General features: G+C 40.7%; 1 protein-coding gene across 2 annotated transcripts; it reads left to right on the forward strand.

Annotated features, from left to right (window-relative positions):
• The first annotated feature begins 19,948 nt into the window (after positions 1-19,948).
• On the forward strand, positions 19,949-60,430 carry OPTN (optineurin). Of its 2 annotated transcripts, none has more exons than XM_068987349.1 (14): positions 19,949-20,123; positions 26,548-26,724; positions 27,592-27,794; positions 31,770-31,952; positions 34,198-34,271; positions 36,101-36,235; positions 44,229-44,331; positions 45,500-45,615; positions 46,772-46,921; positions 47,288-47,381; positions 48,181-48,339; positions 51,785-51,915; positions 54,948-55,027; positions 59,269-60,430. In XM_068987349.1, exons 2-14 carry the CDS (start codon positions 26,559-26,561, stop codon positions 59,391-59,393), a joined length of 1,719 nt encoding a protein of 572 aa, XP_068843450.1. In that variant the 5' UTR covers positions 19,949-20,123; positions 26,548-26,558; the 3' UTR covers positions 59,394-60,430. The 2 variants fall into 2 exon arrangements, with proteins under 2 accessions (XP_068843450.1, XP_068843449.1); XM_068987348.1 differs by having other exon boundaries at positions 19,950-20,123; positions 54,945-55,027.
• The last annotated feature ends 8,236 nt before the right edge of the window (positions 60,431-68,666 follow it).

The following is a 68,666-nucleotide window of genomic DNA, read 5'->3' on the forward strand; positions in this document are numbered from 1 at the left end:
GCACATAGCACACATATGGTATTAGAGAATGTTCTAGTTTCATCCTTTCATACATACCTGTTCAGTTTTCCCAGCACCACTTACTGAAGAGACTGTCTTTTCTCAATTGTATTTTCTTGCCTCCTTTGTCATAGATTAATTGACCATAAGGGCGTAGGTTTATTTCTGGGCTTTCGATCCTGTTCCATTGATCTATATGTCAGTTTTCCTGCTGGTACCATACTGTTTTTATGAATGTAGCCTTGCATTATAATCTGAAGTCAGGGAGTGTAATTTCCTCAGCTCAATTCTTCTTTCTCAAGATTATTTTGACTATTCAAGATCTTTTGTATTTCCATACAGATTTTAAAATTTTTGTTCTAGTTGGGTGAAAAATGTCATTGGTAACACTATAGGGATTGCATCGAATCTGTAGTTTGCCTTGGATAACATGGTCATTTAAACAATACTGATTCTTCCAACACTAGGACACAGTATATTTTTGCATATATTTCTTTCATCTTCAGTTTATTTCATCATCATCTCACAGTTTTCAGAAAACAAGTCTTTTGCTTCCTTGGATAGTGTTTTTGTTTTTGTTTTTTTTAGTTGGAGGAGAACTGCTTATAGGGTTGTGTTGGTGCCAGGCTGGGCTCTCTATGTTAAATACAGCAGCCTCACATTAGCTCTCTATTTTACACATAGTAGTGTATATATGTCAGTGCTACTATCTCAATTCATCCCACCCCCTCCTTCCTCCACTATGTCCACAAGTGCATTCTCTACACCTGTATCTCTATTCCTGTCCTGCAATTAGGTTCATCAGCTCTATTTTTCTAAATTCCATATATGTGGTTTAATCTATGATTTTTGTTTTTCTCTTTCTGACTTAATTCACTCTGTTTAACAGGCTTTAGGTTCATCCACCTCATTTAAATTGATTCACCTTTGTTCCTTTTATGGATCTCTTCAAGAAACTTAGAGATACCAAAGGAACATTTCATGCAAAGATGGGCCCGATAAAGGACAGAAATGATATGGACCTAACAGAAGAAGAAGATATTAAGAAGAGGTGGTAAGAATACACAGAAGAACTGTACAAAAAAGATCTTCATGACGAAGATAATCACGATGCTATGATCACTCACCTAGAGCCAGACATCCTGGAATATGAATTCAAGTGGACTTTAGGAAGCATCACTACGAACAAAGTTAGTGGAGGTGATGGAATTCCAGTTGAGCTATTTCAAATCCTGAAAGATGATGCTGTGAAAGTGCTGCACTCAGTATGCCAGCAAATTTGGAAAACTTAACAGTGGCCACAACTGGAAAAGGTCAGTTTTCACTCCAATCCCAAAGAAAGGCAATGCCAAAGAATGCTCAAACTACTGCACAATTGCACTCATCCCAAACGCTAGTAAAGTAATGCTCAAAATTCTCCAAGCCAAGCTTCAAGTACATGAACTGTGAACTTCCTGATGTTCAAGCTGGTTTAGAAAAGGCAGAGGAATGAGAGATCAAATTGCCCACATCCACTGGATCATGGAAAAAGCAAGAGAGTTCCAGAAAAACATCTATTTCTGCTTTATTGACTATGCCAAACCCTTTGACTGTGTGGATCACAAAAAAACTGTGGAAAATTCTGAGAGACATGGGAATACCAGACCACCTGACCTGCCTCTTGAGAAACCTGGATGCAGGTCAGGAATCAACAGTTAGAACTGGACATGGAACAACAGACTGGTTCCAAATAGGAAAAGGAGTACATCAAGGCTGTATATTGTCACCCTGCTTATTTAACTTCTATGCAGAGTACATCATGAGAAACGCTGGACTGGAAGAAACACAAGCTGGAATCAAGATTGCTGGGAGAAATATCAATAACCTCAGATATGCAGATGACACCACCCTTATGGCAGAAAGTGAAGAGGAACTAAAAAGCATCTTGATGAAAGTGAAAGAGGAGAGTGAAAAAGTTGGCTTAAAGCTCAACATTCAGAAAATGAAGATCATGGCATCTGGTCCCATCACTTCATGGGAAATAGATGGGGAAACAGTGGAAACAGTATCAGACTTTATTTTCTTGGGCTCCAAAATCACTGCAGATGGTGACTGCAGCCATGAAATTAAAAGACGCTTACTCCTTGGAAGAAAAGTTATGAGCAACCTAGACAGCATATTCAAAAGCAGAGACATTACTTTGCCGACTGAGGTCCGTCTAGTCAAGTCTTCGGTTTTTTAAGTGGTCATGTATGGATGTGAGAGTTGGACTGTGAAGAAAGCTGAGCACCAAAGAATTGATGCTTTTGAACTGCGGTGTTGGAGAAGACTCTTGAGAGTCCCTTCGACTGTAAGGAGATCCAACCAGTCCATTCTGAAGGAGATCAGCTCTGGGATTTCTTTGGAAGGAATGATGCTAAAGCTGAATCTCCAGTACTTTGGCCACCTCATGCAAAGAGTTGACTCATTGGAAAAGACTCTGATGCTGGGAGGGATTGGGGGCAGGAGGAGAAGGGGACAACAGAGGATGAGATGGCTGGGTGTCATCACTGACTCCATGGATGTGAATCTGCGTGAATTCTGGGAGTTGGTGATAGACAGGGAGGCCTGGCGTGCTGCGATTCATGGGGTTGCAAAGAGTCGGACACGACTGAGCGACTGAACTGAACTGAACTGAATATTCCATTGTATATATGTACCACAACTTCTGACCCACCTCCTAGAGTAATGGATATAAAAAATAAACAAATGGGACATAAAAATTTGAAAGCTTTTGCACAGCAAAAGAAGCTATTAAGATAAAAAGACCCTCAGAATGGGAGAAAATTATTACAAACAAAGCAGCTGATAAAGAATTAATCTAAAAAATATGCAAGCAGCTCATGCAGCTCAATCTCAGAAAAACAACCTAATCAAAAAATGGGCAAAAGACCTAAACAGACATCTCTCTAAGGAAGACATTACAGATAGCAGATAAACACATGAAAAGATGCTCATCATCACTCATTATCAGTTCAGTTCAGTTCAGTCACTCAGTCGCATCCAACTCTTTGCAACCCCATGAATTGCAGCACACCAGGCCTCCCCTTCCATCATTATCTCCTGGAGTTCACTCAAACTCACGTCCATCTACTCGATGATGCCATCCTGCCATCTCATCCTCTGTTGTCCCCTTTTCCTCCTGCCCCCAATCCCTCCCAGCATGAGAGTCTTTTCCAACGAGTCAACTTATCGCATGAGGTGGCCAAAGTACTGGAGTTTCAGCTTTAGCATCATTCCTTCCAAAGAAATCCCAGGGCTGATCTCCTTTAGAATGGACTGGTTGGATCTCCTTGCAGTCCACGAGCCTCTCAAGAGTCTTCTCCAACACCACAGTTCAAAAGCATCAATTCTTTGGTGCTCAGCTTTCTTCACAGTCCAACTCTCACATCCATACATGACCACTTAAAAAACCATAGCCTTCACTAAACGGACCTTAGTTGGGAAAGTAATGTCTCTGCTTTTGAATATGCTGTCTAGGTTGCTCATAACTTTTCTTCCAAGGAGTAAGCGTCTTTTAATTTCATGGCTGCAGTCACCATCTGCAGTGATTTGGGAGCCCAAAAAGATAAAGTCTGACACTGTTTCCACTGTTTCCCCATCTATTTCCCATGAAGTGATGGGACCAGATGCCATGATCGTCATTTTCTGAATGTTGAGCTTTAAGCCAACTTTTTCACTCTCCTCTTTCACTTTCATCAAGATGCTTTTTAGTTCCTCTTCACTTTCTGCCATAAGGGTGGTGTCACCTGCATATCTGAGGTTATTGATATTTCTCCCAGCAATCTTGATTCCAGCTTGTGTTTCTTCCAGTCCAGCGTTTCTCATGATGTACTCTTCATATAAGTTAAATAAGCAGAGTGACAATATATAGCCTTGACGTACTCCCCTTTTTTATTTGGAACCAGTCTGTTGTTCCATGTCCAGTTCTAACTGTTGATTCCTGACCTGCATCCAGGTTTCTCAAGAGGCAGGTCAGGTGGTCTGGTATTCCCATCTCTTTCAGAATTGTCCACAGTTGATTGTGATCCACACAGTCAAAGGGTTTGGCATAGTCAATAAAGCAGAAATAGATGTTTTTCTGGAACTCTGTTGCTTTTTCCATGATCCAGTGGATGTGGGCAATTTGATCTCTTGTTCCTCTGCCTTTCTAAAACCAGCTTGAACATCAGGGAGTTCACGGTTCGCGTATTGCCGAAGCCTGGCTTGGAGAATTTTGAGCATTACTTTACTAGCGTTTGGGATGAGTGCAATTGTGCAGTAGTTTGAGCATTCTTTGGCATTGCCTTTCTTTGGGATTGGAATGAAAACTGACCTTTTCCAGTCCTGTGGCCACTGCTGAGTTTTCCAAATTTGCTGGCATACTGAGTGCAGCACTTTCACAGCATCATCTTTCAGGATTTGAAATAGCTCAACTGGAATTCCATCACCTCCACTAGCTTTGTTCATAGTGATGCTTGCTAAGGCCCACTTGAGTTCACATTCTAGGCTGTCTGGCTCTAGATGAGTGATCACACCATTGTGATTATCTTGGTCATGAAGATCCTTTTTGTACAGTTCTTCTGTGTATTCTTGCCACCTCTTCTTAATATCTTCTGCTTCTGTTAGGTCCATATCATTTCTGTCCTTTATCGAGGCCATCTTCACATGAAATGTTCCCTTGGTATCTCTAATTTTCTTGAAGAGATCTCTAGTCTTTCCCATTCTGTTGTTTGCCTCTGTTTCTTTGCATTGATCGCTGAGGAAGACTTTCTTTTCTCTTCTTTGGAACTCTGCATTCAGATGCTTATATCTTTCCTTTTCTCCTTTGCTTTTCACTTCCCTTCTTTTCACAGCTATTTGTAAGGCCTCCCCAGACAGCCATTTTGCTTTTTTGCATTTCTTTTTCTTGGGGATGGTCTTGGTCCCTTGTCCTGTACAATGTCACGAACCTCCATCCATAGTTCATCAGGCACTCTGTTATCAAATCTAGACCCTTCAATCTATTTCTCACTTCCACTGTATAATCATAAGGGATTTGATTTAGGTCATACCTGAATGGTCTAGTGTTTTTCCCTACTTTCTTCAATTTAAGTCTGAGTTTGGCAATAAGGAGCTCATGATCTGAGCCACAGTCAGCTCCCAGTCTTATTTTTGCTGACTGTATAGAGCTTCTCCATCTCACTCATTATAGAGAAATGCAAATCAAAACTACAATGAGATACCGTCTCACACCAGTCAGAATGACCATCAACAAAAATTCTACAAACAATAATTGCTGGAGATTATGTGGAGAAAATGGAACTCTCTTGCACTGTTGGTGGGAATGTGAATTGATAGAGCCACTATGGAGAACAGTATGGAGATTCCTTTAAAACTAGGAATGAAATTACCATATCACCCAGCAATTCCATTACTTGGAATATACCCTAAGAAAACCATAATTCAAAAAGACACATGTACCACAGTGTTCATTGGAGCACTATTTACAATAGCCAGCTAAGTCTTATTCATAGGTATTTTATGCTTTTTGATGCAGTGGTAAATGGGATTTTTTCCTTTATTTTTCTTTCTGATATTTCATTGTTAGTGTATAAAAATGAAGCCGATTTATATATTAATTTTGCATCTAGCAACTTTACTTAATTCACTGATGAGCTCTAGTAGTTTTCCAGTAATGTCTTTAGGATTTTCTACGTATAGCATCATGTCATCTACAAACAGTGACAATTTTACCTTTTCTTTTCCAATTTGGATTCTTTTTATTTCTTTTTCTTCCCTTATTTCTACAAGACTTCCAAAACTATGCTGAATAAAAGTGACCAGAGTGGACATCCTTGTCTTGTTCCTTCTCTTAGAGGAAATGCTTTCAGCTTTTCACCACTGAGTATGATGTTAGTTGTGGGTTTGTCATATATGGCCTTTATTATACTGAGGTATATTCCCTCTGTGCCCATTTCTAGAGAGGTTTTATCATATATAGTTGTTGAATTTTGTTGAAAGTTTTTTCTGCATCTATTGAGATGGTTCTTATTCTTTAATATGTTGATATGGTATATCACATTGATTGTGAAGGATTGTTTTATCATAAACGGATCTTGAATTTTCTCTAAACCTTTTTCTTCATCTATAGAAATGATCATATAATTTTTATTCTTCAATTTGTTAATGTGGTGCATCATGTCAGTTGATTTGTCAATACTGAACAATCCTTGCATCACTGAGATAAATCACACTTGATCATGGTGTATGATATTTTAATGTCTTGTTGGAGTCAGTTTGCTAGTATTTTGTTGAGGATTTTCGTGTTTTTTTCCTCAGTCATATTGGCCTATAATTTTATTTTTTGTGCTACCTTTGTCTGGTTTTGGTATAAGGGTGGTGATGGCCTCATAGAATGAGTTTAGAAGTGTTCCTTCCTATGCAATTTTTGAAATAGCTTCAGAAGAGAAGGCTTCCTGGTGGAAGTGACTGGTGCCTGCCCACTGGTGGAGCTGGGTCTTGACCCTCTGGTGGACAAGGCCATGTCAAGGAATACATCTAGAAGCAACTGTAGGCTCAGGAAGCCTTTAAGCAGCCTGTCAGTTGATGGGATTTGATTTAGGTCATACCTGAATGGTCTAGCGGTTTTCCTTACTTTAAGGTCAGGAGCAGCGGCAGTAAGGAGATACCCCTCGTCCAAGGTAAGGAGCAGTGGCTGTGCTTTGCTGGAGCAGCCGTGAAGAGATACCCCATGCCCAAGGTAAGAGAAACCCAAGTAAGATGGCAGGTGTTGCAAGAGGGCATCAGAGGGCAGACACACTGAAACCATACTCACAGAAAACTAGTCAGTCTAATCACACTAGGACCACAGCCTTGTCTAACTCAATGAAACTAAGCCATGCCTGCAGGGCAACCTAAGACGGGCGGGTCATGGTGGAGAGGTCTGACAGAATATGGTCCACTGGAGAAGAGAATGGCAAGCCACTTCAGTATTCTTGCCTTGAGAACACCATGAACAGTATGAAAAGGCAAAATGATAGGATACCAAAAGACGAACTCCCCAGGTCATTAGGGCCCAATATGCTACTGGAGATCAGTGGAGAAATAACTCCAGAAAGAATGAAGGGATGGAGCCAAAGCAAAAACAACACCCAGTTGTGGATGTGACTGGTGATAGAGCAAGGTCCAATGCTATAAAGAGCAATATTGCATCGGAACCTGGAATGTTAGGTCCATGAATCAAGGCAAATTGGAAGTGGTCAGACAGGAGATGGCAAGGGTGAACGTCGACATTCTAGGAATCAGCGAACTAAAATGGACTGGAATGGGTGGATTTAACTCAGATGACCATTATATCTACTACTGCAGGCAGGAATCCCTCAAAAGAAATGGAGTAGCCATCATGGTCAACAAAAGAGTCTGAAATGCAGTACTTGGATGCAATCTCAAAAACGACAGAATGATCTCTGTTCATTTCCAAGGCAAACCATTCAATATCACAGTTATCCAAGTCTATGCCCCAACCAGTAATGCTGAAGAAGCTGAAGCTGAATGGTTTTATGAAGACCTACAAGACCTTATAGAACTAACACCCAAAAAAGATGTCCTTTTCATTATAGGTGACTGGAATGCAAAAGTAGGAAGTCAAGAAACCCCTGGAGTAACAGGCAAATTTGGCCTTGGAATGCGGAATGAAGCAGGGCAAAGACTAATAGAGTTTTGCCAAGAAAATGCACTAGTCATAACAAACACCCTCTTCCAACAACACAAGAGAAGACTCTACACATGGACTTCACCAGATTGTCAACACCGAAATCAGATTGATTATATTCTTTGCATCCAAAGATGGAGAAGCTCTATACAGTCAACAAAAACAAGACCAGCAGCTGACTGTGGCTCAGATCATGAACTCCTTATTGCCAAATTCAGACTCAAATTTAAGAAAGTAGGGAAAACTGCTAGACCATTCAGGTATGACCTAAATCAAATCCTTTATGATTAAGCCATTAATCATTAAGTTTATATAAAACTTTCAATGCATAATCATCAAACCATTGTCCCTCTAATTTTACAGGAACCATCAAATATGGTGGTTGCCTTACAATCATCACAGCCTTATAATTATTATAATCATTCCCATCAACACAATTTGATATAAAACAATTCACACATATAACATTGTAAACAGTTTCTCCTTCAGAAACTTCCAAATCACTCTGATTTCTGGCCAACAAAAAGGCATAGGGAGGAATGTACACAGGCCCATACAATATATCTTTGTTCATTTAAAGGTCTATGTAAAATCACAGGTGCCATAGCAGCCAGTGTTTTCCATAACTCAAGCTGCATGGGACCCGTTCCATCAAAGCTCACTAAAGGAGGAACCCATCCATTAGCATGCCACCTAGTAATTACTAAAGGCATAGGGAGAAATGAATTATGCCATGTGGACCTATAAGGTTCTACATAAATCAAGCCCCATTATTGATTCGAAAGATAGGGGCACCCCCATTCGGTCAGAAAATGTCTGGTGGCAGCAATGGGAATAGATAACTTTATGGTGTACATGCATTCTTTCCAACGAGGAAAGCCAGAAATTCTGCTCATACTTTCCCAGGCCTGTAGTCCTTGTTCATCAGAGTCTGAAGTGGGGAGTGCATAGCTCAGATAGTCCTTTAAATGAGGGGCTCCCTGGTGGCTCAGAGGTTAAAACATATGCCTGCAATGCAGGAGACCTGGGTTTGATCCCTGGGTTGGGAGGATGCCCTGAAGAAGGAAATGGCAACCCACTCCAGTATTCTTGCCTGGGAGAATCCCATGGACGGAGGAGCCTGGTGGGCTACAGTCCATGGGGTCGCAAAGAGTTGGACACGACTGAGCGACTTCACTCACTTCACTTCTTTAAGGCATTAAATAGTCTTTCTTGCACCCCCAGCATCAGTAGCTGTGAAGACCAAAAGTCTCTCTTGCCATCGCTTCTCAGAGAATCAGTAAGCATGCCTTTCAATGAAGTGCTAACGCATCCATTCAAAAAATGTCGGTAGCCGCATTAGGCATTACTGACACTCAGGGGACCCTCCAAGAACAGCAGGTAGGTCCGGTCAAAGCTCCTATAAAATCACTGCTTTTTCCTTGGGTCCTGGTGCCCATGAGAATGTGTGCCCCTATTTCCCCCATCTTGTGGAGCTCCTGCAGTCAAGTTCTGCCAGCCTTCAAAGCTTAATGTTCCAGAGGCTCTTCCCAGTTCTAGACCCACAGGCTGGAGAGCCTGACATGGGGCTCAGAACTTCCACTCCTGTGGGAGAGTCTCTGTAATATAATTATTACCCAGTCTGTGGGTCATCCACCAGGGCATATGGGATTTGACTATATCACAAGTCCACTCCTCCTACCTGTGTGCTGTTCCCTCAGGAAAGCCTGGACTTGGGAACTGGATTTCCTTTCTAAACAACAGAGCAAAGAGTATGATTTCACTGTATTATCTTGATGTTTAGGGAGACAAGGAGGAGAGGAAGCACAGCCTTTGTTTCCTGGCAAATGGGCTGACATGCAGGAGACAGAAAAAGTAGGCTGGGGGGTGAGGAAGCTGAGGGTTGCCTGGAAACTAGACAACAGAAATGCTAGCAGCCTGGGAAGCATCAAACAGATAATAAACAAAAAAATTAAACCTGCTCTGCTAGCAGCAGTGATTCCAAGCCTATTTTGATAGGTTGAAGTTTTTGCACACATCATAACAAAGCACTTAGAATGACTCTAAGCAAAAACTTGAAGGCTAAATGCTACCATGGGAATGATGCTGTGTGTTTCTGTTTAAGCAGAAGACAAGAGAGACAACTGCCTTTGAGTCCCTAAGAACAAAATACATTGGATAAAGCAGAGTTTTTACAAACAAATTACTTTCTTGATACTAATGGTTTTCTTCATTTTTTTTTTTCTGCTAACACAGTAAAGGGATATATCATCTGCAAATTTTTCAATGAAGACTGCCAATTAAAGTCATCTTAGGATTTTGTTGATGGTTCAGATGGTAAAGAAAGAATCTGCCTGCAATGCAGGAGACCCAGGTTTAATCCTGTCAACTACAAATTGGCACTTATCAACAGCATTGCCAACAACTGAACAACAAAGGCATTTGCCATCTGCCTCTATGGAGACTGAACCCCATGCTGCTATAGCTGTGGCCCTTCAACAATCCCTGAGGGAGTTCAGGGCAGTGTGAGGCACTCTGTGCTCCAGGGAATCTGGTGGGACAGGTCTTTAGATAGTTGGATGCTTTTAGGAACAAATTTTATTATCTCAATCCTTGCATCTCTTCATATCTAGAGAGACACTAAATCCCTTCATGGTAACATCAGATCCTCATGACTAACAAAAACCTTTTGTAAAATGAGTGCTTCATGCCATTGAACTCCCTCTTCACCAGAACCTTGTGTACTGACTTTCCCCCGTTTGCCACTTTGGAGCAGTCTCTCAGAGCTATCTCCCGACCTGCAGTCCTCATTTTGCCCCCAAATAAAACTTAACTCACAACTCTCAAGTTGTACATTTTTTGTTAGTTGACAATCCCTAGGTTGGGAAGATACCCTGGAGAAAGGAATACCCACTCCAGCATTCTTGCCTGGAGAATTCCATGGACAGAGGAAACTAGGGGCTACAGTCCATGGAGTCACAAAGAGTTGGACATGACAGAGAGACTAACACTTTCACTTTAGCCAAAATAAACCTCTTTTTTTTTTCTCCCCAAGGGCAGATTTGCTTGTGTGAATTATGCAGCTCCTGTTTTACTTTATCAGTTAATATATGATAGACTGTTTAGAAGCCAGAGATTTTTTAAGTGTATGAAAAGGAAATGGTTTTGAAAAGAGAATATGAGATTTATAATCTTTCAGAAATAGCATTTGGGGAGTTAATGAAGATAAGATTAAGTAGAGAAACATGTAACTCTACAAAACCACCACATAGATTTTTATGGATGGGAAACTCAATTTGTTTGGTCATTCACCAATGCTCTAAGTATACTGTTTTGTTTAATAGAAAGATAAAAAGGCCAAATTCAGGTCAAAGGAAATACTATGACCATTTATGCAACATTCATTTCCACAATCTAGTCAAGGGTCAGCATGCTCCAAAGGAAGGGAGGCTTCAGAATGAATGCATGAAATCTTTATCTTAAGTGTCTTGTTTGAATTAACATAAAAATAATAGCATGCTGAGAGAAACATCAATGACCTCACATATGAAGATGATACCACTCTAATGGCAGAAAGCAAGGAGGAACTAAAGAGCCTCTTGATGAGGGTGACCAAGAGGAGAGTGAAAACGCCAGCTTAAAACTCAATATTAAAAAACCCAAGAACATGGCATTGAGCCCCATCACATCGTGGCAAATAGAAGAGGAAAAGGTGGAAGCAGTGACAAGTTTCCTCTTCTTGGGCTCTAAAATCACTGCAGAGTGTGACTGCAGGCTTGAAATTAGAAAGAGAATGCTTCTTGGAAGGAAAGCTATGAAAAACATTCTCCAGGCAAGAATACTGGAGTGGGTTGCCATTTCCTTCTCCAGTGAAAAACCTACACAGTGTATTAAAAAACAAAGACATCACTTTGCCAACAATGGTCTGTATAGTCAAGGCTATAGTCTTTTCAGTAGTAATGCCAGATGTGAGAGCTGGACCATAAAGAAGGCTGAGTGCCAAAATCCTGATGCTTTCAAACCGTGGTGCTGGAGAAGATTCTTGAGAGTCCTCTGGACAACAAGGAAATCAAACCAGTCTGAACTAAAGGAACTCAGTCCTGAATATTCATTGGAAGGACTGATGCTGAAGCTGAAGCTCCAGTACTTTGGCCACCTGATGCGAATAGCCAACTCATTGGAAAAGACCCTGATGCTGGGAAAGATTGAAGGCGGAAGGAGAAGAGGGTGACAGAGGATAAGATGGTTGGATGGCATCACCAATTCAATGGACATGAACTTGGGCAAACTCTGAGAGATGGTGAGGGACAGGGCAGCCCAGGGTGCTGCAGTCCATGGGGTCACAAAGAGTTGGACACGACTTGGAGACTGAACAACAACCATAGCATGCCATGTGAACAAGCAAGAAAAAGTGCAAGTACTGCTTGTTCCATTAGAAATGGACTGTGACCCCCCCCAAAAAAAAAATCACTGCCCTGTATTGTTAGACAGCCCTGAAAACATTTTCCATAGTGCAGAGAAAAGAATCAGGAGAAAATTTTTTTGTAAGTACTCTTTAAGCATTCCCACATACAGGACAATTCATTCCTGAAATCTCATATAAACGGGTTCTATATACACAGAGATAACAACCAAAAGTGCTGAAGTACAGGGATAAAAAGGCAGCCACAATGATAGTTCATACATTTATGGGGACAAGATTATAGAACCATAATTAACCTTTTCTCCCTGAAGTTGCCTACTCATCTTTTTTTCTTTTACAACAGTTAAGCTGTTGTTGAACTTATACTGGAAATATGCCCCTTCCTGATATCTCACGATCAAAAAAAAAAAAATCCCAAGCAACCCCCAAAACAAGAAATAAGGCTTGTGTTTTTGAGGCAAGGGATAAAAACATTGAACGGTACATGAAGGTTGGAGCAGGTGTTCTGCATGCAATCCAGTGTATGTCATCTATGATGAGGAAATAAAGATCTATCATCCAGACTTCCCTGGCTCATTTTTTCAGGAGGGTAGATAGAACTGAATCCAGCAAGGAACCACAACCTATGCCATCAACGCCAAGTGTGAAAGAAACTGTAGCTTGCCCTCTGTCTCCTATTCCTAATGATCTTTCAGCTCTGCCATCTCCCACTTCCTTTCCCTTCTTCAGTCAGGTATTTGGAAAAACATTATTCTAGGTGTTTTCATAAAGGAGTTTAGGGTGGGGCCCAGTCTATTCAAGGCCTCACTAGAACTGGAGGCTAACTCTCCCCTTAATAAGAAAGAATTCTTCCTGTTTGCCTGCCTTGAGCTAGGGCATCAGTTTTATTCCTTCCTTCAGGTTCAAGTTGAAATAACAACTTCATGGGTCTCAAACCTGCCAGTTTTTAGCCTGGAATCACAGTATCAGGTCTCCATCACACCCAAGCCTGCATGTGGTAAGCCTCCAGCTTACCAACAGCAGCCTCCATAATTGTATGAGCCAATTATTCATAATGTCAGTATTTCCCTGTCTCTTTCTCTCTCTCTATATATATTTTTTTCAAATCATAAAATCAAAATGACATATATATGTAATATATAAGTATATACCATACATAGAATATATACTATAAGGATAATGTTCGGTTACTCAGTCATGCCCAACCCCATGGATGCAACACACCAGGCTTCCCTGTCCTTCACCATCTCTCAGAGCTTGCTCACACTCATGCCCATTGAGTCAGTGATGCCATTCAACTATCTCATCCTCTGTAATATATTTGTGTATATATATATATAATATAATATATGTAATATATAAGTATATGCTATATACTTATATATGTATAATATATAAGTATATGCTATAAACATAAGCATAATATTATATAATATATAGCATAATTATATTAATATAATATAGTATAATATATAATATGAAATGTGTAATATAAATATAGAATATAACAATAATTTACAATGTAATATAAAATATGTAGTCTGACACCCAGGTCTGTGTCCCTCACTCCACCATACCATTCTTCTGAGAAGTAAGACATCTTGTTTTGGAAAAAATAAGGGAGATAAGAACAAGAAAAATCATGTCCTTCAATACTGACAGATGAATTACTTAATCAAAAACAAAAAACTGTCTAGAAAATGAGATACCAAACCATTTCTCACTGAGGCACACAAAGAAAACAGGAATGCTTTTCAGACCACTACAAAGAATTGTGGCATCTCATAGTGATTATTTTCCCAAATCAACTGTAATGGTTTAGTTGCTAAGTTGTGTCCGACTCTTGTGACCCCATAAACTGTAGCCAACCAGGCTTCTCTGTCCATGGGATTTCTCCGGTAAGAATACTGGAGTGGGTTGCCATTTCCTTCTCCAGGGGTCCTCCTGACCCAGGAATTGAACCAGGGTCTCCTGCATTGCAGGCGGTCTCTGCAGGCAGGCTTCTGCATTGCAGGCCAATTTTTTACTGACTGAGCTACGAAGGAAGCCTCCATCAACAGTGGTGGGTAATCAATACTTTAACAAAAAAATTTGCACCAGGAATTCTTAGCAGCTTTACAGCAAAATGAAGAAACAAGAATTTAATGTTCCTTTGTGCTCTGCTTTGATTTGCTGGAAAATCAAATGGCAAGGACTATGACAGCTTCTGTGTTTACACAACGAGAAGAAGTAGGAAGTAATTAATAAGTAGTGTTACTGTGATCATGCACCTAACATTCCAGGTGCCTATGCAATATTGTTCTTTGCAGCGTCAGACCATCACCAGTCACATCCACAACTGGGCGCTGTTTTCACTTTGGCTCTGTCTCTTCATTCTTTCTGGAGTTATTTCTCTACTCTTCTCCAGTAGCACATTGGGCACCTACTGACCTGGGGAGTTCATCTTTCAGTGTCATATCTTTCTGCCTTTTCATATTGTTCATGGGGTTCTCAAAGCAAGAATACTGAAGTGGCTTGCCATTCCCTTCTCCAGTGGACCACGTTTTGTCAGAACTCTCCACTATGACCCGTCTGTCTTGGGTAGCCCTACACAACATGGCTCATAGTTTCACTGAGTTAGACGAGGACAACATATTAAAAAGCAGAGACATTACTTTGCCAGCAAAGGTCCATCTAGTCAAAGCTATGGTTTTCTCATATGGATGTGAGAGTTGGGCTATAAAGATAGCTGAGTGCCAAAGAATTGATGTTTTTGAACATCAAGTTTCATCATGTTGATGAACATAGTTCAAAATGCTCAATGATGAACATTTTGAACATCAATGATCTTCTTCATCAGTGTTGAAGAAGACTCCTAAAGGCCCTTGGACTGCAAGGACATCAAACCAGTCAATCCTAAAGGAAATAAGTCCTGAATATTCACTGGAAAGACTGATGCTGAAGCTAAAACTCCAATACTTTGGCCACCTGATGCGAAGAACTGACTCATTGGAAAAGACCCTGATGCTGGGAAAGATTGAAGGTGGGAGGAGAAGGGGACGACAGAGGATGAGATGGTTGGATGGTATCACTAACTTGATGGACATGAGTTTGAGCAAGCTCCAGGAGTTGGTGATGGACAGGGAAGCCTGGCGTGCTACAGTCCATGGGGTCGCAAAGTGTCAGACATGACTGAGCAACTGAACTGAACTGAACTATGGTCTTCTTATTCAGTGTTCACAGAGGACTGAAGATCACCTAAAAGCTAAACCCTCAGCTTCTTCCCAGGGAGTTGACTATTTCAAAGTTTAGAGCTGTGAGGCAAAGGAGAGGAAGGAAGTATAGACCCACCCCCCACCCCACACCCCCCCACACCCCCCTCACCCCCACCCCCCACACACACACTTGCTCTGGCTCTTCAAAAACAGAGCCATTGGCCCTAGTACTCCAGATGCTTGTCTGAGGCTGCTCTGACGAACAGAAGCCTCGCTTCTCATCCTGGGAGACACTGCAATGCCAGGTATCAGTAAGAGGAAAGCAACCTATTAGAGGCACTTACATGCACTTGTTTGAGTCCCTGTTTCCAGTTCTTCAGGGTGTATACCTGGGAGTGGAATTCCTGAGTCACATGGTAATTCTGTTGAACTTTTGTAGGAACTCATTCTCAGAACATTTGAAGCCAATGGTGAACTGAATCTAACTAAAGCTCAAACAAAACTCAGACTCAGCTCAGTTACACAGTAGATGACTGACATAGCCATTACAATGCTGGCCCAACAGCAGAAGGGGTATAAACTTTACCAGTCAGCATGATGATTTGCTTCTGGCATTATTTTTGGTGGGTTGTTTTTTTGTTTGTTTGTTTGTTTTTGGCCACACCACACAGCTTGCGGGATCTTAGTTCCCCTAACCAGGGACCCAACTCAAGCCCTCAGCAGTGAAATCAGTCCTAACCACTGGGTCACCAAAGAACTCCCTTGGTGCTATTTTCACAGCTGTGTTAAGATATAACTTGTTATCGTTCAGTTGCCCAGTCGTGTCCAACTCTATGACCCTATGGACTGCAGCACAGCAGGCTTCCCTGTCCTTCACTATCTCACAGAGTCTGCTCAAATTTATGTTCATTGAGTCAGTGATGCCATCCAACCATCTCATCCTCTGTCGCCCCTTCTCCTCCTGCCTTCAATCTTTCCCAGCATCAGGGTCTTTTCAATAAGTTGGCTTTTTGTATCAGGTGGCCAAAGTATTGGAGCTTCAGCTTCAGCATCAGTCCTTCCAATGAGTATTCAGGGTTGATTTCCTATAGGATTACATGCCTTAAAATTCACCCATTGTAAGTGTACGATTCAATCATGTTTAATCTAATAGAGCTGTGCAATCCTCATTACCAACCTTTGCATTCACCAACACAATTTTAGGATATTTCCATCAACTCTTCTAAATTTCCTCAAGCTCATTTGCAGTCAAAGCTACTCCCAGCCCCAGGCAACCACAAGTGCTTTGTGTCTATGCTGCCCCTTTCTTGACATTTCATATATACAGAATCAAGGTATAGGGAGATCATAATTTAGATAGTCTTTGGATCTGGTTCCCAAGTGTGTATATTTTTCTACCACTAGCTCAGACATGCATTAAAATGTAATATATCTTTACTTTCTCTCCAGCCAGCCCTGGCCCTGTAGGAGTGTAGGAAAATCCACTCTTGAACATCTTGGAGGCCTTGAGTGAAGGCTCTCCTTTTGTGGGGTCATGGAACAATCCAAGAGGACTTTTGGTATCCACTGGAGTTTGGGCCAGTTATTCTTCAGCCCACGTTAACTTGATCAGCCCACCGATGCTGGTACCGTCGCCATCTACCGTAAAGCTTCTACTAAGGAGAAGGCAGGTCACTCTGTTATCTCCAGTGACAAGCCTGGATTCCAGAACCTGCTGAAGCTGTGAGATCAGTTTCCAGGGTCCAACAAATGCCTCATACAGCTGTGTCACTCCCAGAGCTGGCTATGGTCCTAATACTGTAGAGGTTGAGGCGTCACTCTTTGATGCTCAGAAGACCACCATCCTCCACCCAATTCCCACTCTGGGGGACTCACTGTTCCCCACAACACCATGAAAGCCCCCCACCCCACCTGGGTTCTCTGCACTCTCCCTCCAGGACACCTGGGGTAGACGATGTACTTACTGGGGTTGGGCTTTTCTCTAAAACCAAGAGAAAAGTTGATCTTCCAAGAACCTCGCAAATACCCCCGTGACAGGAAACACAAAGTGATTAGCTGCCTTCTCCAAACAAAAAGGAGGGGCATCGAAAGCATGAAACAAATGAGTATCTCACTAAATAGCCTACCACACTGCTTTGCATTCACCTACCACAAAACCACATCAGTGAACAGCAGAAAGCATATCATAATTTCAGTTTTCTTAGCTGCACTCAGATTCTATCTACTCCTGGAAGCATGAGAGAGGAAGGAGGCACCCCTCTGGACTACTTAGGCTAAGAAACAGAGTTGGTTCTAGCCCCAGCAGTAAGAATAGCAACTCACATTGTGCATCAGGCATGGTTCTGAGTGTTTTACATGTATTATCTCTTAATCCTCACAGTGACATTAGGCAGTAAGCTCTGTATATCCAAATCCTGTATTTAAAGCCCTTGGCGCAAGCTGTTCCTGAATCCAGAATTTTTTGGACTTTACAAGGTAATAAGGTGCACGTAATTTACAAAATATAATTTCTCCAAGAGACTCTGAGACAGATCTCATACAAGCTAAATAAGGTGCCTTCAATGAAACAATCATATCAAGTGGTGCAAATATAGACAATAACTTTACATTAGTTTGGGTCAGTTTTGCCACCAAAAGAACTAGGGAAGGCATTGAATTCTCAGATCTTTGGATTTTTGGACCTGTATTAGAGGCCCCATTTTACAGAGAAAGAGAATGAAGCACAGCAAGATTAGATAGTTTATCCAGGGTCACACAACTATGATGTGGTGGGAGTGCTCAATGTTTCTGGAACAAGTGGTTCTGATCAGTTTCTCTACCAGAAACTCATGCACTCTCAACCTTCACACTCTACAACTAGGGGCAGTCATGTGTATAACACCGACCCCCACCAGCCATCCCCCCCACCATCCCATCCCCTCGTTGCCCCTCTAATGAGTATTAGATTCTCTGATACTCATTTTCTCTCTCCTTGGTGGTTTAGTTGCCAAGTTGTGTGGACTCTTTGGGAGCCCATGGACAGTAGCCCACCAGGCTCCTCTCTCCATAGGATTTTCCTGACAAGAATACTGGAGTGGGTTGCCATTTCCTTCTCCAGGAGATCTTCCTCACCCAGGGATCAAACCTGGGATTCCTGCATTGCAGGTGGATTCTATTTAAAATAATGGAAGTAAGGCACCAGAGTTGACTTGACCCTAACAAGCCCAATAGGGACTGTCTCGAACTGGGTGTGGGGCAGGCCCTAATGTGCTTGTCCCCTCTACCTTGAATGGGCTTCCCTGGTAGCTCAGAGGGTAAAGCATCTGCCTGCAATGTGGGAGACCTGGGTTCAATCCCTGGGTCAGGAAGATCCCTTGGAGATGAGAATGGCAACCCACTCTAGTATTCTTGCCTGGAGAATCCCATGTAGGGAGGGGCCTGATAGGCTACAGTCCACGGGATCTCAAAAGAGTCTGACACGACTGAGCGACTTGACTTTCTTTCTACCTTGAACCGGGGGTTAAATCTCAGGATGGTGTTAAGGGCCTAGTAAGAAGAGCTGGCCTGGAGCAGGCTGTCTAAATAGAGGAGTTGAATCCTTCAAAATACCAGGAGAGGGCGCATTTCCCCTTTTCCTATTTGGATTAGGGTGGTCGGGGTTTTTTGGTCTGTTGTTTTATTTTTTTCCCCCGCTTCTAACCAGCCAGCAGCTTCGATGTGCATCAGTGTGCTTGGTATCCCGCTGATTTAAGCGACGTCAGCCACTTGATTCATAAACTAAGTTCTCCCTTGTGATGTCCTTCTTGGTCTTCGGCATAAACCTGCCCCCAGGCCCTCTCTCCCTTAATTTTTGTTTTCTTATTTTACACTGGAGGCCTGTCACCGGGAGAACCGGCCGCACTGGCTTGGCCGAGAGCCTGACCTTGGGATCAGACCCCTGTGTCTGCGCCCTTGCTAATCCCTTCTTGCAGTGCTTAGTTTGCAAACCAGGGCGGTTCTCCCTCCTTCTGTGCTCTCCCTCCTTCTGTGTCTTGTTTCCTCCCATTTCACTCTGTCGTGTCCAGAGGCATCCACCCTCCTCTAGCTCAGGATATCAGTACCACTGCTTTTCAGATACAATCCAGGTTAATCCAGTAATCCCACCTGTCTGGAGCATTTGAAGCCTCTGAGTGTCAACGGTTGGCCTGTTTCCCGGCAACAAAAGCCTCAGAAACATCCTGCTGGCTCTGTGTTTTTAATTAAAAGTCTGTTTTAAGGGCAAAATCGGGTGGAAAGCAGTGCGTGCTCAATTAACTGTATCTGAAGGTAAGCCCTTTAACAAGACACTGAGGGTTCATCTCCCTCTTTGGGTGGGATACAGCGACCCCCTGTGACTCGACTTCTAAAAGGACCTTCTTCGACGACGACCGATTGCTCACACTTCATTTACTTAACAGTTTGCTTTAATTAACCCCGTCCTTCACTGCCGTCACACTAACACCTTGGCGCAGTCCGCATTAACCCGGGTCGGGGCCTTGACCATGGAGCGAGCCTTGGGATTGGAAGGACGTGGGCTGGTGGAGGAAAAGGGAGGGGCGGAGCGCTGGGGCGGGTCCTACGGGGTCGGCCTGCCGAGGGGCGGGCCCTGATGGGCGGGGCCTGGGAAATTCCCGGGCGGAGGTGAGCAGGCTGGCGCGGCGGTCAGCTGAGCAGCGCTGGGCGGGGTCGGGAGGCCGTAAATCAACCTAAAGCTCCCCAACCCCCGCCGCTGCCCTGGCCGGTCTTCTGGTTGGCGTCTGCATCTGGGTCCGGAGCCCTCTCCTAGCGGGCATCATGCCGAGGAAGCAGTGACCCGAGGGAGGCCGGAGCCCGGGCGCCGGTGAGCCAGGGCGGGGGGCGGGCAGGGTCTCCCTTTCCGCCCTGGAAGCTGTTCCGAAGCCCCCTTCCCTGCGACCCGGAGCCGGTAGGGACATGGGTGGCGAGGGGTGGGGCGTCTCCTCCAGTGGAACGGCGGCGCTCGCTAGGAGGGTTTCCAGGCCCTGGCGATCCTGACCTGGTGCCAAAGGGCAGCAGGGGCGTCTATCCCAAAGCGCCATTCCCCCTTTTTTACCCGCCAGGCTGGCCGCAGGTGACTTCCTCTGTAGGTCATGAAGGTGGTTTAAGGGTGACATCCTTCCGCAGATTGGGGATGATTATACAGTCGGTTCCTCATTATAAGAGAAGGGGTTAAGGACACGCCTTCGAAAGCCGTAAAAACTAGCTCCACGAGAAGACCCAGTACACAAGAGCCAGTGGCCGCTCTCTAAGGTGACGGGATTACTTACTGAACAGCTGAAAGGGATCTTCATAAACCGTTGTGTCTGGGGGAGCTTGTGTGTGTGTTTATGTGTGTAGGTATAGATACATACGTAGAGAATATGCATATTTGCTGAGGCGAGAACCCCAGAGGGGTTGTTTCTGTTGTGTAAGCAGTAGGCAGTAAGCATCACTAAGAGAAAATGTAACTCAGGTTCCAGCTAGGCTCCTTCCTCCACCAGAAAAACTGTTGTTGGAAATTATGTGCCACAGAACTGTTTAAGGATGAAGTGGGAAACCGAAACTTTGAAAATCAAAAGCCTAGGATCTATCTCGTTAAGCAAGCGGCACTGTTAGCAGTGGGTTTCCCTGGTGGCTCCGTGGTAAAGAATCCTCCTGCAATGCAGGAGATGCAGGTTTCTGGAGAAGGAAATGGCAACCCACTCCAGTATCCTTGCCTGGGAAATCCTAAACAACAATTATTAACAGAAGAACCTCTCATGCTTGCTCCTTGACTGAAGGAGAGAAGAGCAAGGGGGCCCTGGCCACCTCCCCCCACTCCAAGATAGGCCCAGTTTGGAAGGGACTGGCCAGGTGTAGTATTTTTTTCTTTTTTGGTAACTGACCACAAGTTGCATATTAGGTGTGGACACTGACTAAACACCAAAAAAAAAAAAAAATCAAACTTTATTTTTACCTTCCCGTGCAATCCCCCACCTTAGGTAGAGGCACAGCAGTCTTCTCTTCTCCAAGCCTCACTCTTTCTGAATTTAATAAAGACTTGGAGTGTTTGGTATGTTCTTTGGAATTTATGGAATAGTAAATTCAAAGGAAAAGAGGGAAATTAAACTGTATTTTGAAAATAAAATGTTTCACTCAGAAAAAAATTATATTAAGTTTTCTTTTTCATTTTGACATAGGTATGAAAATGGGTTGAGTGATGAAATATGTGTTGTGAAGTGACACCCAGATACCTTTGTAGTGATGTTTTTAAAATAGTGCTGATTTTCAAAAGTTTAGTTCAAGAATCTGGAAATGAGTGCCATTGAAAAACTGTAGGAAAAACTCGTAATACTAGTTATGTTGGATTTGTTGCCTACTGAGCAGAAAGTGTTTTACAAGTGTAAGGCTTTTACCTCATAACTTGATCGTTTCATTTGAGTTCAACAAATGTTTCCTGAGAGCCTGCTCTCAGTGTGCCAGTCTCTAAGAAAAATAAAATAAACACCTTAACTTAGGTTTGATGGGAAAGTTGACTGGCATGGGATAATACACTACTTTGCATAAAAGAACCAAGCGACTGGAATACATAAAGCACTATTGGGTACTCAGAGAAAAGTGTAGGTCTTTTTTACATAAGATAGCTATTTGAGCTGGACGTTAAACTGTCCAGCAGACGTTTGCCAGGGTAAGGGCAAGTCTAGGCATCTCGAGGAAGGATAGAAAAGCAAAAGGCTAGGAACTGTGAACTCTTTAATGTGCCCCAGGCATGAGTGGTGTTGGTGACAGGAGATGGTACTGGTGGGTAAATGGGGGCCAGACTCTGAAAAGCCGTGTTTGTTTTGGTCTGGAGCTGGAGCTCTGTCTGTAGGGGAAGGGTGAAAGGAGGAGGATGCTCTTGTGTTGGGGAAGAAACCATGGAGGTAGTGGGGGCTGCAATGGAAAGAGAAGAGTCAGACAATGGAGGACGCTATGTAAACTCATTCAGCATCTATTTGTTGAACCCCCATATGTTTCTGGGACTGTTCTAGGTGCTAGAGACAATGCAGTGAACAGAATAGACAAAAGCCCTTTCCTCTATGGAGGACGACATTGCTGTAGGCCAGATAAGACAAGAGGACCTGACCTAAACTGGTGGAGATTGAGAGGAAGTGGGAGTGACAGGACTGGGTGACCCATTAGATTCGCAGGAAGAGGAAATAGGCGTCATCAAGTGTAGCTCCTGCCCTGGGAGATGAGGCTAAGTCTTTTTCCATTTTCTGTATGTCCGAAAGTCAGACTACCATTTCTGGCATAAAAGGTAAGGCCTCTTTTGCCCCTTAATAGGATGTGTACTTTGAGTTCTTTTTCAAGGATTGTGATGAATTTTGTTGGTGCATTCTTGGAATGTTACTCAATCCCCTTGAAAAGCCAAACCAGAATCTGCCAATAGCCAACTATTCTCTATGGTCAAGAAATAGGTTTTCACTGTTTAAAACTAATTTTTGCATGTGAGGGGTGAACCTGGGAGTACTTAGCAAATTCAGAGAATCAGCTACACCAGGGTAAGGGCATGGGTTTATTCTGTATTATTCTTGCTAGTCCAATGTCCAGTGGGTGGAAGTCAGTATAAGCAGATTTTTGTTGGATACAAAATGACTTTCTGGCAGTCATAGCCATCCTGGAATAGAATGGGCAGTTGCTTGCTAAGGTCATGTGCCTATTTTTTCTGTCATTGAAGTCATTCAAGCCTGGTGTATATGCCCATCTGCCATGGAAACCAGCAGGACATTCTTGCATCAAATAAGAAGTTGGGCTGGGCCATTTTTAAGACCAACTCAGGAATACAGTTCAAGCTTATGCCTATAAAGCCAAGTCACTGCTATAATTACTTGACCTCTGGAATTAAGAAGGATTATTATAATCAGGAATTCAAATAACAAGTTTGGCAATAAAATCTAGAGATTTTGTTTTTGATTTCCACCTTCCAGGTAGTTCCCATTCTTCCTCATTGGTGAAATCTTGACATATCCATGCTTAATTATTAATTTGCCCTTCTGCCTAGAAATGATGCATTTCTGATTCAGATTGGTTGGGTTTCTATGAGAAATTCAGTTACTAAACAGGCAGAACCTTGCAGTAAATGGCTTAGGTCCAGTTTCCATTACCTTCGAGGATGTTTGTGTGCAAGGATTTAAGGATTTATAACCTATCTGCATTTTCTCAATGGAAAGTAGTTCAAGGAGATGCTAAACATTTAGAGAATTCAGCTTTCTCTAACTGGCATTCTACCAGTAGACATTTCACACATACACTGTATTGTGATAGCTTGTGATGATGGCCCCCCAAATATTTAAAATCATAAAATGCACTTTGAGTCACCAAAAATCAATTAAATTGCTTTTAGCAAAAGTTTGGTTACAGTATATGCTTATGTTTGGCATTTATACTAACTTCTTATTGCTATGATGTTTAAATAACCAAATAATTTTTTTCTAGCAATGCTGCATAACAAAGAATTCACTATAATTGGGACAGGCATTTGTGTAAGTGAGAAAGGGCGGCATGGCCATGAGGGTACTGGGATATATGTGTTGGACAGTGGGAACTAGACCGTGATCTTGATAGAACCTTAAGAATACTTTTTACAGCTCTTTTGAGCTGAAAGCAGCCATAGTGATTATCATTTGCTAGACAAGTCAGTAAATCATTGCAGGAGGTCTTCTCAAGGTCACACATCTAGTTAGTGTCTTCCAGTCTATTTTTGTATTGTCTTCCTTATTATAACCCTGCTTTTTTTTTTTTTCCTTATGCCCTATTAAAACCTGGGCAACCAGAAAGTTGGTAAGTAGAACTGGTTTTAATTGTTACGGTTGTTTCTCAAGTCTTGGTGGAAATATAACAAAAAGTCAAGGACGAAAAGTATCTAAAGGAACCGTACCTCTTCCCCTTCCCTTCCCTGCTCTCTCCTCCCTTCTCTTCATGCATCCCCTCTCCTCATCTTTCCCTCTGCTTTAGATATTTTTTTTAATCTGTTAAATGTTTCCTTTTACTTTTGAAAAGTATAGTCTAATCCTTGAAAACTTGAGGAAATTTAACATTGACAAGTGAATAAAGCATGTTACAAGGATTTTGCCTTTGTCAGGTATTTAGAATTCTCTGCAAAATAGATAGGAGCACTTTTTATTTAGTAAAAACCCATTTTTATGAAATTTCAGCTCCAGCATAGTTCTGTGAAAAAGTGAGTTTTATGGAAAGCCAGAAACTGGCTTTTTCCAAATTATTATCGTCCAAATTATTTTATGCAAAATAACCCAAATAATTTTATTGGGGAAAACAAAAGCAGTGTCTTCTGGTGATCTCATGCCAAGAGACATTACACTTCAGCGGTGTACCTCTTTCTAAATAATCAGGATATGTAAAACACAGCTGCTTTCAAAAGACTTAGAATGCTTTATCCATGTTTAACACTTCATAGAATCGCCATCCTCATTAAAGAAGTCCAAGGCTGCCTTTCCTGTGCTGGCTGCTCTAGAGAAGTCAGCAGGCCACCAGTGCCAGGGCCCGCTCTCGCCTCAGTAGTAGCACCATCTCTAATCCTACAGGTATCTGGCACCGTCTCTAATCCTATAGGTGCCTTTAGACCGAGAGCAGGTCAGCAGGCTCTCAGTTCTGGGAGGGCTCCAGAGAGCCCGGGAATTGCCTCCTGTCAGCGTGGGGAGGAAGCGGTGCTCTGCCCTCCGAGGGTTTGTTGCATTCATGTACAAGCACTAATAGCTGGTACTTTCCCCGGCTTCTCCCCTCACACACTGAGGAACTTAACAAAAACCATAACCAAAGTGTCCCTGGTAGTCTTTTAGAGAAACAGTCGTTTGTACTTGGCCCTCCTGCCAGCAGTGCCAGGTTCCTTTGGCACGTGTGGGAGCTACTTACAGGGCCGCGGTTCTTGGGACACAGTGACAATGTAAGTTAGTAGTAAGAAACCTGTTTGTAAGCAATTCATTGCTCAAAAGTAGGGGAAAAAAGGCTTCTGGAAGCCTTAGTTATTTAAGATTGCTGATAGTGCAGGATGGATGGATGAAGTAGAATCTGAACTTTGGGTAAGTTGAATGGGGCAGCCTTCCATGCTCATCTAGGGCACACACCCAGAGGCTATGACAGTGCTAGATGAGAGAGCACTTCTCTCCCGTCAGCTTCCAGTGACCCTGCAGTGCCGCATGAAAAGACGAATCATCATCTTTGTGAAATGCGGAAATGAAAACATTTGCCCACAGTCTTTGATTTCTGTGCTTGCTGAGGTGTAGTAGGCCGTACAGAAATACAGCTGGGATATACCCATCTATCTTATTTATGGGAAGGGCATACACACTCCAGTAGTCTCGCCTGGCGAATCGCATGGACAGAGGAGCCTGGCACGCTACAGTCCCTGGGGTCACAGAGAGTTGGACACGACTGAGCAACTAACCCTGCATTTTATTTGTGGCCACAGTGACCCCTTTACAAATTATACGCTTAAAATAGTCTCAGAATATGCAACAACTAAGCAAGATTTTCTTAGTCTTTTTAGCGTGATTTGCAAACGTAAACTATGAAAGCCTAGATATTCAGTAGTACCTTCATTGTATGATAGGGCTGGGTTTTAGAATCATCCTTAATGCTCGATTGTGCCTTTCATTAAGTGACCTTGGATGAGCTCCATGAATTCAGCTCTGTCACCCGGGAAATACCCATTTAGTTGAGTTTTAGTGAGGATTAGAACTTAACACTCTGGTGTGATGATTGACCACATAGTAATTATCTAAAATATGTTAGTTCTCCCCTTCCTCTTAGCCGAAAATATGAGATATAAAATATGGAGATTCTGTAACATTGAATTATTGAGATATAATTCACATACCATACAGTTCACCCAAAATATGGAGATTTGAGCTTAAAACATTTTTCTGGGAAAAAAATCAACTTCATAATACTTTGCCCACATCTACAAATACATACACAGAAACCCTCTTAAACACCTCTTGTTAGGATTTCTTACCATCTTGATATTATTCCCATCTCTTTCCTCCTCCATCGTCCACCTCCTCACTGTACCCCTTTATATATCTTATGCACAGACATGTACATACAGACTGAAGCAAGGGTGTATCTTTCTTGTTTGAACGGAAGAATCAAGGTTGTTCAAAATGTAATGGGAAAGAAAGTCAGCCCCTTCTAGAATACTTATTAGGACTTGCACATGGGTTTGTGGACTCCTGGGGACCCAATGCAGAAGGAGATGGTTATATTTTCAGTTTGTGATTTTTCTATAGGAACTGCTACCATGTCCCACCAACCGCTTAGCTGCCTGACTGAGAAGGGGGACAGCCCCAGTGAAACCACAGGAAATGGACCCCCCAATCTGGCTCACCCAAACCTGGACACGTTCACTCCACATGAGCTGCTGCAGCAGATGAGAGAGCTTCTAATCGAGAACCATCAGCTGAAAGGTAAGCAACACCTAGCCCCATGTTTCTCCATTCACCCACGGCCTTTGGAAACACAGTCCTTTGGTAATAGCTTGTAGGTGAATCCCTTTGTCTGCACCTGGTTCCCTGGAGAGAGAGAGGGCACAGGATTAGCTCTTAGTAAGACTAAAACTGCTTCCCAGGGGGCTCAGTGGTAAAGAATCCGCCTGCCAATGCAGGAGATATGGGTTTGATCCCTGAGTCAGGACAATCCCCTGGAGAAGGGAATGGCAACCCACTCCAGTATTCTTGCCTGGAGAATCCCATGGATAGAGAAGCCTGGTGGGCTATAGTCCGAAAGAGTTGGACACGACTTAGTGACTAAACAAGAGCAAGGCTAAAGCTATTCTCATTGTTTACTTTTGGATACAGGTAAGAACAAAATTATGTATCTCTGGGAAATGGCAGAATGACATTTAGCCCTAAATTTAAAAGGGAAAATAAAAAGGCTGCTATTATTACAGAGTTAGTCCTAAATATTACCTTAATAGAAGGGATTCTAATATCTCCAGCAATGCTTTTGGCAGAACTAGTGTTGGAATCCAGGAGTGATGGACCTCAGCCTAGCTAGTTATTAATAGACATTTTGTTGAAATAAATCAATAAAATCAATTTTATATTCTTGAGACTCTTGAGGGCAGTCGGTGACATTAGACCTCCTCGTCCTGTTTGAAAGCAGAAACTACTCATTTTGCTATGTAGTCTTTCCAGCTGACCCTGGAGCCCAGGCCTACCCTGGCATTTTGAGGTTCAGAGCTATGTGGTGAGGTGATCTATGGGGAGGTTCCCTTCATGACCCTAAGTCCCGTCCCCTGGTGTTTTGACACTCTCCCCCTGAACCCCATGCAGAAGCCATGAAGCTAAATAACCAAGCTATGAAAGGGCGATTTGAGGAGCTTTCAGCTTGGACAGAGAAGCAGAAGGAAGAACGCCTTTATTTTGAGACTCAGAGCAAAGAAGCCAAAGAGCGCTTAACAGCACTGAGCCTTGAAAATGAAAAACTGAAGCAAGAACTCGGAAAACTAACAGGGAAAACTGAAAGGGCATTCGAGGTGAGTGGACTGATCAGTTGTGACTGATCAGTTGTAATTTTATTATGTTCATATTTGCAGTGGGATCTTACTTAACTAGATTTTGAGATCAAAACTTTCAGTTCCAGCTAGATGCTGGCATTATCTTGAAAGAAGAGTGATGAGAAGATTGGTTGCAATTTTAAGGGTCATGTGCAGTCTCTGGTGAAGAAAAGAAATGGATCAAACTTTGACCTTATTGATTATAGTCAAAGAGTGTTATGGCTATAAATCAACATTTTGTGTTCATTATAGATAGTACAGAAAGACCTGCCTAGAACCATTCAAATGTTGAACTTTAGTCCTTGATATAGAATTACGTTTTTAAAATCTGTCTCTCAGAATTTTCACTTATTGACTTTGTCCTTTCTCTCCATCTACAATAGATTCCTCACTTTGTGTTTTACATTTGCTTTTGAAAAATGGTTTGACAGGTATTATTGTGTGATATGAGGCTGTAAGGTCGCCACATTTCCACTAACTCAAAGAACCTGAGAAATGTGCTTTGATACCCTTGAGAACGGATATCAAAGATGTGAATGAAAAGTCCTGTAGGTTTTCCAGAAAGGTCCCAATACTGGAAGAAGTTGAGATCGGAAGCTGGAGCTCTGGACAGCTTCTTTTAGTGTAGAGGATCTGTTCAAGCAAACTACAGGCAGGACTCAGAAATGAGTCCTTGGTACAAAGAGACACAGGATTCTTCAAAACCCGTGGTCATCAGTTTTTTTCTCTACAAGCTGTGCCTCCCAGGCCCCCACCTGCCCCCTACCTCTCTTAATTTTTGTTTCATGGACCACTTGAGGTGTTTGTTCGTTTTTAATTTAGCCTCTTATCTTCCTGATTTACTGAGGCTCTCGAGACCTCTCACTCACTCACCCTGACCTGTCTTTGCTGCTGCTTCTGCAGGCACCCCTCCCCCAGCCCCTCAAGCCATTAGGGTTGCCCCTGTGTTCTGTGAGGCACAGGAAAGGGAGCAGGAAGTTTCCACTGACATCTGCCTTTCAGTCCTCAGGGTGAGGCTGTGGTATGACTGATTCTGTCCTGATTTCACTGAATTACAGACCTGGTGGCTCAGAGGGTAAAGCGTCTGCCTGCAGTGCGAGAGACCCGGGTCCCATCCCCGGGTCGGGAAGATCCCCTGGAGAAGGAAATGGCAATCTACTCCAGTACTCTTGCCTGGAAAATCCCATGGACAGAGAAGCCTGGTGGGCTATAGTCCATGCGGTTGCAAAGAGTCAAAAACGACTGATCGACTTCACTTTTCACAGACATCATGGTGATCTCTAAAGAATCCTTTTTTTTTTTTTTTCATTTATTTTTAATTGAAGGATAATTGCTTTACAATATTGTGTTAGTTTCTAACATACCTCGGTATGAATCAGCCATAGGTTTGTGCGGTGGTAAGTCACCGACTCAATGGCCATGAATTTGAGCAAGCTCCAGGAGTTGGTGATGGACAGGGAAGCCTGGTGTGCTGCAGTCCATGGGGTCGCAAAGAGTCGGACACGACTGAGTGACTGAATTGAACTGAAGTCACTTCAGTCGTGTCCGACTCTTTGCGACCCTATGGACTGTAGTTCGCCAGGCTCCTCTGTCCGTGGGATTCTGTAGGCAAGAGTACTGGAATGGGTTGCTATTTCCTTCTCCAGAGGATCTTCCCCAGGGATTGAACCCACATCTTTTACATCTCCTGCATTGACAGCCAGGTTCCTTATCACTAGTGCCACCTGGGAAGCCACCATAGGTATACATATGTCTAAAGAATCCTTTTTGACTTTTAACTACAGATTGCTAGGCAAAGGTCATTAGACTTGCTTTGTATTATAAAATGACATATCAGCCTGGGTACATTTCCAACACAATAGAAACACAGAAAAAGGGAAATTGTTGTTTCCCGAAGGCTAATCAATGCTAAGTGCTCAAAAAGTGATGAAAGACAGAAATAATTTAGTTGGGCTTGAGATTCCAGAGAATAAACCCTGGGAGTTTCGTCCAGAAAGATGATGGACAGAGCCTTAACAGTGAAATGAAGAGAAATTTTAAGTGTCGCCTCACAAGGTGTTTTGCAGGTCCATAATTTCGCAAGGATAATTAAGTGTTAGTCATTCAGTAATGTCCGACTCTTTGCAACCTCATACACTGTAAGCTCCTCTGTCCAGCCAGGCTCCATAGAATTCTCCACCCAAGAATACTGGAGTGGGTTGTCATTCCCTTCTCCAGGGGATCTTCCTGACCGATGAATCAAATACGGGTCTCCTGCACTGCAGGCAGATTCTTTACTGTCTGAGCCACCAGGGAAGCCCAAGGATAAAGAAGAGATCCACACAATTGCAAAAAAGAAAATTAACCTGACTTCTGAGACTCAAGAGTCATGGCCTTATATCCCTGGTCCTCAGACACTTGTTTAAAACTCTATTTCCTTCTTTTGTGGAAAGATGGTTTTTCAAAGTCCATTCCACTCGGTGTTCCGCTCAGTGTTCTCAGGAAGGTCAAGAGGATGGATGTGAAGGTTTCTCACAGGGCATAGTCTTCCCCTTCCCTACTTGTTTCCTGGTTCCAGCTAGGCAGTACCTTTCCTTTTTTTCATCTTTATGCCTTTAAATGTATATTTCTGTGGTCTGAATCATTAGCAGGAGAGATTGCACAAGCCTTGAACTTTTCCTTGCAGACCTAACTCTTCAGTTTTATGAGTTGCTTTTTCCCAAAGCCTGTGAGAGTTTCCTAGCAAGGGGATGGTCCAGATAAAGGCAGAGCATGGTTCTACCAGTGAGGGGCACTTCCATGTCCCAATTACTACCTAGCCCTCAGTATCTTAACACTTCACGGACTAGCTGGTTTATGGCCCACACACATACCTTTCTGATAATTTTTTGGTTCTACTATGAGTCTTGGGCCTGTTTACCATTCCTTATGAAATCTGTCAGAGGGTATCTGTGTGTGTATGTGGGTGAGTGGGTGGGTGGGTGAATTTTCAATGTTGCAGTCTTCTGGCAATCTCAAGTATACATATTTCCATAAACCCATGAGGGAAGAAATCAGGAGGCCAAGAAGGCCACAGCTGGATGAGACCACAGAGACCACATGGTACCAAGTCTTTCTGATCCAAGAAAACTGAAGCCAAGACATTAAGGGAATCTGTTCAAGGCAACACATGCTCTGATTAGCAGAGTGCAGACTAGAGTCTATTCTCCCTTCTCCCAAGTAAAAACAACACATGTCAGCAAGCTCTTTCTTTTATGACTTTGTCATATGTGGTAATTGCAACAGGATGAACACAACAGGCGCTCAACATTAGGAAAATATTAATGTTTATTAGTTTATCAAGGGAAGCCCATTAATGTTTACAGAGGCCAAAATTAATTTTCCACCCTTGGTACCAGCCTCTGAATTTTCAGTTTTCTTATTTCTCACCAGATTTACCTTTAGCAACCTTAAAACACCAGCATAGAATATTGTAACAACCAACCTACATGCCTGGGAGGATTTTGGACCTTTCATTGTGTTTTGCCATCACTGTACTGTCATGCCCCTCATGCTTTGGCTTCTAAGGAGAAATGACAAGTATGAGGAGAGAAGAGGTGGAAGGAGAAAAAAGAAAAAAGCAAGAGGTTGAGTTGTGGCAGTTCTTTATGCTTGTTTTCTGGGATTTGGGTTTGCAGTTTACTAGTCAACCATTGCCAAAGTCTGGTTGGTTATTTTTGTGATCATCAGATTATTTCTTTCAGCATGTTGAGGAAACCTTGCCTGTCATGAGTTTATTTTAACTTCCTATTATTTTCACACGACAAAGTAAATTTTTCCGTTTTAAATGGTATGTCAAAATAAATTGCCAAGGAAAAACTAGAATTCCCTACTGTAAAGCACAGCTGTCTTACCAGTAGGCATAGAGGCACGCGAGTTTGATGGCCGAGTCCTTGGCTTGATTCATTCATTCACTTTGCTCTGCATTGTTTCCAGGACATCATTGGGGACCCTAAGGTCCCCAAGGCAGAAGTGGAACAAGAAGTGGAACAGCTGAAGACCCAGGTGGCACGCCTCCAGGCTGAAAAGGCAGATCTGCTGGGCATCGTGTCTGAATTGCAACTCAAGCTGAACTTAGGCGGCTCCTCTGAAGACTCCTTTGTTGAAATCAGGATGGCTGTAAGTGTGTTGGTTTTGGTTTTGTCTTAAGCAAGTTACAAAACCTCACCTAGACAACTGCTAGAAATATCACCGCTTCCTTTCAACACGGGAAAGCCAAACAGTGGGGAAATTTCAGCATAGTCAGCATAAATATAAAACATCATGCTTGTGGCTATCACAGCTGAAATGGAAAATACTGATTACCTTTTATGACTGAAGAGATAGTCCTTTTTCCCCCCAGTACATCCTGAATAATTTATCTGACCTAAAAAGAGGAAAAAAAAAAGGTATAAACTTGTTCAGCCCAGGTTTCAAAGCTGTGTTCAACATTTCACTTAGGTAAGCAGAATCATGATCAGATGCAGTAAAATCAAAAGGCTCGCCACTTACTAATCATAGAACCCTCTTTTCAGACAAAGTCTTACGAAGAACGTAGGTATATTAAAAATAAGAAGTAGAGAAAAGCAAGAGCAGAGGTGCTCTGGTTGTAGCCCCCGGGAATACCCGACTTCTCCCTCCCCTTCAACAGCAGCTGCTAGGGAAGCGCCAAGAACAGATTCTGAAGCCAGCATTATCTTACTGGCTTTTATGTCCAGCCCCAAATGAAGCAAGCTGGGCGAGGCAGCACAGGCCGGCCTGTTCTGATGGGAAGCATGTGTCGACGGGTAGCTGGTGTGTGGGCAGTCCTGCTAGAAGGGAAACATCCTTCTTTGCTACTAGAAAAAAAAAAATGGAATACAGATTGAGGGAGATAAGCAGAAGAGGGTCCAATCCTTCACTGTACAGTCAGTCCAGCTTTGTCAGAGCCACACGTCTGATACAGGAAGAGAGCTTAACTGTGTCTCTGGAAGAGAAAACCCTACATGTAGGCAAGTGGGGGTGAAGCGGGGTGAAGTGCACCTTAGAAAAACCTCAACTACTGACTGGATATGTCTGAAATACCAGAGCATGACTCTCTTTACTTTCTCATTTATTTGCTGCACTAAAGATGAACAGAAGTGAAAAATGGCTTTTAATAACCCTGCCCCCATGCCTCTCAGAAATTTTAGATGACTAGGGGCTGAAGTCAAGAGAAAATACTAATCAGGAAGTACCCTGTGTCAGAGCACTCATTCTGCACACGAGCAAAGATTATGAAAACATTGATCAAAGAGCTTTCACCTTCTGCAAATAACTGATAAAATTCAGGAAGTCCAAGGAGCGTATCAGAAGTTTCCAAATGAGGCTTCTTTCTTTGGGGTGCATGGTTACCATAATGTTCCCCCTCACTGATGAGTGACAGTTATTTCTAGTGTAAACATGTTTTTCTTGCCTTGCTCCTATGAACAGAAAAACACTGCCCAAGACTTAGGAACAGTGTGCGCATACAGAACTATCTAGAACCACCTCTGTATTTTTCCACTAGCTCACTGGACTAGAAATGTCTTTCAAATCGTTGAAGTGGTCTTAGCCCCCACTGCTCCCTAAGTGGCCCAAAACGCAAATGAACTTCAAATGGGAGCCAGCCTTTCGCTTTGTGAGCCTTGCCCACAGAAGACAGCCTTCTTTCCAAGTGGCTTCAGCAAGTTCTAGCATTTTGCATTTTATTTTTTTATTTTTTCAGATTTATTTGTTTATTTCTGGCTGCTCTGGGTCTTTGTGGTTGTGCACGGGCTTTCTCTACTTGCAGCGAGTGGGAGCTATTCTTCTCATTGCAGTGGCTGCTCCTGTTGCGGAACATAAGCTGTAGGTCCATGAGCTCAGTGGTTGTGGTACATGTGCCCAGTTGCTCTGTAACATGTGAAATTTTTCCAGACCAGGGATTGAACCCGTGTCCTGCATTGGCAGGTAGATTCTTAACCACTATACTACCAGGGAAGTCCCACATTTTGCGTTTTGAAGGAGTGTGTGGGAAAAGTATGTGGAATTGTCATTAGCTGTGTGTGACCTTAACTTGCAGAGAAGGGAACTGCCAATGAGAGAGAGAGAAAGGAGATAAGCTTTCCTGTATATGGGGCCAGGATGACTGTGCTGAATGAGAGGAGCCGGGCCTTCTCATCTTCGTCTGGATATTTATAATCCTGACGGGGCATGCAGGTTGAGGGAAGGATAAACTTCCATTCCATTTGAGTGACTGAATTGAAGCATCTCACATTTCTGTGTTTGGTAGATTCCTTGGGTTATGTGTCATCCAAATTCTTGATCTTTCGCCTTTTTCTCTTTTGCTGGAGAATTTGTATTACAGGCATGCTATGTTAAATCTCTCTCTTTTCTGCTTTTATAGGAGGGCGAAGCAGATGTGGCAGCAAAAGAAATCAAGACAAGTCCTAGGCCCACAAGAACTGATTCCGTTGACATGTACGTGAAGACAGAGTCGGGCTGTCAGACAGGCACGCTGGACAGTCTTGTCACTTTTGGCTCACCCCTGAGAGGCCAAACATGGTGGGCTGAAAAAGCCACTTACTGATTTACACTGGGGCCTTTCCAGAATGTTCAGTTTGAATGCTATTCATATTTATTGTTGCAGCCCACTAGTAGAGAATAAAAACTATGTTTGGTGCCTTGGTAGGCTAACTAACCCCTCACCGCTATGTGCAGAGGTGTTTCATCTCCATCAGGTGAGAAGTGAAAACAAGCTTGTTCTCAGCTAAGAGACCCATATTTCCTAATGTGTTTATGAGTGCAGTCTGCCCCGGACCAGGCTGCCCAGCTGATACGAGCGATATTTCCTTTTTCTCTTCCCTGTTCATTCCCAAGTACAAGGCAAAGTGACTAATAGAGGATAGTCTTCCATAACAATGACTGTAGTTGCTCTGGGTGATTGCTGTTTTTTTGAAAGTGCCCAGATATCTTACCTGGGGAATCTTCAGTAGACTTGTGCCTAGTAGACAGCCATCTTAAATTGTAGGGGGACCTTAAGGAGACCATGGCAGGGGATCTGGGCACCTGAGTCTCTTACAAGTAGCTGTGACCCAGAATGTGCTATTACCTCATCCCCTGTAAGCAGGTTAACTACTGTATGAATCTGCGTAAGAAGATTTACCTGAAATTTCCCTAAGCACCTCTTCCTTCAGAGACTTTTAATATCTTTTTTCTATAACTTAATGAATAGACTTAATAAAAATGTTTTTTTTTCCGTCAGTTATGCTGCCAAGCCCTTGTATAAGGCAAAAAGTCAGGATTAGATTTCTTTCACCAAACAGGGCAGTTGGCAGAAATGAAAGTTACTCCCTTTTTTAGTTAGAAATAACTACCCCTGCCCCCCATATTGCTTTTTTAATACCAGAAGACTTTCCTGAAAGTGGTGGGAAGAAAGAAAGCCATGTTTGAAATTTCTAAGCCACTTCCTCTTCATGTATAGCTGTGTGAATACCACTTCTCCTTTTAAACCACACAGCTGTGTTTTAATAACAGCTTCTTTACCTTGTTTGAAAGTATTTTAAAGAGTCAGAGATTGATCTCCAGAGTTGAAGTTTGAGCTTTGGTGATGGGAACTGAGATTGAATCCTGAATCCTGGCTCTTTGTTAGATGCAAACTTGGGTAGGTTACTGAAGGCATAGCTGCTGTTAGCATCAGCGTAGCTTTCCAGAATGTTTAGTTACTGCAGTGATGGCCGTGGTTTTCTTCATCATTGAACTGCCTCTTGATTTAATCTGAGTTTGAAGTCAAGAAATATATTTGACATACCAACAGTGCCTACATTTCTGTGCTCTGGTTATTAGAAACCAAAAACAAAAATGCTTTTTCTTCTCCTGACTTGAGAATGTGGTGTTTTCTCTCAAGCTGGAGAAAGACCAGCAGTCTGCATGTCACCACAGGCAGCACCTGTGTGACTGGGCCTCTTGGAGATGAGTCCTCTAGGAAAGCAGGGCTGCAAAACTAGGGCTCCCTCGGCTCCACTGCCTCTGTGGGTCCTGGGGTCTGGTGCCGCAGACACTGACCACGTGGAGGGAGTGAGCATGTGCGGAGTAAGGTGAGCCTACTCATCAGCCTCACCCCTTCCCCGGACAGCGAGGAGGACCCAGGGGCTGGTTGTCCAGGCCAGCTGTGCTTGGTCTGTAAATGAGAATTAACTGGAGAATGTTCTGGAAAGCTGTTCCTTTTAACTAGTTCCAGTAATACCCTTAGACTCTGACATTTTCATATTCTCTTGAAACCTTTTAACCTTTCGGTTGTCCTGATGTAGGAGCAAATCTGCAGAAGGTACCAAGAATTATGTGGAGTTTGAGGAATTAACTGTGAGCCAGCTCCTGCATTGTCTGAGGGAAGGAAACCAGAAGGTGGAGAGACTTGAAGTTGCCCTCAAGGAAGCCAAAGAAAGGTAATAAGGAAGGAAATAAGCAACATGGAAAATACATACATTGCTTTTTCAGTGGCTTTCAGTTCAGTTCAGTCGCTCAGTCGTGTTCGACTCTTTGCAACCCCATGAACCGCAGCACGCCAGGCCTCCCTGTCCATCCCAGCTCCCGGAGTTTATCCAAACTCATGTCCATTGAGTCGGTGATGCCATCCAAGCATCTCATCCTCTGTTGTCCCCTTCTCCTCCTGCCCCCAATCCCTCCCAGCATCAGGGTCTTTTCAAATAAGTCAGCTCTTCACATCAGGTGGCCAAAGTACTGGAGTTTCAGCTTCAACATCAGTTCTTCCAAAGAACACCCAGGACTGATCTCCTTTAGGATAGACTGGTTGGATCTCTTTGCAGTCCAAGGAACTCGCAAGAGTCTTCTCTGACACCACAGTTCAAAAGCAACAATTCTTCAGCACTCAGCTTTCTTCACAGTCCAACTCTCACATCCATACATGACTACTGGAAAAACCATAGCCTTGACTAAACGGGCCTTTGTTGGCAAAGCAATGTCTCTGCTTTTTAATATGCTGTCTAGGTTGGTTATAACTTTCCTTCCAAGGAGTAAGTGTCTTTTAATTTCATGGCTGCCATCACCATCTGCAGTGATTTTGGAGCCCCAAAAATAAAGTCGGCCGCTGTTTCCAGTGTTTCCCCATCTATTTGCCATGCAGTGATAGGCCTGGATGCCATGATCTTAGCTTTCTGAATGTTGAGCTTTAAGCCTACTTTTTCACTCTCCTCTTTTACTTTCGTCAAGAGGCTCTTTAGTTCCTCTTCACTTTCTGCCATAAGGGTGGTGTCATCTGCATGTCTGAGGTTATTAATATTTCTCCCGGCAATCTTGATTCTAGCTTGTGCTTCCTCCAGCCCAGCATTTCTCATGATGTACTCTACATATAAGTTAAATAAGCTTTATTGAAATATAATTAAGATGCCATAAAATTCATCCATTTAAAGTGTACGTTTTAATTTTTTTTTTTAGAATATTCACAGAGTTATGTAGTCTTTACCACATTATAATTTAGAACATTTTTTCCCCCAAGTAAGTCCCTTATTAGCACTCATTCCTCTTTCCTCCTGGTAATCTACTTTTCTGTCTCCATAGACTTACCTTTTCTGGACTCTTATACAAATCAAATCATGCAACATGTGGTCTTTTGTGACTGGCTTATTTTATTTAGCATAATATTTTCAAAGCTTATCCATGGTGTAGCATGTGTCAATCTTCATTCCTTTTTGTTGCTGAACAATATTCCATGGTGTGACTAGACAACATTTTGTTTATCTGTTCATCATTTGATGAACATTTGGGTTGTTTCCACTTTTTTCCTATTATGAATAATATTTGCTCTCTACATTCATGCACAGTTTTATGTGTGGACATAGCGTTTTAATTCGCTGGGTATATACCTAGGAGTTAAATTGTTGGGTCACATGGTTACACTCTAATATTTTAAAAAACAACCAAACTGTTTCCCACAGTGGCTGCACCATTTTACATTCTCACCAGCATCCACACCAACACTTGCTGTTTAACTTTTTGATTATGGCCATCCTTTTGGATGTGAAATGGTACCTCATTGTGATTTTGATTCTGTTTCCCCAGTGATGAATACGCATGTTGGCTATATATGTATCTTCTTTGCCCATTAAAAAGTTTGCATTGTCTTTTAATTATTGAATGATGTGAGGTATATGATTTGTAGATATTCTCTCCCATTCTGTGAATTATCTTTTCATTTCTTTGATGGTATCATTTGTAGCACAAAATTCTTTTTTATTTTGCTCTAGTCGAATTTATCTGTTTGATATTTGGGTCACTTCTGCTTTTGGGGTTGTAGCTAAGAAACCACCACCTAACCCACAAAGATTCACTCCTATTTTTTCTCATAATTGTTTTTTAGTTTTAGCGCTTACGTTTAAGTCTCTGGTCTATGTTGAGAGTGCATTTTTGTGCATGGTGTAAGGTGAAGATCCAACTTCATTCTTGTATACGTGGATACCTAGTTGTCCTGACACCATTTGTTGAAAAGATAATTTTTTTCTCACTGACACCCTTGGTGTAAATCAGTTGACCATAAACAAATGTAAAGATTAATTCCTAAATGCTCAGTTTTGTTCAGTTGATCTAAGTGTCTGTCCTAATGGCGATACTACACTGTCTTAATTAGTTTTGTAGTAAAATTTGAAATTCTGAAATGTAGGTCTGCCAATTTTGTTCTTCTTTTAAAAAGATTGTTTTGGTGGGTCCCTTGTTTTTCTTATATAACTCTTAGAATAAGTTTGTTATTTTTAAGCTGGGATTTTGTTAGGGATTGCATTGAATCTGGAGATCAATTTGGGGAACAATGCCATCTTAACAATATGAAGTCTTCTGATCCATGAACATGGGTTTCTTTCCATTTCCTTAGGTCATCCTTCATTTCTTCCAATCATGTGTTATAGTTTCCAGCATATAGATCTTACAGTTCTTTTTCAAAATTAATTCCTATGTATTCCAGTCTTTTTGGTACTATAATACATGAAATTATTTTCTTGATTTCATTTTTGGATTTTTCATTGTTAGTGTTGATGTTCAGTTGCTAGGTCATGTCCGACTCTTTGCAACCCCATGAACTGCAGCATGCCAAGCGCCTCTGTCCTTCACTATCTCCCTGAGTTTGCACAAACTCATGTCCATTGAGTCAGTGATGCCATCCAACCATCTCATCTTTAGTCACCCCCTTTCCCTCTTGCCCTCAAACTTTCCCAGCATCAGGGTCTTTTCCAAAGTGTCAGCTCTTCACACCAGGTGGCCAAAGTACTGAAGCCTCAGCATCAGTCCTCCCAATGAATATTCAGGGTTGATTTCCTTTAGGATTGACTGGTTTGATATCCCTGCTGTCCATGTTAGTGTAGAGAAGTATAAGTGATTTTTGTGTATTGATGTTGTAGCCTGCAACCTTGCTGAATTCACTTATTAGCACTAATCATTTTTTTTTAGTGAATTCCTTAGTATTTTCTTTATACAAGACTATGTCATTTGCAAAGAAATAGTGTTACATCTTCCTTACCAACCACCATTCCTTTTATTTATTTATTTATTTCTGCTTCCATGATTGCCCAGTACAATGTTAAATAAAAGTAGAGAAAGTAGATATCCTTGTCTTGTTCCTGATCTTGGGGGGAATGCTTTCTGTCTTTCACCACTAAATTGGTGGTATTAGCTTTGTTTTTCATAGATGCTTTGGTCAAGTGGAAATGCTCTTTTCTATTTCTGGTTGCAGTCTTTATCATGAAAAGGTTTTGCATTTTGTTAAATGCTTCTGCTGAGTCTATGAAGATGATTATGTTTTTTTTTAAACCTCTATTAATGTATTATATTGATTGATTTTCTGATTTTAAACTAACTTTTCATTCCTGGATAAAGCACACTTGGTCATGATATATGATCTGCTTTATGTTGCTGGCTCGGATTGCTAGTCTTCTTAGTAAAGATTTTTGCATGTGTTTTCCTAAGGGGTGTTGGTCTGTAGTTTTCTTGTGATGTCGTTGTCTGGTTTTGGTATGAGAGAAATACTGACCTCATAGAATGTGACATACTCACACACACTTTAGGATAAAATTTATTTACCTTGTAGAGTTCTGAAGTCAATGAATTTTTATGTGTGAATGAACTTCTTAGGAATGCAGAGTGCTAAACCACATAAGACAGGGGGGCATAATGGAACAGTTTTAGGGTTTGAATGATTGCAACATTTAGTTATAAATATACTATATATAGCATATACTAAAGTATACATAAATATAATACACATACATAATTCTCTCAGACATTATAAATGTTTCATTAGTCTTGAAATTATAGTGCTTTCTAACTGAAGCAGTTGAAAAATTTAAGTATAAGAAAATCTGTTCTTAAAATAGGAAACAAAAGTTATTTATTCAGAATGAGGGTTATCTGAAAGAAATCAGTGTTTTTCCAATAACTTATTTGATAGTCAGTTTTTTTCAAAGGTGAAAAGGAATGATGGCTATGAATTGTACTGCAGCCATGAAATTAAAAGACGCTTACTCCTTGGAAGGAAAGTCATGACCAACCTAGATAGCATATTGAAAAGCAGACACATTGCTTTGCCAACAAAGGTCCGTCTAGTCAAGGCTATGGTTTTTCCAGTGGTCATGTATGGATGTGAGAGTTGGACTGTGAAGAAAGCTGAGTGCTGAAGAATTGATGCTTTTGAACTGTAGTGTTGGAGAAGACTCTTGAGAGTCCCTTGGACTGCAAGGAGATCCAACCAGTCCATTCTGAAGGAGATCAACCCTGGGATTTCTTTGGAAGGAATGATGCTAAAGCTGAAACTCCAGTACTTTGGCCACCTCATGCGAAGAGTTGACTCCTAGGAAAAGACCCTGATGCTGGGAGGGATTGGGGGCAGAAGGAGAAGGGGACGGCAGAGGATGAGATGGCTGGATGGCATCACTGACTCAATGGACGTGAGTCTGAGTGAACTCCGGGAGTCGGTGATGGATAGGGAGGCCTGGCATGCTGCAGTTCATGGGGTCGCAAAGAGTCAGACACAACTGAGTGACTGAAGTGAACTGAACTGAACCCCATATCCTACCACTGTCTTAATAGAAAAATTCAGAGGTTAATTTCCAGGAGACTAATACTATGTATTCTAATTGAGTAAAACATTTGTCCTGCCTTTTCAAGTCCCCGAACTGAGTAATGATGCACAGAAAAATAAATAAGTAGAAGCATTCATTTTACACCTCAGTTATTACAGGGTCAGCTGATTTTTTAAAAGGAAGTTGTTTTGCTTTGGAAAAAGACCTTTAATAGTGATGAGTAATCAGTGTGTTTCTGTTTCGTTGGCGCATTTACCCTCCTGAGTTCTGTACAGCATTCGAAGAAGTCAAGTTTAGCTGGTAATTCATCCTTCCTCAGACAACATGATTAGCTTTAATAATAAAAGTGTAAACTTAGGAATTTGCTGATTATACATCCTGATCTTTTATATGATCTAATATATAATTCCTGCTTTCAAAATAATGATAGCTCTCTGTCTAGAAGTGTAAGTTTTCAGATTGTAGCTAGGAAGTCAGGCCTGCCTTTGAGATGGGTGTTTCCCTCTCTTACCCTTTCTCAATAACATTAAATTTCCACTTTGTGAGTCAGACTTCTCGCAGTTTTTAACACCTGGTAAGTCAGTGATTGGTTGCCAGGGCCAGTGTTCTCCATGTCTATGTTAGGACAACCTCCTGGCTAAGGTCATACTGAAACCAAGAAATAAAATCACTGATATATCACCTGACTTGATTTACTATGCAGGGTATGATGAAAAGACATTACAAGACCTAACATGTCTTTTTCTTAAATACATAAGTCAGTCTTCAGCTGTTTTCATTAGTCATGAGAAATAAGAGAAGTTGAAAAATTTTAGGTGATAGGTGGGGAGAGGGGATAGTAGACTTATTTTTCTTTCACTCTTTGCCAGGATTCATATTTTGTGTAATTTGTGTCTTCTGAACAAATGTAAACTGATAGCCAGGAAGGAAAGGGAAATTGTAAATGAAGTATGGCCCAAGATAACAAGAGGGGACAGGAAAAAGTCAGCCTAAGATGAAAATTTGCCCTAGAAAATTAAGTTGAAACTCACATGTGGGTTGGAAGCCTGCAGCATATGTGAGTGGTACGATGAAGGCCCATCCTTCCACCCTGCACCAACCAGCTCTAGAGACGGTGCCTGTGCACCAGTTAGGTTTGGCAGTTTGCAACAGATACCAGTGCTGTTTGTTTATTTTGTATTATCATTCAGTTCTTTTTTAAAAATCAGTTTTGCATTCACATAGTTTAAAGAATGGGTTGCTCCACAGGCTTTTTATGGAAAGATAGTAGAAGTTCTTTGGCTAACTACACCCCCCACGCCCCCCCCATCACTTCCTTCTCCTGCTTCTGAACCACTTATAACATATTTATTGATCATTTTTTTAACTTTTGGCTACACCCCACAGCACATGGGACCTTAGTTCCCCAACCAGGGATTGATTCCATGCCCTCTGCATTGGAAGGCAGAGTCTTAACCACTGGACCACCAGGGAAGTCCTGGCTTACAACTTATTTAGCTGGTTCTTTTGATACTTATTCCCATATATCAATATTAAATCACTACTCAGAAAAAATTTTCCCCTATCTTAGACATAATCTATTGAACTCCCAACTATGAAGGATGAGAATTTAACTGCTTTTGACTCCCACCATTGTCACCACACCCACTTCTGGACCCTTATTCCCATCCCATGCTACACCACCCTACTCCAAAACTGATTATATTGACATTTAGTTAGATCACTACTCAGTGTTTATTATTATTCTTATGCAAACATATGCGTGCGCACACACACAGTTCTCTGTTGAGCTCTGCTCTATGCCTTGACCACTTTTCCCTTCTAATACTTTAAAAAACAAAAACAAAAAACTATGCAAAATTACATTTAAAAATTTGCTTAGTTTCACCATACTCTTCCCCAGTGAGAAAATCTCAGTGGCATGCAAACGTGTTAGTAGCCTAATAGTTTCCTCTTCTTGAGAGTCGGGCTGGTTGCTGTCTAGGTCCTGTTCTACTGCAGTTACCTTGGGATCTCCCTTTGGCCACTTGTGGAATTCCTTCAGCTCTGATCTTTTGGATCTCCTGTTTTGTGTATCCAGTGTTCTTACTCACTAAATATCTTTAAATATCTACACTAACTTACTAAGAAAGAATCTATGGGGAGGATATTTTCTGAAATCTGCATATGTGAAAATCTCTCTTTCTACCTTTTTACTTAACAGATAGTTTTGCTAGATAAAGAATTCTATTGATATATTGGATATAATTTTCCTGCCAAATTTTGAAAGCATTAGTACTTCATTGTCTTCTGGCTCCTGGTGTTAAGGCTGAGAAATTCATTGCCATTTTGATTCTTGATCTTTCGGCATAAAACTTCTTTTGTTTGTCCTCTCCCCCAAAGGTTCTTTGCTCCGTCCCACGTTTTCTGACCTCTCACATGTGCTTTGGTGATTGACCCGTTCTCATCCATTCATTCTGGACACTCTTGGCCTCATTCATCCTTCAGTTCTTGAAAAATGATCTTGACTTAATTACCCTCAGTTTTCTCTGTTCTCTCATTCTAGCAACGACTATTATTTGGAACTGGGCTCCTGAACCAGCCCTCTCATTTTCTTAACTTGGTGTTCCTCTTTGCCATTTGTCTTTCTTTCCCTATTTCTTTCTTCCTTCCCCTGCCTCCTCACCCTTCACTCACACTGTCTTTTTCTGCTTCCTGATGTATTTGACCAGCTTTCATCTTCTGGTTTTTGCTGGGCAGGGGTGGAGGGCGGGTGCAGTGCCTTTGAATGTTCTTCCATTTTTCTTTCGAAGTCATTTTAGTGGCATTCAGGGTGGGAGAAAAATTGCATGCATATTTTTAATCTACCATCTTTAGTCACAAGTTTCTTTTTATTCCATTTGTATTGAGGTGGTTTTCATATGATTTTGATTCAGTATAAGAATGTTGCTATATTTGTTTTAGGACCTCGTAAACTTAGATGGATCTTCTTATAACAAGTATAAGGATTGCCTCTCTGCTGAATCCTTATAAAGAGGCACCCACTCTCATGTAGTGCACATGCATACACACATAAAAATACAAATTAAAAAAACAGTTCTGTGCATTACAGTGATGTGGGAAAAGGCAGTGTTTTTCAGTGTTCAAGATAAATTATACCCATCTTATCCCCCATGTGCATTCATCCCTTGAATCAGTTCCAGCCAGTATCTGGTTGAAAGCAAAACCAGATCTAATACAGTGCATATGAAGAGATTTTGAAAACGTTCATCCTTTATCCCAATTTTAGACAACATTCTTTTTAATGCTTCTGTAATTATTATTCCTCTGGAAGACAAAGAAAAAGTAACCTTTCTGTATTCTGTAATTTTTTTAGAATTTCTGATTTTGAAAAGAAAGCCAAGGATCATTCTGAGACTGAGAGCCAGACAGAGGAGCCCACAGAACAAGAGAAAGAAGAGGAGAAAGACACCAAAACTGTGGGTACTCAGAGTCTAAGACTGTTACCACACTCTCAGTGGATGGAGGGTAGTGAGGGCACAGCAGCCAAGTCATGTGATGTGTGGCTTTAGAAATAGAGAAACAATTTGTCATGTGGAATATTTTCTATTTCTCTCCTGTTTCCTTCTCCTGATCTGAATTTCATTCACTGTAAATTGCAGTGAGATGTATTCCTATCCCGGTGATTCTAGGAAATCACTCCTTTATCTCTTCTTAACTGATTTCCTCTCCAGAATTCCTAAGTGAACAGACCCACAAATTGAGAAAGGAATTTTGTCCAATATATAATGAAATCATTTGAAGATATGATTCAGAAACTTCAGGTAGAATTGAAGGGTCTTTGTTCTCTCCCACTACTCATTTGAATATAATAGTTTGAACAAGAAAGACATTTGTTTACATACATATTTATATAAACTTGTGTGACAACTCAGAAACATGCCTTGTAACCTGCGAACACAGTCTGAAGCTTAGGGAAAGGTGATGAGGGCAGGAAGTTGTAAGACCCACAGTAGCCCACAAGAAAGGCATTTACATGAAACACTCACTTTAGCTAACTTATTCAACAAGCCTGTATCAGATGTATGCTGTATGCCACGCTCTGAGCTGAGTCCTGTACTTTCAAGAGAATGGAGAATGTGTTAAAAACTGAGATGAAGAGACCAAAACTAATGAACTACTAATTAAAGAGAAGTATTGAGACTTCCCTGGCACTGTAAAACTCATTGACAGTGAGTTTTACACTTCTAGAGCTGCCAGCAAGAAGCCAGTACAGTGAAAACAGCTGAGTAAACTAGAAACACACAACAGTCAGGGAATGTGGGCGTGAGTTGCTAGCTGGGTAAAGTAGATTGTGCTTTGACAGCACCGAGATCTATGATCCCCTGAAGTGTGGTCAGGGTCCATTGTGTCTATGATAAAGGCATTATCACAAGAGTATCCAAATTGATCAGTTAATGCTCTATAAGGAAACAGAGTTGTATCCAAAGCTTTTTTTTTTTTCCATGCAAGATATTTGGGGCATTAAGTGCCAAAAGTTTAATCAGTTCAGAGTCTTAGTTAGGCACCAGTGGTTTATACTGTTTCCTCACAAAGAGGTTCATTTAAGTTCTAATAAGTGCATGTTTGGGATTTCCTGGATCACAGATTGGAAGTGAAGTGGAAACACTGAACCTTCAGGTGACAACCCTGTTTAAGGAGCTTCAGGAAGCTCACACGAAACTCAGTGAAGCTGAGCTAATGAAGAAGAGACTTCAAGAAAAGTAAGAATGAGAGATAATGTTTACACCCCTTTCAAAAAGTGTACTATTTAACAAAATATGTTAATATACAAAAACATCATTTGGTTACTGTGTTACTGAGTAAAAGAAAAAGACACCTAATTGAAATACGAATTCAGAAAACACCAATGTTCCGGTTAATATATAACCATGAAGTCCTTGGGGGAATGGACCCAGGGGACTCTGATTCTGCTTTTCAGGGGCATTTTAAGCATATATGAGGACCTGGAAAAAACAGTGAGCCAGACTTCCTGTGACTTATGTAAGCTGACATCATTGATGTAAACAAACATAAAAGAAAAGTACAAAGGGCAAGAAGAACCTGAATGAGATTTATTTAGGGGGGAAAAAATAACTTGATTTTCTATCAGTTATGAAGGCTAATATCTAAATTGAGAGAATTTTGCATCTTCTTGTTACTCTTGATGTAAGGAGTTGCCCCAAATTTAGAAAAGCTGAGTTGATGTTGTTCTCTTAGATTAATCAGCAAGCATATTTCCAGCACAATATACAAATGTATGTTTCTGTGGAGTTATACCCATCAAGGCTGTACAGTATTATGGACAGTATAGCAGCTGAGGAAAAGGACTTTGAATAAACAGACCCAGGTTGAAATACAGATTTACCCCTTATTTGTGGTATTACCTTGGACAAGTTATTTATTTAACCTCTTTGTGCCTCAGTTTTATCATCTGTAAACTGTGTGTCATAACTCGAACTTGGTATTAAATAAGTTAATGTTTAACATGCTTTTTTCATTGATGCCTTACACACAGCCAGCATTGGCTCATTTTGCTCTTGTTACATTGAAATTCTCGGTCTGATCTTTAACAGGACTTAAAGCACTTCCTTCTCTCCTATTGAATCTTTATCAGAAGCCATATTTTTTGTACTTAACAGAGGCTGTAAATTTCTTTTATAAAAATCTGTATATTTTTATATTCAGTCATAACGGTTCAGAAATACTTCTAGTAAAAAAACAGGAAGGATAAAATATTTAATTTTGTACTGTTAAATTTTTGAAGAATGTCATCGTGAAATTCTTTGTATTTGCTACATAATCTGAGAATCTGTTTAGAAGCCACTGAGAAATGTGAAGGAGCATTGTTTGTCCTCATGAAATTTTGCTCTTTTTTAGATGTCAGGCCCTTGAAAGGAAAAATTCTGCAAGCCCATCAGAGCTGAATGAAAAACAAGAACTGGTTTATAAAAACAAAAAGTTAGAGCTCCAAGTGGAAAGCATGCGATCAGAAATCAAAATGGAACAAGCTAAAACAGAAGATGAAAAGTGAGTGTGCAATGACTGGATGGCTACTTGCTGGAAGAAGATAGAAGAGCAGTTTTATGGGTTGCAATCAGGATTTGAGAATAAATTAAATTTATTTTTTGTCTTTTGTTTATTTAAAGGAGAATTAGTAGACTTTTCTGAAGAGATAAAATTTAAGTTTTAACAGTTTTGAAAATTATTTGTAGTCTATCTTGATTATTTGAAGAAAAATCATTTTCTTTGAGAGTAAGAATATGCTAGTAGGTGGTGAGATTATAAAGGTGGAAGAGATTTTGCTACTTGAGTGTTCAGAAGAAAGTTGGGAGGAAAGACTAAGTTTCGATGTATTTTCCCCAAGATTTCCTTTTTAATATTCTTTTTAAATAGGTCCAAATTAGGCACTCTACAGTTGACACACAACAGGCTTCTTCAAGAATACAATAATGCACTGAAGACAATTGAGGAACTAAAAAGGAGAGAGGTACTCATAGCAAAAAAATTACTTTCAGAGCCTAGTAGTGAATGGAACTATTGAATGTTTTATGTAAATATGTGAGGTAGTTGTGTTACTCCTTAACTAAGTCTGGTTTCAAAGGTTTTTTTTCCGTTTATATCAGTAATTGATTTCTTGTGTCTAAGTGTTCATAAATCCTGCTGCATATGTATAATGTGCTGTGTAGTTAAAGGTGGGATACACGCCTTATGGTCATGGAGTAAGCTGTTAGCATTGCTAATGGTGGGTGAGTTTGCAGGAGAGCCGAGTATGGGCTCCTACATGAGTAATGGATGTATAGTGAGAGTGCTGCTGGGAGCTCTCACCAGGCTAGCTTGCCTCTGTCAGTGAACTTGAGACCCTGGACTTCTTGGGCTGCAACTTAACTTAGTAATAATGTCCCCAGCATGGTGTGATAGTTTAAACACCGTGGATAGATACGTCAGATGAGAGATGAGTTAATTAACCTGATCAGGGGAACCTTTTCACCGTGTATATCAAATCATGTTTTACACTTCAAATATTTTACAGTTTTGTCAGTTTTACCTCAGTAAAGTGGGAATAAGTAAAGACCAGGGAAAAAAAAAAGACCAGGGAAGCTTTGAATTAGAAGGGGTCTTTGAGTTTGTATTCTTAGAAATATACTTTGTTTTTCATTTAATTTTCCTAGAATATGGTTCCTCTCTAAAGACCTAGTAAATTTTTAATTTAAGCCTTCATGTTACATTGTATTAAAATAGTTCGAATTATTTCAAAACCAAGTCCAGAATAAGCTTATCTTTTTCAGTCAGAAAAAGTGGATAAGGTGGTGCTGCAGGAACTGAGTGGAAAACTGGAACTGGCAGAGAAGGCCCTGGCTTCCAAGCAGCTCCAAATGGATGGGATGAAGCAGACCATTGCCAAGCAGGAGAAGGACCTGGAGACCATGGCTGTCCTCAGGGCTCAGGTAGGCTTCGTTCCCAAGCGGGAGCTGAGGGAAGCCAACCTTGATCATATTCTCAAACGGGAAAGTGGTGGTGCTTGAGATATATTTTTTAGATTTTACACTATTTCTGCTAATATATTTTCAAGAAACCTTTTTACTGAAGTTTATCACATGTGGAAAGCATACCATACTTCTAAGTGTACTACTCATTGAATTTATCCATTCTACAGTTGATGGACAGCTGGATCATTCTCAGCTTGGGGCTTGGTGTTTAATGTTGCTCTGACATTCTTGTGCAAGTCTCTTTATTCATCTGTGCACTCATTTCTTTTGGGTACACACCTAGGAATAAAACTGCTTGTTCCTAGAGTAGGCAGGTTACTCAGTGTTCATAATGCCAAAGAGGTTTCCAGAGTGAATGTACCTACCAGTTTTCACTCCCATCAGAGAGTTCCTATGGCTCTACATCCACCTTGACCCATACTTGTATTATCAGTATTTTAATTTTTAACCATTCTGTTGGGTTTATAATGGTGTCTCCTTTAATCTGCATTTCTCTGCTGGTTTGAAAGTGTACTTTTTGAAATGTTTACTGGCGTTTTAAGGATCTCCTTTTGTGAAGTACCTTATCAGGTCTTTGCTCAGTTTTCTTCTGATTTGCTAGCTTTTTCTTAATTTTACAGGAGTTCTTTATATATTCCAGACATAAGCCCTTGCCAGTGCTTTTTGCAGATTTCTTCACTCTGTGATTTGCCTTTCCACTCTCATGAGCATGTCTTTTGGTGAACAGAATTTTTAATTTTAATGTAGTCTAGTTTACCAGTCTTTTCATTTATGATTATAGTACTTCTGTGTCCTGTTTTAAAAGCTTTCATTACCTCAAGGCTATGAATATATTCTCCTGTGTTGACTTCTAAAAGATTTATGGTTTTGTCTTTTACATTAAGATACAAAAATATCTGAAATTAGCTTTTCTATATGCAGTGAAGTAACGGTAACGATTCATATTTTTTTTTTCTTCATGACTATCCATTTGGCACCATTTATTTAAAAGGTCATCTTTTCTTAAAGGACTCTGTTGCCCTCTTTGTCACATATTATGTCAATGTACCCACACGTCTGTTTCTGGATTCCACACTGTTCCATTGGGCTGTTTGTACATTGTTGGTCTGGTACACACTGTCTCATTATAAATAATCAAATGTTTTGATGTCTGTCGAGTTAGTCTTCCTACCACCTTATTGCTTGTGTAATTAAAACCAGGATCATGCCATACACATTGTACTACTTTTTCATTCCCGATCTATCTTGGATACCTCTCTATGTTATTACTCACAGCCATATGTACTTTTTAAAATAGTTGCATGGTATCCAAAGTGTGCATTACCCTGATATATTTAACCAGCCCTCTATTAATGGACATGTAGGTTGTACCAGTATTTTTGCTTTTTATCAACAATGCTGAATTGAACATTCTTGTATGTATATCTTTCTGCATTTGTGGAATCTCTAGTAAGATACAGAAATGGAATGGTTGGGTCATTGGGTTAGATTGTTTTTAAGTTAAATAACTACTTCCAAGCTGTCTTCCAGAAGTGCATAATCAAAATTTTTTGCTCACCAAAAGTAGCTGAAAGCCCCTATTTCCCTACATCCTTGCATTACTCTTTTAAACATTTGCCAAACTGATAAACAGATTATTTTCAATGTAACAATACCAGAAGTTTACTATTCCCTATATACATACTCATTACCTGCTGCCCATAGTGGCTGGCCTACTGAAATATAGGAGTGGCTGAATGGACTTACAGCTTTAGTTTTATTTCTATAGGAATAGAATTTCAACCTGAGCTCTTTAAGGTATTTTCTCTGATTGGATCTGATACTGTAGTTATAGGCTTACCTGGTAGCGCAGCTGGTAAAGAATCCACCTGCAATGCAAGAGACCCTGGTTCAATTCCTGGATCGGGAAGATCCTCTGGAGAAGGGATAGGCTACTCACTCCAGTATTCTGGGGTTTCCCTGGTGTGTTACCTGCTAAAGAATACACCTGTGATGTGGGAGACCTGGGTTCAATCCCTGGGTTGGGATGATCCCCTGGAGAAGGGAAGGGCTACCCACTCCAATATTCTGGCCTTGAGAATTCCATGGACTGTGTAGTCCACAGGGTCATGAAGAGTCAGACATGACTAGCAACTTTCACTTTTCACAGCTTTGGTTTTATTTCTACAGGAATAGAATTTCAGCTTGAGCTTTTTCAGGTATTTCCTTTGATTGGGCCTGACAAGTGTTTTGCTGTCTGGTAGAGTTAGTCTTTGAGCGACTTCAGTTTCACTTTTCACTTTCATGCACTAGAGAAGGAAATGGCAACCCACTCCAGTGTTCTTGCCTGGAGAATCCCAGGGACAGGGAGCCTAGTGGGCTGCCGTCTATGGGGTCACACAGACTCGGACACAACTGAAGCGACTTAGCAGCAGCAGCAGAGTTAGTCTTCCTACCTCCTAATTGCTTATGTAATTAAAAGCAATGTTGGGGATATAGAGATGGACAAAACAAAGGCCTAGTTCTTACTGGCTCAAACCTAACGACTTGATGGAAATGAGATTCTAACACAGATTTATGTCTGACTCAAAAAAAGCCCATGATCTACCAATGAAAACCATAAAATGTTAGAGCACTCACAAATGGTAGGAAGTCCCTTAAAATGATCTATCTCATACTTTTTCTGGCAACTAAAATTGTGATCAGAGTATTTAAATTTTTATTAACTTTTTAAAATAATGGATAAAAAAATATATCCTAGAACCACTAAATCTGAAAAGGAAAACCTAATTGAAAATATAGAAAGTTAAGACCTGGTATTAAAATAATGCTCAGTTCAATGTTAAGGCATTCATTTTTACTTTATAATTTTATAACAATGAAGAAATTGCATATTATAGCATAATAACTTTCACTTTTCACTTTCATGCATTGGAGAAGGAAATGGCAACCCACTCCAGTGTTCTTGCCTGGAGAATCCCAGGGATGGCGGAGCCTGGTAGGCTGCCATCTATGGGGTCGCACAGAGTCAGACACGACTGAAGCGACTTAGCAGCAGCAGCATAATATTTATTTATTTAGAGGTAACAGATTATTCTCCTAATGAAGCAGCTAAAGCAGCAAGCATTTATTGTCTCAGTTGCTATGGATCTGGAATCCAGGAGCAGCTTAGCCAGGTGAGCCTTAGCTGACTCGGGGTCTCATGAGGCTGCACTCAGGATGGACTTGAAGATCTGTCTTCAGGATGTCTCACTCACATGGTCATGGTCGTTACACTGGTTTCTAGCAGGAACATATACTTGTTATTAATATTTGTAAGACGTGTCACCAGACGTAGCACAGCCTCTTCCACCTATCAGCAGATAGGCTGTAGAGAATCCACATTTGTCTGGGTAGTAACTTCTCCTTTTTTTCCCTCTAACAGATGGAGGTTTATTGTTCTGATTTTCATGCTGAAAGAGCAGCAAGAGAGAAGATTCATGAAGAAAAGGAGCAGCTGGCATTGCAGCTGGCAGTTCTACTGAAAGAAAACAATGCTTTCGAAGATGGAGGCAGGTAAATGAGGGAAAGACTTGGAGCACAGATCACCTAGGTTGTGGGAGAGGGACCCACAGTGTTTTAGCTGTTTGAGCTACAAGATTCGCTTTGAGTACACCTGGCCTGATGGTGTTCCTGACACTTGGTTTGCTTTAAAAGGCTTGGCAGTATCTTGTGGGGACCTGATTGAGTTTCTGCTTCTAGATAAATTGTAAAAGCATGATAATATGGGTTCCAGTCATATCCTGCCATTGTCGTGGATGAAATATTTCTAATACTTTAAGTAATTCTGTAATATGTTTTGTAAGAAAATACTGCTAAAATTACTTCTATCTTTAAAAATTTCCTTTTGAGAACAAAATATAGAGGAGTAAGAAACAGAAAAATACAGAGAACAAAATAACACACACCAATGTTTATATGTTAGTTGCTCAGTCATGTTTGACTCTTTGCAACCCCAAGGACTGTAGCCCACCAGGCTCCTCTGTCCATGGAATTCTCCAGGTAGGAATACTGGAGTGGGTTGCCATTTCCTTCTTGAGGGGATCTTCCTGATGAAGGGACTGAACCCAGGTCTCCTGCATTGCAGGTGGATTCTTTTTTTTTTTTTCAGTTTTATTTATTTTACTTTACAATATTGTATTGGTTTTGCATACATTGACATGAATCCACCATGGGTGAACATGTGTTCCCCATTCTGAACCCCCCTCCCACCTCCTTCCCCATCCCATCCTTCTGGGTCATCCCAGTGCACCAGCCCTGAGCACCTTGTGTCATGCATTGAACCTGGACTGGCGATTCGTTTCACGTGTGATAATTTACGTGTTTCAATGCCATTCTCCCATATCATCCTGCCCTCGTCCTCTCCCACAGAGTCCAAAAGAGTGTTCTATACATCTGTGTCTGTTTTGCTATCTTGCATACAGGGTTATCATTACCATCTTTCAAAATTCCATATACATGCGTTAGTATACTGTATTGTGTTTTTCTTTCTGGCTTACTTCACTCTGTATAATCGGCTCCAGTTTCATCCACCTCATTAGAACTGATTCAAATGTATTCTTTTTAATGGCTGAGTAATATTCAACTGTGTATATGTACCACAGCTTTCTTATCCATTCATCTACTGATGGACATCTAGCTTGCTTCTATGTCCTGGCTATTATAAACAGTGCTGCGATGAACATTGGGGTACACGTGTCTCTTTCAGTTCTGGTTTCCTCAGTGTGTATCCCCAGCAGTGGGATTACTGGGTCATATAGCAGTTCTATTTCCAGTTTTTTAAGGAATCTCCACACTGTTCTCCATAGTAGCTGCACTAGTTTGCATTCCCACCAACAGTGTAAGAGGGTTCCCTTTTCTCCACACCCTCTCCAGCATTTATTGCTTATAGACTTTTAGATAGCAGCCATTCTGACTGGCATGAAATGGTACCTCATTGTGGTTTTTATTTGCATTTCTCTGATAATGAGTGATGTTGAGCATCTTTTCTTATGTTTGCTAGCCATCTGTATGTCTTCTTTGGAGAAATGTCTGTTTAGTTCTTTGGCCCACTTTTTGATTAGGTCGTTTATTTTTCTGGAATTGAGCTGCAGGAGTTGCTTGTATATTTTTGAGATTAATTCTTTGTGAGTTGCTTCATTTACTGTTATTTTCTCCCATTCTGAAGGCTGTCTTTTCACCTTGCTTATAGTTTCCTTTGTTGTGCAGAAGCTTTTAAGTGTAATTAGGTCCCATTTGTTTATTTTTGCTTTTATTTCCAATATTCTGGGAGGTGGGTCATGGAGGATCTTGCTGTGTTTTATATCGGAGAGTGTTTTGCCTATGTTTTCCTCTAGGAGTTTTATAGTTTCTGGTCTTACGTTTAGATCTTTAATCCATTTTGAGTTTATTTTTGTGTATGGTGTTAGAAAGTTTTCTAGTTTCATTCTTTTACAAGTGGTTGGCCAGTTTTCCCAGGACCACTTGTTAAAGAGATTGTTTTTTCTCCATTGTATATTCTTGCCTCCTTTGTCAAAGATAAGGTGTCCATAGATGTGTGGATTTATCTCTGGGCTTTCTATTTTGTTCCATTGATCTATATTTCTGTCTTTGTGCCAGTATCATACTGTCTTGATGACTGTGGCTTTGTAGTAGAGCCTAAAATCAGGCAGGTTGATTCCTCCAGTTCCATTCTTCTTTCTCAAGATTGCTGTGGCTATTTGAGGTTTTTTGTATTTCCATACAAATTGTGAAATTATTTGTTCTAATTCTCTGGAAAATACTGTTGGTAGCTTGATAGGGATTGCATTGAATCTATAGATGGCTTTGGGTAGTATACTCATTTTCACTATATTGATTCTTCCAATCCATGAACACAGCAAGTGGATTCTTTACCATTTGAGCCACCAGGGAAGCTAATATGTACCCATCGAGGATTGACAGTTACTAATATTTCTTTTCTTTGCTTCAAGTATATTTTTATAAAAAGAAGAAAAAGAACTGTAGATGAAGTTGCAGTCTCTTTTCTCCCTACCCCTTAGTATAATCCTCTCTCCCTCTCCCACAGTGCCTGGAACTCGTGTGTAGCATCTCCAGCTGTTTTGTATTTTTGCATATATACACACCTATATAATATCTTAAAACAAGGTAATATTAATTTCTTAGAACAAGGTGCATAGGTTACAAAATTGTCACTAAAGGTATTATTGTGCAACTTGTTTTAAAAAATACCTGATTTTGAACTATATATATATATAAATCTATATGTATATGCAGATTTAATTCATTGTTTGCTCTGTTGTGTCCTGGTTTAGAAATATGCCACTTTTTTTACAACCTATTCCCCATTTATTGACATTCTGTTTATTTCCTGATTTTTAAAAAATCATATTTACTACATTGTGTCCTAGTGCCAGTGATATTTAAAATTCAAATTGCTCATAAGTTCTGGTTTCTGTGAACCTTGGCTTTGTAGTTTACCTCTTTTTTTCTCACACTTCTGTTGAATGCCTTTTTAATGTTGTCATATTTCAAGGTTTCACAGATAACATTGCATTTTATCCCAGCAGGCAGACCTTGATGGAAATGCAGAGCCGTCATGGGGCAAGAGCAAGTGACGCTGACCAGCAGGCTTATCTCGTTCAAAGAGGTGAGTCACATGTGATACCAAGTGGTAGAGGTTCCATGGGTTTGCTATCCTGTGAAGAAGTTGCCTGAAGGAAAATTTCACTACATTCTATATACACTAAAATCTCACTACATTCTATATATTCCAGGTCAAGTTACCAAAAATACAGCAAAAATCAGTCCTATTTCCAGAGTACCCCAAACTCCATCCATTCCCTCCTGAATCCAGACCAGACTCTTCACACTGGCAGTTAACACCTGGCATAGCCAAAATTCTGAGCTTTCTCTCACTCTGTTCCCCTGTGGATTTTAGCCAACAGAATCACTCCCTGTTCCTTGAACTTGTCCTAAACTTATACACCTATGTGCACTTGCTTATGTGGTATTCTTCATATAGAGGCCCTTCCTTATTCATCTCTCTCTTCCTACAGTCTCTTTCCAGTGAACTCTTACCCCATCTTTAAAGTGAAAGTAAAGTCGCTCAGTCGTGTCCAACTCTTTGCGACCCCTTGGACTGTAGCCTACCAGGTTCCTCCATCCATGGGATTTTCCAGGCAAGAATACCCATCTCAAATACCGTCCCCATGAATCCCACAGAATTTGACCTTTCCCTCCTGAATTTCCAAAGTACTTTATTTCTGTTCCAGTACTTATCTGCTATTTTATAGTTACTTATGTGTTCTAAATATGCATGTAAGTACTCTATTAAATAAGCCCCTGCAGAGCTGATATCCTCACCCAATACCTGGTGTTATGCACATAGTAAGGTTACCATTTATTGAGAGTTTACTATGTGCTGGTGCTATGCTGATCCCTTCATACAAATTACTTCAAATGATCCTCACAGAATTCCATCAGGTATATTGTATCACCATCTTCCAGAAGACAAGGTTCAATTACCCAGGATCACAAGGCTTCTAAGGGGCAGAACTGAACATGGAGCCCAAGGTTATCTTAACTCTTCGCCACTACACAGTACTACATGTAATAAGCCTATCACTATGTTCTATATCCAGATTTTAATTCCCTGAGTGAACTGATCATAATACTTATACAAAATATAGTGCTGTTTATTACATGGTTTTAATACTCCAGGAATATTGTTCTGTCATTTACAGTAAATTATGTCACTGAAAGGGAAGTATTATCCTTGAGTCTAGATAGGAAAAAACTTAATAGTCAAAGGATCAAAGACTGACATAGCTAGATGATAGGTTAATAGCAATGCCACTAAGAAGAATCAGATGTTATCTGATTTGATTACATGTTATCAAAAAAAAAAGATGTTATCTAAATTTTACATAAAACTGATTCTTAATTTTTTTAATGCTAGATCAGTCTGAATCCCTTCCACATACCAACTGACTATTGAAAAGGCACCATCAGTGTTGTTATCAATACCAAGGAAGCAATGTAGTATGTATAGTTAACTGTTAAATTGTAGCAAAATTTTTGTGAGCATCCCTTCTACCACCTGTCTCTGCCAACATGCCGCTGCCAAAGTCCCTTTACAGGAAAAAATAGATTAAAGTAAATATTAGAGGTAGTGATTCAGATTAAAGATACACATTAAAAAAAGATACATATAGTACTCATGGGGCATATGCAGAAGGAGCACAGTGCATGCTAAGTCACTTCAGTTGTGTCCGACTCTTTGCGACCCTAAGGACTGTAGCCCTCCAGGCTCCTCAATCCATGGGATATTCCAGGCAAGAATACTGGAGTAGGTTGCTATGTCCTCCTCCAGGGTATCTTCACAACCCAGGGATTGAACCCACGTTGGCAGGCAGGTTCTTTACCACTAGCACCACCTGGTGGTGGGGGGTGCAGGGGGCGGGGACCCAGAAGGAGCACAGGGACTGGTCTAAATATTAGCCTTAGGCATTTTTTAGGATCAGAAGAGAAAGCTGCATCTACCCACTCGTGCACTGCCAGGCCCTTTCTCTAACCTGAATTTAAATATCCTAGGAATAACCATATATCTATAAGTGCCTCCAAGATTGTCTTGGTTCAAAAAAAGGACAGTTCTTACACCTAGATTTCTCGGTAAAATTTTTCTTTCTCATAACTATATAAGGCAAATATCTATTTACACTTAGGGGAAAAAAAAAAAACTGACCAAACACTCTTTGACTTATATTTATAATCTAAAACTCGCCACAAAACACAAATGTATTCATAATTATCCTAATAAGTTCTTTGGTCATATAAGTAATAATATTCCCAACAGAGGTTATCCTAAAATTTTTTGTTTGTTTCCTAACAAAGCAGCCTTAAACAGTATAACTCCTCTCAGTGTTATTTCATCATGGTGTCCTCTGCAGCCATGTCTTCTCTGGCCTAAGGCACTTGGCTGAGCATGAAGGAACAGGCGAGCATAAAGCACGGTCAGATCCATGAAAGCCTGTGGTCTAGTTAGACAGAATATGCATGTAACAAGATGAATTCATAATATAACAAGTAAGGGACAGAAATAATAGTGCTGGAGATAAGAGGGAAGGATGACACCAAAGGGCCAGGAGGCTTGAGAAAGGCCTTGGAAAGATGTGACTGTAAGCTTCACCTGGAAACCATAACTTCTGTATGAGAATAAAAGGGCAAAGGCAGAAATGAGTGTGGTGCGTAAATAAGGAAAACTGACTAAGCTTATTTTACAATGAAGAGCCAGGAGGTGGAGGGAACCATTAGCTGACTGATAAACAACAGCCCAAGTCTGCATCTTGAAACCTAGACAAGGTTTCAAGACAAAAAGAAAGTTGCCAACGGATGCCATAAAGTTTAAAGGGATGAATTAACAGTCCCTGATAAGTGGCTGGTTGTCATCTAGAGCAGATTTTGACAAACTGCAGCCTACAGGCCAAAACGGGTCTGTCAGCTGTTTGTGTAAGTAGTTTTATTGCAACATAGTCATGCCCTCTTATTGACATACTGTCTGGCTACTTTCTTGCAACAATGGCAGAGTTGAGTAGTTACGCCAGAAATTTATGACCTGTAAAGCCTGGAATACTTATTCTCCAGCCCTTTACAGGAAAAGTTTACTGCCCCTGATCTAAAACAATGAGACCATTAGCAAGCCCACTGCTTCAGAAATAATGCCTTGTGATCAGTATTTCTATTCAAAGTTGCTTCTAAAGTTTGCTGGACACAGACTATTCATAATAGTCTCCTGTGTTATTCAATTCAAATAATATCCTCAGAAGTAGATAATAATGTTAAACGTTATCTCCACTACCATCTGCAAAAACAAACATTTGGGGGGACCTGAACAAGTCTAGAGACCTGGGTGGAGATGCTAAAAAGCTAAAAATGGTTTGCAGCAGTGCAGCAAGGTCAGATCAAAGAGGTGTCCTGGGAGCCAGAAATCATTTCCTGCATGGAGTATGGTTCTCACACGTGGGACCTGCCAACAGTCAAGGCTTGTTTCAAGCATTCTTTTTTTATATATTTATTTATTTTTAATTGTTGATGTTTGTTTTACAATATTGTTTTGATTTCTGTCATACATCAAGCATTCTTTGATTTAGACTTGAACTTCAGTCCAACTCCAAAATTGAGGGAAATGACAGGACTCTTTCTTCAGTCCCTTCTCACTTCCTTTGCCTGGATAACTCTTCATTCTTAAAACTCCTCTCACATGAGGAATTGATCTCATCAGGGGAGCCTGTCTGCATCAAGCAGTCTGAGCCCTTCTCTGCCCTCCCAGGAAACCAACTGTGGCGTTTCTCACACACCCTACCCCTGTCACTCACTTTTCTTGCCTGATGTCCCCATCATGTCTGTATCCCTCTCCCCCAGCCCCAGGTGCTCAAACACAACTGCTGAATGACCCTAATTGTTGTCTCCACTTCTGAGAAGGTACCTACTGTTCCCGGATCCCTCTCAGCGTTCTGCTCGCTGTCTTCTCCACATTCTCTCCTTCCATTTAGCTTACATCCTCATCTTTTTTCTTCTCTCAAATATCCTAGTTTTTACTAGAACATGTATTGTCCTGTACCTGGAACTGAAACCACATGTTTTCATATACCTAGAACCTTGAATAGAGGCTAAATCCTAATGTCACAGGGAAGCAGGCACTGCTTCTGGAGATTTTTTTTTTTCTGTGTGTATAGATTACTTCAGTTATAGACTGAAAAACCTGTGTTCATTTCCCACAAGGTATTGATTACAAAGTTTACCTGAACATTAAAATCTACCATCTGTTATTAAAAACTGCTTGCACTATGGAAGGAATGGATTAACATTTCATTTAATGCTTCTTTCCAGGAGCCGAGGATAGAAACTGGCTGGATCAGCAACAGAATATTCCAATTCATTCTTGCCCCAAATGTGGAGAAGTTCTGCCCGACATAGATACACTACTGATTCATGTTACGGACTGTATCATTTAAGCGTTGACCTTTTACCTCCCCCAAGCTGTTGGTAAATCTCATTTTTTTTTTCCTCCAAGAGTTGTACTTTTGTGTCATTTGTTTCATGCAACTATTATTTTTATTTTAGAAGAGAGAAAAATCATGTTCTATAAAGGACATTTTGGGGCACATTTCCTTAACTCACAAAATAGAATCTTCAGCATACCACTCTCTGATAATAGGCTCATTGTTTTTAATATTTAGTTGATGTGAGCACTGAACTGTTCATGCAGGTAATGAGTGTGTGACATCATGGACGGAGTAAAGGCAGTAATAAGATGGAAGACGCCTCACTGATTAGAACCTTCTAAGGAGGCAGGAAAAATGAAGTGGTCACAGATATAATCGAGAAAAGTGTTTTTGAAGTATTTTTAAATAAATTATATTGTTATCTTTCTTTATCCATTTAAGACAGATCTGTTTGGGATTGTGTATATATCTTACAGTTTTATTTCGAGCACAGCACCAAAGTTATGATGTGGCTCTTTTCAGGTGAGCCCTGTGAGCTTTTACTTGATCATCAGGACAGGTGAAAAACTACTGGCCTACACAAAGCAGATACATTAGGTTCACTGGATTTCATGTAACCATCCACAGTGTAAAGTTCCCTTTTCCTTCCCTTGTGATGCAGGTACATGTTATCTACTATAGAGTAGATAGTTTATGAATTTCTAAAAAGAATGGCTATCAATTTTCTTCCTGGATCAGGCTCTATATTCATATTCACAAAAATAGTTACTGCAAAATTTTGCTTATGAGTCTTACACATTTTCATATATGGTTAGCTAATTTCACAGGATGTGTTTTCTGTATTCAGCTTCACATAAATTTAATACATATTCAGATCTGTCTTGTTAATTCCATGAATATAAGCAAAATCTCTTTATTAGAGACTAGTAAGTATTGTTTGAATTAGAAATTGTTCTTTCTAGGAAGATGGAAAGATAGGGCTTTGCCATACTTTATAAATATAGTTTACCAAGATGAGCTAATATTGGGCCACACTTAGAAGTTATTAATGTCCTTATGTATCTATATACTGTAATATTTAAGAGAAAAGTTTACAATCTCCTCTGTTTGGCTTTGTCCTAAGACTTTCTCCTAGACAAACCTGACTTGTGTGTATGTGTATGTATATATATATATATATATATTTTTTTTTTTTTAAACAGGAATTAAAACAGGTAATTATAGCTTCATTACAATAGAACACATTGCACAAATTCAATAGTAATTTAGATTCCCCTACTTGACCCCATGGAGAATGTTTGTTTAAGACATTCTAAAATAACTATTATTTTTTTAATTTATTTATAGTTTCTAGTTTAAAATTTTTTTCCTTATTATTTTATATTGGAGTAGATAAATTTCTATAGTATCCTAAATAGAAAACAAACCAAATGATTCCACCCTTAAGTTATTGGCAATACCCTTTTGCTTTGTTCAAGTAAAAATATTAATCTAATCCCAATGTGAAGTAACAGTGTGAATGTGCTTATTAAGTCTGGGATCAAATTGTTTCCTTGGTAATTAGGACTGCAGGTGAAGACAAGTTCATATGGTGAAGTTAAATTAAGGCTATTGTTTGGGGGGACTCAAACAGTTTGGAAAACAACTTGTAAAATCTGCACATGTCTTGTTCCATTAATTTCATCTTCAAAGGCCTTGTTCTAGGTTAAGGTTACCAGTTAACTATACCTCATTGGAATTTTAGCCATGCTGTAGCCTTGTGTGGCTTAATGGGAATAATAGAAAGTTGGGAACTGTGAAGAAATATGAATGAGCAAATGCAAATGTCACATGTAATAATTTTACAAAATTCAGTCTTCAGATATTACAAGTAGAAGTAATTTTGATCTGGTCTGCTATGTAAGGAGTTTGGACATGATCACTCCTATCCTTATAATAAGAAGAAAAACTGAACAGACTTAAAGTCATCAATGCTTTTTAAGTCCTTCAGAGATATGAGGTCACAGAGCAAACCTCTGTTCCCAAATTGGACAGACAGACAGGCAATAGAGCATCACTGATTAGAGGACCAAGGTCTCAGAAGCAGAAACCACGGTAAGAGCAAGTACCTAAGCAGAAAAACTTAAAGCTGTTATTGAAGAATTGCTAAAGTCTCACATGGATGAACTCAAAAGTTAAAAACTCTAGAGGGAGCAGAGTCTTGGGGGGACCCCTGAACTTTTGTGAATTTTACTTCCATGAGCCCTACCAGATTCTCACAGTAAAGGTTAGAAAAAAATTCCCCTATAATTGCAGCAGGGGGAGGAGAAAAGTAGACATTCAAAAAGACACCAGAACATTCTGCTCTTCTTAAGAAGGTCTGCCCTCAAGGGAAACTCTCACCTGAGCCTAACTTGCTGGGAAGTTATCAGAGCCTAAGAAACCTGGGGAAACAGATATACCTAACTTCTGCCCCCTCTAGCCTTATTATTCTCACCAAAGGAGGAGGGAAAATACTTGCAAAGGGCACTGCCCAGAGGCACAGTCTCACAAAAAAGAGTGATCGTAGACCTATAGAATGCATCCCCTCCCCACTACACCTCACCATCACATCAACAGGGCTCCTGTATAATAACAGTGGGTTACAACAGAAAGAACTGCACAATCTTCAACTTTCTCTAAGAAGAAGTCTGTAAGGAAACCCAGAGACAACAATGGAGACAAAAGCAGACACCAGAGGAAATTTTAGCAGATGACACAGCTGCAGCAAACAACAAACATGGCCCAGCTCCTCACCCGATAAACAAACAAGCTCAAACTAAAGGCCTGTTTACCGTAGTTCTTTTTTACCTAGTACATCATGTTCAGTGTTCCAACAAAAAATTACAAAGCATACTAAAGACAAAAATTGATGCTTTTGAACTGTGGTGTTGGAGAAGACTCTTGAGAGTCCCTTGGACTGCAAGGAGATCCAACCAGTCCATTCTAAAGGAGATCAGTCCTGGGTGTTCATTGGAAGGACTGATGCTAAAGCTGAAACTCCAATACTTTGGCCACCTCATGCGAAGAGTTGACTCATTGGAAAAGACTCTGATGCCGGAGGGATTGGGGGTGGGAGGAGAAGGGGACAGTGGAGGATGAGATGGCTGGATGGCATCACCAACTTGATGGACATGGGTTTGGGTGAACTCCGGGAGTTGGTGATGGACAGGGAGGCCTAGCGTGCTGCAGTTCATGGGGTCACAAAGAGTTGGACATGACTGAGCGACTGAACTGAACTGAACTGAAAGACAAAAAAAAAAAAAAAAACCCACACAGTTTGTAAAGATAGAGAAGGCATCATAACCAAACTCAGACATAATAATGTAAGAACGGGAATTTAAAGCAACTGCAATTAATATCCTCTAGGCTCCAATGGAAGAAAATGACAATATGCAGGAACAGAGGGGTAATGTAAGCAGAGAGATGGAAACTCTTAAGAAAAAGTCAAAAGCAAACACTAGAAATCAAAAATCCTGTAACAGAAATGAAGAATGCCTATGATGGGCTTATCAGAAGACTGACCATGGCTGAGGAAAGACTCAGTGAGCTTGAAGAAATGTCATGAGAAACTTCCAAATCTGAAAAGCAAATAGAACAAGAAATTAAAAAAACAATATCCAAGAACTGTGAGATAGTTATAAAAAGCATAACAAATGTACAATGAGAATACCAGGTAGGAGAGAAGGGGACAGAGGAATGTCTGAAGCAATAATGGCTGAAAATTTTCAAAAATTAATGACAGGCACAAACCACAGATATAGGAAACTCAGAGAACATGACTTGAGATAAATGCCCCAGAAATCTTCACTTAAGTATATCATGTGCAAAAGGCAGAAATTCAAAAGCAAACAAAATTTTTTTGAAAGAAGCCAGAAGGGAAAAAATCTTACCTGTAGAGGAGCAAGGATAACAGATATATGAGACCTCTCTTCAGCAACCACACAATCAACCATACAATCAAGAAAGCTGAGAGTGAAACCACCAACCTGGTATTCTGTGTGAAATCATCCTTCAAAAGTGAAGAAGTAGGCAGATGGAGTCTGTTGCCAGTAGACCAGCTTTGCAAGAAATGTTAAAAGTTCAGAGAAAAAGAAAATTATAAAGACCAGAAACTCTGATCTACATAAAGAAAAAACATTGTTTTAGTCAATAAGTTGTGTGTCTCTGTGACCCTATGGACTGCAGCCCACCAGACTCTTCTGTCCATGGGATTCCCCAGGCAACAATACTGGAGTGGATTTCCCTTCTCTTATCCAGGGGATCTTCCCAACCCAGAGACTAAACCCATGTCTCCTGCATTGGCAGGCTGATTCTTTACCACTGACCACCTGGGAAGCCCCAAGAGAAAGAATATATGAATAAAGTATAAAGAATAAAGAATAAAGAATGAAGTCATTTATTTTTCTTATTCTTAATTAACAGATAATGGTTTCTTCAGAGTAACAATAGCTACATGTATTTGGTGATTATTTAATGGATAAATGAAATAAATGATAATAATATTTTAAGGGAAGGAATGAAGAATTGGGGATACTCTGTTACAAGGTATTTTTCCTACCCATGTTGTGATATAGTATTCTTTGAGAGTGAACTTGGATTAGTAGTCAACATATATTGCAAACTTCAGGGCACCCTCCCCCTTGCAAAAAAAAAAAAAAGTTTTAAAAAAGAAGTAGAATCGATATGCTAAGAGAAGAGAGGGCTTCCCTTGTGGCTCAGCTGGTAAAGAATTCGCCTGCAATGCAGGACACCTTGGTTCAATCCCTAGGTTGGGAAGATACCCTAGAGAAGGGAAAGTCTACCCACTCTAGTGGCCTGGAGAATACCATGAACTAACTGTCCGTGGAGTTGTATGAAGTCTAAAGAGTGAAGTCAAGTGGGCCTTAGGAAGCATCACTACAGACAAAGCTAGTGGAGGTGATGGAATTCCAGTTGAGCTATTTCAAATCCTAAAAGATGATGCTGTGAAAGTGCTGCACTCAATATGCCAGCAAATTTGGAAAACTCAGCAGTGGCCACAGGACTGGAAAATGTCAGTTTTCATTCCAATCTCAAAGAAAGGCAGTGCCAAAGAATGTTCAAACTGCTACACAACTGCACTCATCTCACACACTAGCAGAGTAATGCTCAAAATTCTGAAGCCAGGCTTCAACAGTACATGAACCATGAACTCCCAGATGTTCAAACTGGATTTAGAAAAGGCAGAGAAACCAGAGACCAAATTGCCAACATCCGTTGGATCATGGAAAAAGCAAGAGAGTTCCAGAAAAACATCTACTTCTGCTTTATTGACTACGCCAAAGCCTTTAACTGTGTGGATCACAACAAACTGTGGACAATTCTGAAAGAGATGGGAATACCAGACCACCTGACCTGCCTCTTGAGAGGCAATATGTATGTAGGTCAGGAAGCAACAGTTAGAACTGGACATGGAACAACAGACTGGTTCCAAATAGGGAAAGGAGTACATCAAGGCTGTATATTGTCATCCTGCTTATTTAACTTATATGCAGAGTACATCATGTGAAATGCTGGACTGGATGAAGCCCAAGCTGGAATCAAGATTGCCGGGAGAAATATCAGTAACCTCAGATATGCAGATGACACCACCCTGATGGCAGAAAGTGAAGAGGAACTAAAAAGCCTCTTGAAGAAAGTGAAAGAGGAGAGTGAAAATGTTGGCTTAAATCTCAACATTCAGAAAACGAAGATCATGGCATCTGGTCCCATCACTTCATGGAAAATAGATGGGGAGACAGTGGAAACAGTGTCAGACTTTATTTTTGGGGGCTCCAGAATCACTGCAGATTGTGATTGCAGCCATGAAATTAAAAGACGCTTACTCCTTGGAAGGAAAGTTATGACCAACCTAGATAGCATATTCAAAAGCAGAGATATTACTTAGCCAACAAAGGTCCATCTACTGAAGGCTATGGTTTTTCCAGTGGTCATGTATGAATGTGAGAGTTGGACTGTGAAGAAAGCTGAGCACTGAAGAATTGATGCTTTTGAACTGTGATGTTAGAGAAGACTCTTCAGAGTCCCTTGGACTGCAAGGAGATCCAACCAGTCCATTCTAAAGGAGATCAATCCTGGGTGTTCTTTGGAAAGACTGATGCTAAAGCTGAAATTCCAGTACTTTGGCCACCTCATGCGAAGAGTTGACTCATTGGAAAAGCCTCTGATGCTGGGAGGGATTGGGGGCAGGAGGAGAAGGGGATGACAGAGGGTGAGATGGCTGGATGGCATCACCGACTAGATGCACATGAGTTTGGGTGAACTCTGGGAGTTGGTGATGGACAGGGAGGCCTGGCATGCTGCAGTTCATGGGGTCGCCAAGAGTTGACACGACTGAGTGACTGAACTGAACCGAACTTATGCAGATGACACCACCCTTATGGCAGAAAGTGAAGAGGAACTAAAGAGCCTCTTGATGAAAGTGAAAGAGGAGAGTGAAAAAGTTGGCTTAAAACTCAACATTTAGAAAACTAAGATCATGGCATCTGGTCCCACCACTTCATGGGAAATAGATGGGGAAACAATGGAAATTGACAGACTTTTATTTTGGGGGCTCCAAAATGACTGCAGATGGTGACTGCAGCCATGAAATTAAAAGATACTTGCTCCTTGGAATAAAAGTTATGGCCAACCTAGACAGTATATTAAAAAGCGAGACATTACTTTGCCAACAAAGGTCCGTCTAGTCAAGGCTATGGTTTTTCTAGTATTCATGTATGGATGGGAGAGTTGGACTATAAAGAAAGCTGAGCACCTAAGAATTGATGCTTTTGAACTGTGGTGTTGGAGAAGACTCTTGAGAGTCCCTTGGATAGCAAGGAGATCCAACCAATCCATTCTAAAGGAAATCAGTCCTGAATATTCATTGGAAGGACTGATGCTGAAGCTGAAACTCCAATCCTTTGGCCACCTGATGTGAAGAGCTGACTCACTGGAAAAGACCCTGATGCTGGGAAAAATTGAAGGCAAGCGAAGAAGGGGACAACAGAGGATGAGATGGTTGGATGGCATCGCTGACTCTATGGACATGCGTTTGAGTAAGCTCCGGGAGTTGGTGAAGGACAGCCTTCTCCGACAGTCCATAGGATCACAGAGTCAGATGTGACTGAGCAACTGACCTGAACTGAAGAGAAGAGAGAAAATAGAGTAACTTAAATGTTGCATTAAAACCAGAAAAGTCAGAAATAGATTGAAAGATAACAGAAGAAACCAAGAACAAAGGGAATGAATAGAAAACAGTAAAAATGAGATAGATATTAATCCAATTACCAAGAATCAATTTAAACGTCATTGGTCTAAATACACCAGTTAAAAAACAAATTTTTCAAATAAAATCGAAATATTTCAGCTCAAAAAAATAAAACAAACTTTGAGAGTGAATAAAAAACAAGACTCACCTATATGCTGCATACAAGAAACCCACTTGAATATAAAGACACATACACATTAAATGTAAAAAAATGGAGGAAGATATACCATGCTAACATATAATCAAAAAAAAAGATGGCATAGCTATATTAATTTCAGACAAAGACTCAAAGCAAGGAAAATTATCAGGGATAAAGGGCCATTATGAAATGATGAAGGAATCAATTCTCTAAGAAGACATACAATCTGTATTATTTATGTACCTAAAGACAGAGCATCAAAATACATAAGGCAAAAAACTGATAAAACTGTAAGGGGAAAAACATGAATCCAGTAGTGTAGTTGGAGACTTCAAAATCCTTCTATCAGTGATTAACAGACCTAACAGGCCAAAAAATCATTAACATAGTTGACTTGAACAGCATCAGTCAACTAGATCTAACTTCATATTTTATATATGACAGAATACACATTCTTCTTAGGCTCACATCCAAGCCATAAAACAGCTTAAAAAATTTAAAACAACAGAAATCATATACAGTGTGTTCTCATGCCATAATGGAACTAAACTAGAAATCAGTAACAAAAATACCTGGAAACTCTCAAAACACTTGGAGATTAAATACACTCTGTAAATAATGCATACCTAATGAAGTCTCAAGAAAAGTTTAAATATGAACTAAATGGAATAAAATATAACTTCAAAATTTGGGGATGAAATGAAAGCACTGGAAAGGTGTAGCACTCAATGCATAAATGGAAAAGATGATCGATCTAACATCAATAATTAGAGCTTTTTTGAAAATAAAACTAGAAAAAGAATGGCAAGTTAAACACAAAGTAAGCAGAAGAAAATAATGGAAAAAAAATTGAGACCAGAAATCAGTGAAATTTAAACCAAGAAATCAATAGAGAAAGTCAATGAAACCAAATCTGGTTCTTTGAAACAATCAATAAAACTGATAAACCTCTGCTGCTGCTGCTGTTAAGTCGCTTCAGTTGTGTCCGACTCTGTGCAACCCCATAGACGGCAGCCCACCAGGCTCCCCCATCCCTGGGATTCTCCAGGCAAGAACACTGGAGTGGGTTGCCATTTCCTTCAATGAATGAAAGTGAAAAGTGAAAGTGAAGTCGCTCAGTCGTGTCCGACTCTTCGCAACACCATGGACGGCAGCCCACCAGGCTCCTCCGTCCATGGGATTTGCCAAGCAAGAGTACTGGACTGGGGTGCCATTGCCTTCTCCTAGTCATGTTAATTAAGAAGTGACACATATTACCAATATCAGTACACTATGAACAAGTGGAACTTGAATTAAAACACTCTTAATGTCTACATTAATATCCCAAAATGAAACGCTTAGTTATAAATCTAGTAAAATATGTATAAGATCTGATGAAAGACAACTAAATAAATGGAGAGACGCTCCATGTTCATGTACAGGAGACTCAATATTGTGAAGACTGTCCCAACCTGATCTACAGATTCAAAGTAATTCCAATTAAAATGACAAATTATTTTGTGGCTATTAATAAAGCAAAAGATCCAGAATAGCCAACACAGTACTGAGTGAGAACAGTTGGAGGATGACAGTAACTTCAAGACTTACTATAAAACTACAGTAAAAACCAGTGTGGTACTGGTGAAAGAGTAGATAAATATATGAATGGAACAGAGTAGACAGCCTAGAAATAGACCCAGAGAGTCCACTAGTCTTTGACAAAGAAGCAAAAGCAATTCCATGGAGAAAAGACAGTATTTTCAACAAATGCTGAAATGCTGGCACAATATCCAAATGCGAGAAAAAGATTCTAGACACAGACCTTAGACCTTTCACAAAAACTAATTCAAGCCACAGACCAGGAATAAATCTTTAC

Source organism: Capricornis sumatraensis, chromosome 15 (genome assembly GCF_032405125.1).
Source record: "Capricornis sumatraensis isolate serow.1 chromosome 15, serow.2, whole genome shotgun sequence".
In the NCBI taxonomy this organism is placed as follows: domain Eukaryota; kingdom Metazoa; phylum Chordata; class Mammalia; order Artiodactyla; family Bovidae; genus Capricornis; species Capricornis sumatraensis.

What these genes read in the sequence shown, in the direction of transcription:
- OPTN (XM_068987348.1), top strand. Translation starts at nt 26,559, where the DNA reads ATGTCCCACCAACCGCTTAGCTGCCTGACTGAGAAGGGGGACAGCCCC. An exon ending in AGGAGAAAGACACCAAAACT is followed by an intron (nt 44,332 to 45,499) that starts GTGGGTACTCAG and finishes CCTGGATCACAG; the next exon opens with ATTGGAAGTGAAGTGGAAAC. An exon ending in GGCTTATCTCGTTCAAAGAG is followed by an intron (nt 55,028 to 59,268) that starts GTGAGTCACATG and finishes GCTTCTTTCCAG; the next exon opens with GAGCCGAGGATAGAAACTGG.